The sequence below is a fragment of the Dermacentor andersoni genome, chromosome 1 (assembly GCF_023375885.2).
Source record: "Dermacentor andersoni chromosome 1, qqDerAnde1_hic_scaffold, whole genome shotgun sequence".
NCBI classification, from domain to species: Eukaryota; Metazoa; Arthropoda; class Arachnida; order Ixodida; family Ixodidae; genus Dermacentor; species Dermacentor andersoni.
Genome location: NC_092814.1, coordinates 379,357,684 through 379,429,772, shown reverse-complemented (window position 1 = coordinate 379,429,772; position 72,089 = coordinate 379,357,684). Strand labels below are relative to the sequence as shown.

The window sequence follows — 72,089 nt, the reverse complement described above, 5'->3', positions numbered from 1 at the left end:
CCACTGGCCACGTTTGGGATATAGTCATCCGGCTTGAAATGTTTGGAGCAGACCCTCGTAAACTGGCCGACCACGAAGTTTGGCCCTGGATCCCTTCTTATGGCGATTATCCACTTTTTGAACATGGCCTTGTCCCGTGGGAACTTGTGAAATGAGACCTGCAAAAGGTAAATTATGATGTACTAGTCCAAAATACAGGTATTTAACTAAAAGAGCTGGGTCACTAGCCCTCATATTCTTACGTTGCCATGGGTACCAATGCAGCTGACTAAGAGGAAATTCAGGATGGCTCTAGGCAGTACGTTTTTAGCACTGCATGTTGCTCACTCGCAAAAAAGTGGTTTCTTCGCTATAACTTCATGGCACGATTTTAATCTGTGGCTCATAAAAAATTATCGTTGGTTTTTAAAAATAAATGAAAAGGCGCAGGCGCAAAAAATGTAATGTAAATACTCGGCATGATTATGAGGAAACTAGGCAGCTATAGGTAGACCACATACATTTTTTTACTTGCCGGTTGCCCACACATTTGTAGCACGTCGTACCAGACAGGCTGGCCAAGAGTGCGACGTTCGAGCTACATCACGGTGTAATACAGACTTTTCGTCAGTGCAAATACTTCACCGTATCTATATAGCTTGCCTGTAGACTGCAGACACTGCGAAGAGGTCATTTATTTTAACGTGTTGTCACTAGTACGCTCGCTGCGCTGCAGTACAGCCGTGGTTTCAGGGAGCGACAGCGTCTCTACCCCCTATATAAGTGCCCCAAAACGCTACCGTCCATCAAAATACGAACACATGCGTGGATAAACCAACGCTCAGCAGAAACGTCCCACGCGATGGGGAACGAAGTTCGAGCGGCTAGTTTTGCGCAGTGTTTGCGAAGCGCGGCTTAACGCCTGCATTTAGCACGCACGGTCGTTTAAGTGATCACAGACGCGCGCGCGCGCGCGCACGCACGCACGCACACACACACAAAACGCAGTTACCGTGGCCTCTAAAGCGTTCTCACAATGTTTCGCTAAAGAATCGGAATACGGCAGCGGGAAAAGTTCGCTCCAAGCTCGTTTACGCTGGGTCAATGCAGCAGGACAACAGTGGTATGTCCGCGGACAACAGCCGTAATAATAGCACGCACGTATACGTACCTTCTCGCCGCTTTTGCATCGGTATCCCTCCTGGTGACATTCAGGAACACAGCAGAAGTGAACCATTGCCAAATAAATATTCTTAACGCAGACTTGCAACGTAAGAGCCTTGAACGACGCGACGCTTTCCTTGGTCAACAAAGCCGAGACAGCAACGGCAGCTGGCGGCACCCCCACAACATGGCGGCTGCGCACGTAGTTGCGGCGGCGGCCGCGAGCGGCGTACTTTTGCAAGGGGTCTATTGGGATGTCATTCTAGCATTCGTCACTTTCGCATACAACATGGCTGTCCAACGCACTACGGGATACTCGCCCTTTTCCCTCGTGTATGGTCGCCAACCGCTCACTATCCTCGACGCTTCTTTCTTCGGTGTCCCTGTGCCTTCGTCCACATCAGTGTGTGAGCAGTTCGTTTCGCGCATTGCCCGGTGTCGCCAACGTGCCCGCCTCAACACCGACGCCAGTCAACAAGACCGCAAAATTCGCTATGATGCAGCTCACTGTGTCGTTTCCTGCCACCCTGGAGACGAAGTGTTACTGTGGACTCCAGTTCGCGCTCCTGGATTATGCGAGAAATTTCAGTCCCGTTTTATCGGGCCCTACATTGTTCGGGAACAGACTTCGCCAGTTAATTATCGTGTCACTCCAGTTGTTCCGCCTTTGGGCGACCGCTGCCGTGCCACGGAGATTGTGCATGTTTCTCGTTTAAAGCCTTTCATACGGCGTTTCCCACCATAACCAGCGGCCAGGTTGGCCGCTTCCACGTGTGGGGGAAATCGTGTGAGCATTATATTGCCACTTCAGCTTCTTCATCTGTATATATTTATCATCATGGCCAGCGTCATCGTCTTCAAAAACCGTTGAGGCTTAGCAGCTGCCTCGTAATATATATACAAAATGAGTCAGAGTAGTTAAGATTGGTGACCACCAACAACACGCAGCAGCCAACGTCCCTCCGAACTTCTGCCTCTCTTCTTTCATCCTTCCGTAACAGGACCCCCGGGTGGTAAAGCGCTGTCTCGGCGCATGGTAGGCGAAGAATTGCGAGCGAAGTATGACTTCAGCTGCACGTGGACGACGTCAATAGGCGTCGGACTTGAGGATGCATCAAGCTGTAGCGGCGCACTATCGTAATTTAAGTCGTTAACTTGACGTAGGACTTCATAAGGCCCTGTGTAGCGAGAGGAGAGAAGCTTCTGGGAGAGGCCAACCCGACGACACGGTGACCAAAGGAGCACCCAAGCACCTGGCGCGAACTTAACATCGCGATGGCACCGGTCATAACGCTTTTTTGTATAGGCTGCGAGGCTAATAAACGAGTTCGGGCGACTTGAGGGGTCATGTCAGCGCGATCGATGACTTCGCGAGTGTTCTCAGTTGTAACATGTGGCACAGAAGGGAAGATGGTGTGAAACGGCAGTGCGGAGTCGCGACCATACAAAAGATAAAAGGGGGAATATCCTGCGGTGTCATGTCGGGACGAGTTTTACGCGAACGTCACGTAGCTCGGCGTGGCGTCCTAGTCTCGGTGATCGTTGGAGACGTACATCCACAGCATCTCTGTGATTGTTCGGTTGAGACGTTCCGTAAGACCGTTCGTTTGTGGGTGGTAGGTGGTGGACAACTTGTGCCCAGTGGCACAAGAACGCAGGAGGTCGTCGACAACTCAAGACAAGAACGAGCGGCCGCGGTCTGTAAGTAACTGTCGAGGTGCACCGTGGTGGAGAATGACGTCGTGGAGGAGAAAATCGGCGACGTCTGTTGCGGAACTAGTCGGCAACGCCTTTGTTATCGCGTAGCGTGTCGCGTAATCAGTAGCGACGGCGATCCACTTATTCCCTGTAGTCGTCGTCGGAAAAGGGCCAAGCAGGTCAAGGCCTACGCGAAAGAACGGTTCCAAAGAAACTTCAATTGGATGGAGTCGTCCGACAGGTGGCAAGGGAGGTTTCTTCCGGCGTTGACACAATTCGCAAGCTGCTACATAACGACGCACGGAGCGGTAGAGACCCAGCGAGAATAACCGGCGTCGTACGCGGTCGCATTCTCACGTGGTAATGACGGTTGAGGGCACAGGAAGAAAACTGAATGGCGAAACTGACTTTATTGGGCGAACCTGTGCCCTGAAAAACAGGCTACACTCAATGCTCAACGAAAACGGCGAACACCGTCGACGATCGTCGAAAATGTGATCTGCGGGTCAAGCGCGTCGGCTTTTATACATCAGTCGTCGAATGTTCCAGAGTAATCGCTGGGACCCGCGTGCCTCCCACAAAGTTCTACATTATTCACGGCGCGCACACATGTAATCAGATTACAAAACGTTCGGTCACGGACAGCGGATGGAACCATCGATAATATTCCAGAAACTTCCGATACATGCAGGAGCGTCCTGCGCTGAGCGATAACATTTGTTAGGCGGTGAAAGGTGGTCGCCTAATAAAGATAGGCAAGTACACGTGTCAGTATGTACGCAAAACGCAAAGGTGTCCCGTCGTCGGTGCATCGGGAAGTTGTTCGAGAGCGACTGATCGTAGCTGACAAGGAAGGACAAAGAGCAACTCAGGGCCGTCAAGGCTGATATTGCGGCGGTAAAAGATGCCGTCGTGCAGAACGAACATGCGGTACGTGGTGTTAGTGCTGCCAGATTGCACTCCGGCGATGATGGACTATAAGGATTCGTCGCGTTGTTCAGCGCGCATGTCGGTCATGTCAGTAAAAGCCATCACGCAGGTCCCCGGATCATGCGCAGCAGGCTGAGGGGGATCCACGGGGTGACGAGAGAGGCAGTCAGCGTCCTTGTGCAGATGTCCAAACTTATAGTTGACAACAAACGAAAATTCCTAGAGCCGGAAAACCCAGCGACCAAGCCGTCCCGTCGGGTCCCGGAGGGAAGACAGCCAGCAGAGTGCGTGGTGGTCTGTAACGGCCGAAAACGTGCGACCGTACAAATATGGCTGGAACTTGGCGACAGTCCAAACTAAAGCCAAGCACTCCCGCTCGGTGATGGAGTAATTCCTCTCGGCAGGTGACAGCAGGCGGCTGGCGTAAGCTATCACGCAGTCGGTACCATTCTGTTGTGGGGCGAGGACAGCGCCGATGCAATGGCCGCTTGTGTCAGTGTGGACTTCGGTCGACGCAGATGGATCAAAGTGGGTAAATATTGGAGGAGTGGTCAGAAATCCGAAGAGAGCGGCGAACTCGTGAGCCCGCTCCGGGCCCTATGAGAATGGTGTGTTTTTCTTTAGAAAATGTGTCAAGGGGCGAGCAACGACAGTGAAGTTCTTGTCGAAAACGGCGAAAGTAAGAACACAGGCTGGGGGGACGAAGCAGCGCACGTCAGAAGCAGAACGTGGCACAGGGAAACTGCGTATGGTGGGAGCTTTTCCCGGATCTGGCTGGACACCGGATGCGTTAACGAGGTGTCCCAGCACGGTAATCTGACGGCGCCCGAATCGACACTTCGATGTGCACAGTTGGAGGCCGGCTTTTCGGAAGACCGCGAGTCGGGTAAAGTTGCTGCCGAACGTGGGACAAAAAAGCAATAACGTCGTCAAGGTAACAGACAGGTGGTCCATTTGTAGCCTCGCAGAAGAGAGTCCATCGTACGTCCAAATGTCGCAGGAGCGTTGCATCGGCTGATATAAACCACCTGGCGTAATGAAGGCCGTCTTCTCGTGGTCCATTTCATCAACTAATATCTGCCAGCAGCCAGATCGAAGATCGAATGACGATGAGTATTTAGCGCCGTGCAAGCAGTCCAAGGCGGTATTGATGCGTGGTAGTGGGTAGACGTCCTTTCGCTTGATCTTGTTTAAGTGTCGATAATCGACGCAAGAACGCCAGGTACCACCTTTCTTCTTCAGAAGGACGACAGGCAAAGCCCAAGGACTGGTTGATGGCTCGATGACCCCTTTGCTGAGCATTTTGTCCACTTCTGATTGGATGACTCGACGTTCAGCATGCGATTCACGATAGGGACGCCGACGAATAGGATTCGTGTCTCTAGTGGTTATACGGTGGTGAACAACAGATGTTTGGCCTAAAGGCATGTCGCCGAAATCAAAGATATGACTGTGCGATTCAAGCAGGAGACATATGTCCGTGACCTGTGCAGAGGTGAGGTCAGGTGCAATCATTTTCGCGAAGTCCTCCGTTAAGGAACCAGAGCTGTGAGTTGCAATTGGTGCTAATACACCACTCTCGGCATTCAGACTCGCTATAGCAAATTCGGAACCACTATAAACACTGGTCCAGAACATGCTTGCCGGAATCGCTTCGGGGCACAGGCTGAAATTCAAAAGCGGTAGAACAACGTCTTTATTAGTAACTGTGACCAGCGTATGTGGAACAGCAATGTTCCGGTTCAAAAGCACGTCGATGATGGGGCGAAGCACATATTCACCGTCAGGAACGCGTGGCTGGGCGGTCAAAGGGACGTAAGTAACTGCCTCGGGTGACAGACGCACATCGTGAAGCGAGCACAAGTGCGGTGGGGTGGAGCTCGGAGCATCGGAGGCAGTTCTAAATTAAGAACGCCGGTGGCGCAGTCGATGAGAGCAGAATGAATGGATAAAAAGTCCAATCCTAGGATAACGTCGTGAGGGCAGTTGTCGATCACAGCAAAGAGAGCAGAAGTAGGGCGGCCGGCTATACCTAAACGCCCAGTACACATTCCAAGAACAACCAGCATGCCGCCGTCAGCGACACGAAGCACTCGGGCAGCTGCTGGGGTGAGGAGCTTTTTTAAACGTCTACGTAGGCTAGCACTCATCACAGACACGTGGGTTCCAGTGTCAACGAGTACTCGGACCGGTACGGCGTCTCTTTTAACGTCAATTACACTTCTCCTTGGGGCACAGACAGAGGATTTGCTGCAGTAGTTCGCAATGCAGCACCAACTCTGAAGGCTGTATTTCCTAGTTTTCCGAAAGGATGCGGCCAAAAGCCACAGGGGACGAAAGGCGACGTGGCTGCGGCGAACGGGAAGATGGGTGACGTGTTTGCGGTGAACGAGACTGGTGTCCGCGCGGCGATGGTGAGCGGCTGTACCACGTGTTGCAAGCAGAGTTGTCGGTTGCTGTTAGACTCGGCGGTGGGCGAAACATTGCGGGCATTTCCATCAATACGGCTCACGTTGGTCGGCGTGCGAGGTGTTGAGGGCCGCGAGTTGCGACAGTATCGGGCGACATGACCAATGCGGCGACATGATTAATGCGGCAACAGGTGAAACATATCGGCTGGTCGTCCGCAGTTCTCCACTAAGTCGGGTTGCGATAACGCGGAGAGAAGCGTCGGGGTGGAGCAAAAATAGTAGAAGGGCGTTCGTTAGCTCTGGGATTGGCGACAGCACACACAGGCTGTAAACCAATGTTTTCAAGTTCCTGGCGAACAATGGCTTGGACGAGGTGAAATGAAAATGTAGCGTCCAGGCCTACGCGAACAGAAAGCTTCGGGTGCCATCGCATCCAGTTCACGTCTAACGATTCGCACCGCGTCCTCTGATGGCGACGCATGCTGCTGTGCGGGCTGATCTTCACACGTCAACGTTGCGGCAGTATTGGGAAGTCTGGCGAATGGTTGCAAGACGCGTCACCTTTTGGCCTGCTCAAATCGTCGCCACTCTTTAATGATTGGATCAACCATAGAGTAGCTCTTGCACATGAGCAGATTAAACGTCGTCAGCAATGCACTTAAGCACGGGCCCGACTGTCTCAGCTTCTGTCATGTCGTGATCGGCTTTAGGACAAAGAGCTAGCACATCCTGGATGTACGAGACATAGAGCTCCGTGCGGGATTGGGCACGGGAGGCGAGTTCCTGCTTTGCGGCAATTTTACGGCCGGCTGGTTCGCTAAACAACTCTGTCAATTTCTGTTTGCATTGGCCCCAGCTGGTTAGCTCCTCTTCGTGGTTTTCGTACCACACCTTCGCCGTGCCTCTTAGGTACAAGAACAGGTTAGCTAGCATAAGCGTAGGGTCCCGTCTGTTGATACCACTGAAGCGTTCGTACATGGCCACCCACTCTTCAACGTCGGCGCCATCGGTCCCACAAAAGGTTCCAGGATCCTTGGGTTGCAAAACGACAACCGAAGGTGGCAGCGACGTAGCATGCGACGGTGACGTAGGAGGCGGCAACGACGTTGATCGCGAGTGCTCACCGTCATTCATGGTGCGGACGGTGATTCGACGTCCACTGCGGAGCTCCGTTTCCGGCCGTAGTACCCCGCACCTCTCTACAATATGTTACGGGGATGTTGGGAGTATAGAAGATTGTATTTACAACATATATATACAAAATGAGTCAGAGTAGTTAAGATGGCTGACCACCAACAACACGCAGCAGCCAGCGTCCCGCCGATCTTCTTCTTCCTCTCTTCTTTCATTCTTTCGTAACAATATGAATGTATTGCTAGTGGAAAAGTTAATTAGACATCCATTCAACAATATTTCTGCTTATTCATGTGATGACAGGACGTTTTGAGGAGGATCTACATCATTGGCAATCATTTATACTAGTGACTTTAGTGACATATACAAAATGGGAGCAATTTCACTAAGTTTGCGAGCTGCAACTCATTTGCAGAAGACTGTGGACATTTAGGTGCCTAACACAAATCCTAATCATTTGTTGCGGGCATAATGTCTTACATGTAGGCAGACAGCTGCTCACATTTTTTGAGCATGTAAAAATCTTAAAAAGCCTAGAACACTCCGTCGCTTAAATATGCAACCTGTGTACATTATACTAGACCGTGGGGTATAAAAAGCACATGTCTCAGTTACATATGCTGCCTGCAAAAAAATTCTAAAGTGACAAAAAAATATTTTTCAAGCATTTAACAGGCGAACAATTTATTTAGCATCAGTACGTACCTGCACTTCTCTGGTCATAGTAGCCCCAGTCTACATATGCGGCATAAAACAATTTATTTATCTGGATTTCCCTACAGCTAGAAATATGTTGTACATATGTGGAAAATGTCAAGCATGTAATAAATTAACCCCCAGCAATTACGAACCATTGCAACAGCTTTTCCGGCATGTGTCTTGTGCTGCTGTTTGTCCAAAATACATCTCTTGTGGATATTTTGATCATTCTGAATGGAACATGCAGTTGAAGGGCACAGCACCACTTTCGACAGGAAAACGAGGCGGCCTGCAGGGATTGAATACACTGAAACGTAGTCTTTTTCAGTACTACCAGCATGATACACACATGTTTCGTAACGAAATCCTTATGCTTTGGATTGTGACACCTACAGTAAGAGACGTTTAGAATAAGTGACACTATTCAGATCATCACTATAGGCGCATGCCAACAGGAGCGAAACATAGGCAAGGTCTTTTTTAGGCTTGTAGCACGGCTCAGAACGAGCAAAAAGGAAGGTGGCAGCGCTAATGAAAAGGAGCCGAGAACAGGGTTCTCCGTTTCATGTTCTCCGTTCCTATTCATTACCCTTCAACCTTCCTTTCTGCTTGTTCTGAGCTGCGCTACGTGCCTAAAAAGTCATGACATACCAACTCGCCCAAACTGCTACGCTTTTGATAGCAAGGTCTATAACTACAATTCCTAATATTTGCAGTTTTTGTTCTTAAATTTCTAACCAGTTTCATACTTTTTGTCCTGCACATTCCTTTATTGTGCCCACACGCTACTGTCTCACAACCACGTTGCTTTTAAGGAAACTTAAGCTCTGAAAGAAAAGGGAAGGATCACTTCTCACGCATAACTTTGCGCACGAGTTATGTTAAAAGAGAAGTGTGCGCTAGCAATCCTGAAATCAATGCAGAATATAAGGTTTCAGATATCTTTCTCCAGAAAAGACGTGGCGACACAGGTATCTGCACACGCTTAGCGTCTCCTGCGATCCCTCTGGACAGACGAAAGCCATCAGTAGGGACCCCTATATACAATTATTCCATCGTGTGACCTTTACATGCCGCGAGAAACGAAGGAGCAACCCTTGATTCTGTACCTTTATCGCGGACTGACGTAGCCCAACCCTTAAGCAAGCTAGCGCACCCTATGGCATTGGAGAAGTGGCACACACCTAAATTCACCCAATATCGATTGCATTCCCTCGATCCATCTATCCAACTGGGGCTGTTACCAGGGCTTGCGCGTAATGAGGAAACAATGCTGTGCCGCTTACGCCTGCGCGTCGCATTCACCAATGCATATACGTTTTTGATTAAAATGACTGTTAGCGCCGAGTGCAATGCCTGTGGTGTCGACGAAACTATAGAACATCTACTATGCTACTGAAAATGAAAATGAAAGAGATTACCTCTGCACAGCTCTCGATCAGTTAGATAGAAAGCCGTTTACCTTGAACAATATCTTGGGACCGTGGCCTCGCATATCGCAGCTACAAAAGGCCACAAAACCGCTGCTGCGATATTTGAAAGCTAACGGGTTGATTCAGCGCCTGTGATCCGGACTGAGTGACCGTACGATATCCCCACTGGACTTTCTCTTCTTCTTTTATTCGTCCCGTCCTCTTTTCTCTTTCCCCAGTGTAGGGTATAGCCAACCAGGCTCAGTCCTGCATGGCTAACCTCCCTACCTTTCATTTATCATTTGCTCTCTCTCTCTCTCTCACACACAGGCTAACATAACATCTGAGGCATACCATTAAAGCTCCCATTTGTCTCTTTCTCTGGCGTGTGCGTCACACGTCACATAGTAGGAGCGAGAGTACGTGCGTGAGCGCCAGTTTCCACTCGGCCACAGACTGACCACTGTCTTTGCCGTGCTGCAGAACGGGAGCGGGCTAGCTTCTACAATTCTCACATTGTGACAACTATCACTTTAAAACGCTGTGTCAAACGGCCCCGCCTTTGTAACCGGCCAGTATTTCACAGTCCTTTCCTCTTAAGAGCTGCAGAAATACTGTGCGACATTACCGTCATACGGAAAACGTTGCAGCGTTTGTTCGCCCGAGTTAAAACGGAATTGTGGTCATTGGCTCGCAGTCACACCATCGACATCGTCGTCTTGCTTCTTTTATGGCGACGATGTCAAGTGCAACCAGGAGACTCACTGATTCGAAAGAAGTGTAAAGTCTGCTTCCTCGTTTAAAACAGGGTGCGCCGCCGAGCGTGTTCTGCCTTTCTCTGAATTACGCGCCCTACTTGCGGCGTACCTCGGAGCCAATCGCGGTGCGTCGTGCGAAGAAGGCGGCCTTGGCCCGTGCTCGTCAGAGGGACCTTAGCGCGGAGCAAAGCTGCTCGCTTAAATAGCACCGACAGCGGTCATTAGTATGATCTGTGCAGACTTTGGTGAGCATGATTAAAAGTTCCTTTCAGTGATTCGTTTGAAGGTACTTTGACGCCCTGTGGGTTTGTTGGAAACTGACTTAATAATTCTATAATACATTTGTCGCGGATTTTTATGTACTTTATAAAGTAGACATGTGAAGCGAGCATTAAATTTGTATCTTTCGTGGAACGACGAAACAATAGAACTATACATTTAGTTGAATGTAAGTTCCACACTGACACATTGAGGCATTCATTCTTTCCACAGACAACCAGAGATTGTAATTCATTGTCCAAGAATATTCTGATTTATTCACTTGACAATTTTCTTCCTCTCCTTGAAAAATAACTCTATCATTGTGCATCGGGATTTTAAACATCGCCTACAGACATCTCATTTTGTTTTCAATTGGTTTCGATGCACTTTGTACAGGGAAGCTGTACATAGCTAAGGTTCCGTGCATTTTTGTTCGGTGTGAATCCATGGCTCATACCCCCTTAAGCATTCATGCTCCTGTAAGCAAGCACAAAATGCAATGGCTGATAGCCTCGTAAGGCAGAGCCTACAAGCGCTCAACAAGGCGAAGAGAGCAGCGCTTAAATTCTTTCTAATCATGCATACAACATACAGAACAGCATGTCGAAAACTGTCATCATCTATGGCTAATACTCCCGTGAGCAATGGCTCATGCCCCAGCAAAGCAAAAATGCAATGACCCATAGCCCCGTAAATTTCATGGCTTTCTGATGGGAAAGTCAAGATCAAGTATGCTCTCTGGAGGCAAACACAAGGGAGCAAGTGTAATTGAAAAGTTAGAAATCCGTTTGAAAAAGCTGATTAGTTTTGTGAGAAGTGACTGCTTTTTGTCTTGCCTCTCAACAGATGTATCCACGTGATAAAAAAATAGTAGTACAATGAAATTGCATATTTGCTTAGTGACATAATACATACTTGCAATGAGCACGGTGCCTGTGCTCATTATAAAAAGCAACAGCTCATGCACGGTTAGGTGCTTACATAATTTAACAGCACGTGAATGCGAGGGTGCAAATGAAAACCACTCTCATTCTATATTTTAAATGCTGACATCAAGCAGACAGATTTTCATGTCTTCCCTTTTATCTATTTATTACACCTAACTTTGTAAGTAAGCCTGCCTCTTAGGTTCCAGAAAAGGGAAGCATTGTGGGCAGATTATCCCATGTTTAAGAAGTCATCATTTACGTGCATGCTCACGAAACGAGTTCATTAAAACCGCTCTTGCCTCCTGAAGTGAAACCAAGGAGCAATTAAGGCCTTTAACTGTGCACACCGTGGCGCGCACCTTACGTCCTAGTTAGAAGCCACAGAGTCACTTGCAATTGAAAATTATTTTTAAAATGTAACATTGTGGTTTCTCCTTCTGTGAAATAGTCATATGATAGCTTCTGGCAGGTATTCAATATTTTGATGAGGGCAACTCAATCTACTGGCAAATCAAGTATGCTAGTGGAGCCAGAGATGTGTTCAATGCAAAGAACTGAGAGCATCTGAGTGGAACACTAGAACCTCAATTGGCGGATGTGAACATATAGTGTTAATCAAGCAAAAGCGCCTTAGTTTGATGGCTTCTGCAGACATAATTTTTATAAGGCAAAATAAAATTAAGGCATTCTTGCACATGGTAATTTTATGGACTTAAGATAGAGTACACAGTGAGGCAATGTATTAATCTTCCTAGACACATGTGTAGTTCTTTTCAGAAGAAGATAAGATTCGGTGAAGCGCGACAATTTTTCTTATTTTAGCGCAATTAACCACTTCAGTAGGGAAAAAGCTTTGGGTTCAGGTAGTTGCTTCACTGTGCAAGTATATGCATTGCCGCATGCAAAATCCACGTGCATGGATGGGATATGTGAAACAGAATGTCGCCTTTTCCAATTGATGATTTGCTTCTTTGTTTGTCTTTGTCGTACAGCTCCCTACCTGTACTTATGCTTATGTCGGCTTTGATGCGACATATTCATCACATCTGATTTTGGTTCACATCTGAAGCCATGCTCTTCTTTAGTGAGATTGTATTTTCAGCTAGTCGCAATAATTGATCATGTAATTATGCAAGTTACTCCTCAGAAGTATCGTATTCTTACCGTAATAGGAATGAAAAGCTTCCATAGATGACAAGAAATTTGATGCGCAAGATTTTAATGCCAATGCTCCTTGCTGTATTATACTCATACACACTAGATAATATTGGAAATCTAATTTATTTGTGAGAAAGTGTAACGGAACAATCCCAACAACCAGGAAACTACTTTCGTGAGGAGGCCAAACGAATAGGAAATATGATACGCCTCTACCGCTTTGAGACCGGGCAGGATATTGCTTCAGAACCACGACAAGACACTCTTAAAAACAATGGGGTGCAGCCCATGCATGAATAACTTTATGTGAAATATAAGCAAAGCTAGCTAGACCTGCGACCTTACATGAGAATATACAACACATTTCTAAGTGTACTTTAGTCTCAGTCAGGAACATCCATACGCTGTACAGGACGTTATCAAATGAGCTGCTGTCTTAGAATACGGCACACAAAATGAGTTTCTTGCACAATTTATCTACGTTACCAGCCCCATGCTTAGCAGCTCATCTGGTAACCTATGCCATATAAGTGTATGCATGTTGTGCCAGAAATGCGTTTGGTGGCCAGTAATGTGGCGCATATTTCTCTTCGATCCTATTGTGAACACTTTGTGAGTTTGCACACGTTTGTTCTGTATGCTTTCCATTGTATACAATGAAACTTAGAGAATATACTTATGTTTTATTATAAGATGTGTATTAAAATGCATGGGCATCATTGTAATCTCATTTTATAGGTTTGTCAGTATGTTTCTCAAATTATTATTAAGTTTGTCTTGTGACTGATCAATAAAGATTTTGACCCTTTAAGAGAGAAAATGTTTCATTTGAGTAACTCAGCGACTACAGATTACATCCAATTCACCAAGCATAAATGCAGGAGCTGCTTATGAAGCAATCAAATATTCCCCACATATTAGTATTGCGAATCCCTTCTAACGTGACCATGGCTCTACATCGTGCTTTCACACTATTGGGAAGAGTACTAGAACTCTGGGGAAGTAGAAACACTCGAGTTCAAGGAGTAGAAGTATCGGTTTGGAGGAGTAGACGCACTCGGTCTGCGGGAGTATTATTACCCTTGTGGGGAGAGTACTTAACGCCTGCTTCAGCTCCGCCGCGGGTCGGCACGGCATTGCACTATTTTTGGGATCGGCCCTCGTACCGGGAGTGCTTAACGCCTGCTTCACCTCCGCCATGGGTCGGCAAGGCATTGCACTATCTTCGGGATCGGCCCACGGATGGGGAGTGCTTAACGCCTGCTTCACCTCCGCCGTGGGTCGGCAAGGCATACACTATCTTCGGGAACGGCCCTCGCAGCGGCAGTGCTTAACGCCTGCTTCACCTCCGCCGTGGATCGAAAAGGTATTGCACTATCTTCGGGATCGGCCCCCGTACCGAGAGTGCTTAACGCCTGCTTCACCTCCGCCGTTGGTCGGCCCGGCATTGCACTAGCTTCGGGATCGGTTCCCGTACCGAGAGTGCTTAATGCCTGCTTCACCTCCGCCGTGGATTGGCAAGGCATTTCACTATCTTCGGTATCGGCCCCCGTACCGAGAGTGCTTAACGCCTACTCTACCTCCGCCGTGGGTCGGCAAGGCATTGCACTATCTTCGGGACCGGTCCTCGCAGCGGCAGTGCTTAACGTCTGCTTCACCTCCGCCGCGCGTCGGCCCGGCATTGCACTATCTTCGGGATCGGTCCCCGTACCGAGAGTGCTTAACGCCTGCTTCACCTCCGCCGTGGGTCGGCAAGGCATTGCACCAACTTCGGGATTGGCCGCCGTATCGAGAGTGCTTAACGCCTGCTTCACCTCCGCCGGGGGTCGGCAAGGCATTGCACTAACTTCGGGATCGGCCCTCGCAGAGGCAGTGCTTAACGCCTTCTTCACCTCCGCCGTGGGTCGACAAGGCATTTCACTATCTTCGGGATCGGCTCACGTACCGGGAGTGATTAAGGCCTGCTTCACCTACGCCGCGGGTCGGGCCGGTATTGCACTAACTTCGGGATCGGCCCACGTATGGGGAGTGCTTAACGCGTGCTTCACCACAGCCGCGCGTCGGCCCGGCATTGCACTATCTTCGGTATCGGCCCCCGTACCGGGAGTGCTTAACGCCTGCTTCACCTCCACCGCGCGTCGGCCCGGCATTGCACTATCTTCGGGATCGGGCCCCGTACCGAGAGTGCTTAACGCCTGCTTCACCTCCGCCGTGGGTCGGCAAGGCAATGCACTACCTTCGGGATCGGTTCTCGTAGCGGCAGTGCTTAATGCCTGCTTCACCTCCACCGTGGGTCAGCAAGGCATTGGACTATCTTCGGCAGTTGCCCCTTTACCAAGAGTGCTTAACGCCTACTTCACCTCCGCTCAACCACTCAAACCGAAACCAGAAGTGTGGTTCAGGTAATAACGCCGCGGCTTGGTTCGCTGCAGTCAATTTGGCCGCTGGGCTATTTGGGAGTGTCCGCTCTTGTTAAATCCTTTCTCTATGGCACTAGCACCTCCACCAGATGTCACGTGGTAGTGACTGTGACGAACACAGCAGCAAAACTGTAAATGGCGAATCTAAATCTTTATTGGGCGAACTTGTGCCTTCAAAAGCAAGTTACACTTTAAGCGCAACGATAGCGATGAACAGAGTCGGCGATCGTCGGAAATCTGATCAGCGGGTCAAGCGTGTCGGCTTTTATACATCAGTCGTCGAATGTTCCAGAGTAATCGCTGGGACCCGCGTGTTTTCCACAACGTTCTACACTATTCGCGTCGCGGATACATGCAATCAGATTACACAAGGTTCGGTGACAGACAGCGGATGGAACCATCGATAACATTCCAGAAACTTCCGATACATGCAGGCGCGTCCTTCGCTGTGCGATAACATTTGTTAGGAGGTGAAACGTGGTCTCCCGATAAAGATAAATAAGTACACGTGTCAAAATGCTGTGTGCGTTGCTCCACAGTAGTGCCATTGTGAGGGATATTGTGTGGGGTGAAGAGGTGAAAATAAAAGAGACAGGGGAAGGAATTAGTTTGAAGCTGTCGCCACGCGACGGCACCTTCTCGGTTGAGGGAATTATGGGTGTGTGTGTGTGAGGGGGGGGGGGAGAGTGTCTCGTGCTATCTCTGTAATGTTGCACAGTTTCGGGTGTGGTTCAGTGGTTATGTCGGTAAGTCTTTTGGGTTGGACAGCTCTTCCACTGGCGCCCGGTTAGCGAGCTCTCGGGCTACCGCGTTAGCACTTTCATTACCATAGAAACAGGCGTGCCCAGGTGTCCGGACGATGCACACCCTGTGTGACGCTGTGTGGTGTAACGAGGGTGTCACCATCGCTTCTGCCAAAGTCCTGTAGGCGGTCTCGCAATTAGGGACCAAATATTTCTGATCTCCCTGACAGAAATTCCGAAAGTTGGTCAGGCTGAGGAGCTGCCAACGGGAAGAAAAGAAAGGCACTCGGAAACGAGCACTAGAAACAGTGCTAAGAGAAAGAGGCGTCACAAACTAATAAATGGGTCAGAGAAGGAAACGAGGCCGAATAAATTGAAAGCCACTAAGCCCTGTGTGGAACCCAATGAAATATTCTGAAAGGTGCCTTTGTCGTTTGCAGTGTTTGAAGTCACAGCGCGTCCGAGTTGCCAGAAAAGGTTGAAAAGAAAGCGACGTTCGGCGCGGAGGAGGACAGAAGCTAGGGGACAATGTGTACCCCCTCGTGAGTTCTTTTCGAGGTGTAATCTTATGTAGGTTCTTCCAATGCCGTAGTTTCTCGACCAAATGTATTATTATATACTGTATTGCTATGTACCGCCATTCCTGCCTGAAGCCTGACATCCAGGCTGGCGGTATGTAATAAATAAATAAATAAATAAATAAATAAATAAATAAATAAAAATAACCTGTGTGACACGGGAGAACGCGGTGGTCAGGCGACGCGAAGGGGTCATACCAGGCATTCCGAGTGCAATGCCAAAAGAGTTGTTTGACAGGACGTAAGGTATCGGGGATCTGCAGCGAGCGCAATGGTCTGCACGCTCTTTGTATTCCCTGCTTGACAAGTTTGACGAGAGGTGACGAGAGGCTCCGTGGTGAGGGCGGCGAACGCTCCATATCCAACACAATGTTACGTGAAGGATGAGTCAGTAAGACGAGCAACTATTTACAGGTTATATTTACAACAGCGGATGCAGCGCTGACCGGTTAGATTCACAGCGCCGAGACCAGTCCAATCTTCCTCCTCTTTTCTCGAGTGATGGTGCCTACGCGCCTCGTTCAAACAATCAAATACCACATGCGTGTAGCAATATCATGGTTTGCGCGCTCATAAATTTTTGAAACAGTTTTTTCCGATATGGCGTTCTTTTTTGAAGCAGATAGGCTTCATTTTTTTAAATATACGGTTGCACCGCCAAGTCTAGGTTATTTGTTAGAAACACGTAGTGGCGCGCTTGAGTATCAGTTCATATTTCGAAAATGGTCGCAAGATTTTTTTTTTGGAGGAAGGCGCGTTAGTTAGCGGATGCGTAGTTTAGCCGCACAATTAGGAAAGTGTATGTACGGTTCCTTCAAGGCGTGTCTTGCTCGGACACAAAGACGCAACGCGTTGGTGCGTGTCTCGTACGTGTATTCATACGACATGTATTCGCACGTGTACTCATAACCTTAAAGCGTGCGTGAACGTATTAGAAATATGCTCGAATCTTCGTGTAATGTGAAGCGCGTAATTTGCGCAGTGATTCTTGAGTTATTTCTTTAGTGCGGGTCCTCTGTGGACAAGAGAAAGAAAATGTTAGTGTGTGAGTGAAACGAAAGTGGAAAATTTGCGGAACCTTATTCGGACTAGGTGAATTGTGGTGAGAGCAAAGGCTTGACTTCACGGCCTGTGATTGTCTCGCCAGACTTTCGCAGAGAATGCATTCTCTGGTGTGACGCCAGGAACCGTAGTCTAGGGGTCGTCATTGCCGAACTCAACCAAAGGGGTGAAGGGTATCCCGTGCTGTACTTCAGTCGAAAACTGACACCGCGAGAAGGAGCGTTCGGAACCTCGGAGAAAGGCTGTTTCCGCATAGTATGGGCTATTGAAAAGCTAGGGTGCTATATTCAAAGCACGGAGTTCATGATAGAGAGTGACCATTGCCCTCTTGCATGGCTGAAGCAAATGTTGACAAAAAACGGAAGACCGCTGAGATGGAGTCTCATTTTGCAGGAATACAATTTCTGGTCAAGTATAGTAAAGGGATCCAGAATAGGACTGTAGACTGTTTGAGCCTGGGATTTTAAGCAATGAACTCGGGACACATTTTTTTAACCTGTTTGGTACGTATCGCTAGCGATCTTATCGAGATAGGCAACTTATTTCTGTCTTGCCGAGAGCTGACCACGACAAAAAGAGAGGGAGCGACAGAGAGAGGGGTAGACCTTTGAAAAGCGATGCGGGGATCATAGTGTCCGGTAAGCATGTCACTCGGGCGCACCGACCAGTGTGTGTGTGTGTGTGTGTGTGTGTGTGTGTGTGTGTGTGTGTGTGTGTGTGTGTGTGTGTGTGTGTGTGTGTGTGTGTGTGTGTGTCTGTGTATTCCCAGGGAGAAGGACACAACGAAGCGAGGGTTCGGCGCTCGTGCTGCAGTGAGGCATCATCCATCACTTCAAGAACCATCCGTGAGGTCGCGAGCGAACATCGATCGACGCTTCGGGCAACCTGGCAGCTGGTGACCCTCAGGTCGAATCTCTTGGCGGTGGAGGTGCCTGTTACGTCTCAACACGGCCAAGGACATTAATCTGATGCTTTCCAAGAGGCAAACCCACCCATCCATCAGCGCCTACTCAGAAGTCAACGCAGCGTTGATACCGTCTGCTGACGGGTCCACAAAAGGCCCCGCTACCAGTACCTGACAGCGTGAACTAATGATGAAAAGGGCCAACGTTGAATGCTACCACGGGAACGGCTTAGACCTCGGATACCCATGTTGCTATACGGACACCTATTCCAAACCATCGGAGGTGGGAGTGCTGCGGAGCGATTCGATATCATGGCCGAGTTATTACGACCGATTCATCAATTTTAATTGATCGCGATACATTCATCAGATTCCCTAGTCGAGTCGTCTAGGCAATAATGCGGAATTAAAAGCGGAGACCTTTTGTGCGGCGAGGGTGACGTGTCCTGATGTGAACTCAGACGTTTTATGTGCTCCTGCGTGGAGTGGGCTTCCGTATCTGGAACCGTGTAACTAATGTGAAATAAACCCTCTTTCCCTCTTTCCTTTTACCGGATGTACTCGTCAATAGGAATGGTGGATTCCTGGCCCAAACGCCGCCTCCAGCCTCAACAGGTGGTGGTGGCACGTAGCGTAGCGCGGGCAAGCACAGGTGTGCACGCACCAGTCGCCCTTCGGCTTCAGAAACGGGAATAAGAAGCTGCAGTTGCTGTCAGTATTACCACTGTCTTTCACGTGCATCACGTCACCTATCAACGAATGGCTTATAAAAGCGCAGGGCTTATAAAGTCCCAAAGGCCCAAAGAAGTTATAAGGCCCAAAGAAAAAAATTGTAACGTTTCTACGCAACCTCCCACTACCGTCGTCGCCGTCTTCTCGCTGCTCGTGATGCATACGCACAGTCAGATACCCTCAGACACACATACACAATTGCTCACGTGCAGAGAAAAGTTGGTTCATCTGATAACGCTTCGCAGATACTGCAGTCTTTGCTGGTTGGCTACATACATACATACATACATTCATACATACATACATACATACATACATACATACATACATACATACATACATACATACATACATACATACATACATACATACATACATACATACATACATAAAGTCCAACACTTACATAGTACTTGCGCTTACAAAGTACTGCAACCAATTTGAGCAGGTTTATTGCTGCACATACAAGGAAAACGAAGATTGTTTTTAACGGTGCAAATGACAAGCTTCAATAGGGGCTCACTTTGAGTACCTTCAAGAAGCTCGCTATTTTTTAGTATATTGAGTAGAGTAGTGGTCAGCCACATAGATGTGACGGTGCTTCGTGGACACTGCTTAAGTACATCGACAATGGGCGCTAGGAGAGGGCTGCAACGCAGTTGTACCACTCCCTGCTTCGTGCATAAGCCAAGAGTACAGTCTGCAAGAAAATGGAGAAAATTTAAATATACATTTCCATGAACCAGTTCGCCGGCCCTTCCTAGCTTTTTCTCGAATCTGCTTGATTCTATAAAATTCAAAGCCCGATAGAGCTACACTTGCAATCAAACAAAACAGTAAGAAAATATATGCTTTTTTTTTCATCATAGAAGGCTGTTAATTATGCGTTGTTTCTTATATTGCAGATATTGCGAAAGAACGACTAAAATATCACACACCACCTAAGGAAGGTGAACGTGTACTTTACCTGCCCCTTCACAAATCCTCTATGCTGCCCTGACTAGGCTACGACCTTGGCTGTCCCTGTCTTCTTTTTGTGGGACTTTAGGCGCAGGTATTTGTTCTCTAGCATTGAGTGTGTCTGCCCCTGTCACTGCCATAAGGTGGAATTCGAATATATTATAAGCTCAGAAGGACAGAAACTTCAGCTAGTTGTAAGGATGCATGCTGGAATAAGTTGGGCGTGCAGAAACGACAAAAAAAAAGTCGGCGTTAGTGTTGTCCGTACTGTTCTTGGGCTCGTGTCCCCATGTAAGTCTAACTTTTTCGAACATGAATAGTACGAGCACTGTGAAGAGTTCCAAAAGTTAAATATACACGAGGCTTGTTGTTTCCTATTGCTGCGCGAGAGTTATCAAATTGTTTTCTGGTTAAAAGGTGTCGTTGTGTAATTCAGTGGACCTTTCGTATGTGGGCGCATGGTCGCTCGTATAGTCTTCCTGATCCTGTTCATCAAATTCGGTTTAAAATCGCAGACCCAATAGAACAAGGGTATATAAAGCAGTGTTTCATCCAAAAGGAAGCACAAACCGATCTGGGTGCGGCAACAGCTAAAGACGCTCGCCTTCAGACGCTGGCATACGCAGAATTCAACCCCAAAAAAGAGGACTTGCGTCAGCCATGGGAATTGACGCTGAGGGCATGGCAGGTCGCACTGGAAGCCGCCGCTCATGCAAGTGGACTGATCAATTATTTCCGAACATCTTTCAGCATGATTACTAGAAGTGGCAGTTAGCACATTTGTCCCAAAAATTTAATTAACGTACGTGCTTAATGATTATCGATGTCGTAAAAACCTACAGTGACTATTTTGCGTTGCCAACATATACGTTGATGACAAATAAAAACGAAAAAAAAAACACAGTGCCTTGTTCATTGTGTTCCTGCTTACCTGAAACTATGATTGGGCTGGCACACATCTGCAGCAATTGTCAAGAACTGGGCTAAGCACTGCTCCTTCATTGCAGGCACGACAGCGCACAGTGGCGCATGGATCTATAATATACGAAACAAAAAATATCAAGGCGTTTCTATGGTGAAAGTCACAGACAATAGGCTGTCACTGTTGCAGAAAACACAGCTCAGGTTTAAGAGACATATCTCAATGTTCGTACTCCCAGGGAGGTGATGAAAGCACGTCTTTAACGTGCTGCTATCGGCAGCTGGCTATGCTGAAACTCAAACTTTTCCTTTCATCTACAGCGTCCCTCTCTTGTCCGCCTCACTCTTGCCCGGATCGGGACAGACTCGCGCACAAGAATACCTAATTGAGCGCTGACATTACCTGGCCGTGTCGTGAGTTCCAAGAGCACAGGCTCTAAGAGCTCCAAGAGCTTCGTACGTACCGTTCACGCATCGACAGCACTCGTCTGGTGTAGGGCTGAGCACTGTTCCATTTTTGCATCCACCACAGCGTACAGTGGCGCATGGGTCTGGAAAATGAAAAAAAAAAAGTGAAATGGAAACTCCGGTGAATTCTTGTTTGCATACTTGACTAGACTCCGTATGAGTGTCTATCTGAACGGAAACAAAATCAAGACATTATCAGACCGACAACATAGAGTCAGTCGTAGCAAACTAGATTACTTAGTGTTGCTACATGCGGTACCTTGTAAATTTGGTCTAGATGGTGAACATTCGAACTAGTAAAAACAGTGCTTAAAACAGGCGAGCACAAAGAAAGGTAAATACCACCATGAACGCTATCTTCTAACTGCTACTTTATTCATTAAACACACACAAACATATGTAAATATATATATAGCGGCTGTGTTATTTTACGTAAACCCATATTTTTTAAGATCGCTTGTGGCATTGAGCAGAAATATATTTATTGAGCTGGAATACTCGAAGGGTATAAGTTACTTAAGTTGGAAATGAATATACATAATTGAATATTGAAAAACGTTTAATTAACTTTTGAACTAATTGCTTAAAGCGCCCATATTGGAGTACACGTATACTTGCCAGGCATATACGAGGCATATGAAAACGAATTTCGAAAATAGCACCAGTTTTAAGAGAAGTGCCTTCAAACTTGTCGGAAACATGCACTGTTACCAAATTACGTTTTATGCATTGCGGCTCGGAAGTTACTGGAACAGGAATGCATTTCGTCACAAATTTCGGGAACGCATATTTCGAAAGGTATGCCATCTTCAGGATTCGTTGCAAGTGGACATAACTTTAGAAGTCATCGGTCACAGTTCTTCACTTGCAATATGTTGCGCAAATTATTTAGTTTATAAGTTAATTAGCAAATATGTGTTAATTCGTCAGATATTCACTTTCATGTTTTCTGCAAATAATCGCTGCCTCTGAGAGTGATCTAGCTCAAGAAGTACAATTGTGCTTCATGTGATGCCTGGCATTAGAAGACCATTCTGATAACAATAAAACGGAAGCCCGTATGTATGTATGTATGTATGTATGTATGTATGTATGTATGTATGTATGTATGTATGTATGTATGTATGTATGTATGTATGTATGTATGTATGTACGTATGTATGTATGTATGTATGTGTGTGTGTTGCGAAACACAACTGATAGAGTTTTGGCAGGTGGTCCTGCCTTCGTCAGAGTAGCAGGGATGTGGTGGGTACATCTGTTGACCCTTGATTTCGTATCGCGATGCTTCGCTGCTACAGATCATGTCACCAGTATTCGTAGAATCAGGGTTACCATTATTTGCATAAATGCGACCATAGCGCAAATACCAAAGAAGGCAGTGCGACGTTACATACTGTGAACTTACACATTCAACCTATGGTAGAAGGGTAAATCAGAATGACAATCTCATAATCAAATATGAAAGCGAAGTATCTGTTATATTCCAATAACTGAAACTAACCAAATACTTTTCAACAACTCACTGTTCAATTATTATTACTGTTCTGCTAAACAAAGCATTGCAAATTATCAGAAGTAAAGCAACGACCAATGTTTTAAAAGCAACGCAGAAACACAATTGATAACGCAAGCTTTTTTTCTTGTTTCGCTGCGAGTTTTGTTGTATTTTAAAATTTAGTATTTCTGGCAGTCCAGTCATGTAACATTTCTCTCTTTTAAACTAGGACCAGTAATGTTTTCCTTGCAATGGGCCATTTTACATTTGTTTACAGCGCACAAGTCGCCCAGCAGTTTCTTTTTTTTTTCAGTAACCACTTGTTCAGCGCTTTCGAGAACCTTCATTCGATACTCTAGACAGTCATTCTTCTCAAGCTTGTTTGTAATAATGCTCTAAAGCTGTTGAGAGGCAATTTATGCTGGTTTTTAATAACAGTTATTGATAAGGGATGTTTAAAATTGGCCCTTTGTCAATGATGTTTAGTTGCTTTCTTTGCACTAGTCAGTACAGGCGGGGTACCTAACTTTACCGAAATAGAGAGAGAAGGGCAGAAGGAAACGCAGGGAGGTTAACCAGACTGAGTCCAGTTTGCTACCCTACACGTGGGGAGGCGAACGGGGAGTGAAAGAAGGAGAGAGAAAACATGAGTCTGTACCACACTTTCACATGAACTAAGGTAGGTGTAGGATGTCTATAGTCTGGCAGTCAAGTCTGTTGCCTTCAGGTAGTGAAAAAGCGCTCGAACTGCTTTCTGGGCTAATGATCTGTGAGGCCAGGCTCCCAAGACCTTTGCTTCTGTAAATGACCAGTCATTCAGTTTATTCAAGGCACACTGGAGAGTGTGAAGTTGGTTGTCCAAGCGAGAACAGTGGCTGAGAAGATGATTGATGGTCTCTTCACACTTGCACTTAGCGTACATTGGTGAGTCCGCCATTCCAATACGGTCACTGTAGGAGTTGGTGAATGCTACTCCTACCCACAGCCGACACAGCAGTGCTGCGTCACGTCGTGAAAGTTTCGCTGCTAAATTAGGCTTCAGTGATGGGTTGAGGCTGTATAAACGACACTTAGATTTCTGGGGTGTATGCCAGTAACTTACGTGATGGTTCGAGTGAGACTGCAAAGCTCTCTTGCAGCGTCTACTATCGATAAAAGTATAAGGAGTATCGGTGCGCCAGCCTGGGCACGTCGGGCAGCTTCATCGGCGAGGTGATTACCAACGATGCCACAATGTTTCGGCAACCACTAAAAGATGATATCATGTCCTCGTTCACAAACGCAATGGCAAGTTTCGTTGATTTTAGACACCAGCTGTTCATAATTGCCACGTCTTAAATATCGGAAGCTCTGGAAGGCTGCTTTCGAGTCACAAAATATTGCCCATTTGTTAGGCGGTCATTTTCAATGTATTCGACATCAGCGTGAAGATCGGCCAGTTCGGAACCCGTAGATGTCGTTACGTGTGAAGCCTTAAACTTGATGACGACCGATTGAAATGGTATAACAATTGCGCCCATCGAATTTTCCGAGACGTAACCATCCGTGTAAACACGGGTTCGGTTAGCGTATGAACAATGCAAAAGTTCCAATATGATCTGCTAGAGCCGCGGTGGTCAGGCTAGCTTTCTTCACTATTCCTGGAACAGCAAGGTACACAGAAGGCTTTTTCAAGCACCACAGAGGGGATGGCGTTCTTGTTGTGGGTGAGTGCCTCAATGACAAAGAGTGCCCGTTAGCCGCAACTGATCTGGAGAACGCTGCCTTGGGTCTTTTCTCGGGCAAGCGAGTGAGATGGTGGTCAGGGACTCTGGATATATGGCGAACATGCGCCCGGAGTGCGTTGAGGTGGTTTCTCGCGGTGACAATTGTTGCACGGTTGAAGCACTTCGAGGTAGCCCCAGACAGGTTGAAGGGCTTGGCCTTGAATGCTCTGTAGAACATGAATGTTAGTGTTGTTAGCATTGGAGAGCACTGGTGGGCTATATCGCAAGTATCCTAGGAAAAGCGTCCTGTAGTATAGTTGAAGAATAGATGCCACGGATGTGGCCCACGTTTTACCGGCAAGAGACCTTAATATATTGGCGATAGAAGTAAGCCTCTTCAAGTATGTGATGTGGGGGCTCAATGAAAGGTCTCTGTCGACAATAACGCCCAGGAATCGGTGAGATTTTGCGTATGAAATTGTTTGGTGGTCAATGGAAATGGGGTACCAGGTCATGGGCTCGTGGGTAAAAGCGACTAAGGCGCACTTCTCGACTTCTCGATTGAAATACTGAGGCCTTGAGCACGCAGGTACGATGATGTTAGGGTCACTGCTTTTTGGAGCCGTGCACGCATCTGGAGACGTGTAACTGTCGAGGCCCATATGCATATGTCGTGAGCATATATGGAAATGTTTACGGTATGTGGCAGAACGTCGGCAAGTCCAAGGATTGCAAGGTTGAATAAAGTGGGGCTGAGAACCCCACCCTGCGGGACGCCACGGCATGTGTAATGGTCAGCGGTTCGGCCATCTGCACTGTGCACAAAGAAGGATCTTTTGAATAGATAGCTCCGAATCCACCGAAACATGCGAAACATGCGTCCACCAATTGTATTATTGTCCAGGGCATCAAGGATGGTTTCATGCGTTACATTATCATAGGCGCTTTTCACATCGAGGAATAATGCAACCGATATACGCTTGCGGTGTTTTTCTTGTTGTACAGACGTCACGAGGTCAATGACGCTGTCAATAGAGGAACGGCTTCTTCTAAACCCAGACATGGCCTCGGGGTGTACGTGGTGGCGCTCAAGGTACCACTCTAGGCGTGTGAGAATCATTCTTTCCATGACTTTCCCAACACAACTGGACAGCGCAATGGATCGGTAGGACGCTAGGTCAAGTGGTGACTTTCCAGGTTTCAGGAGTGGTATCAAGCGGCTGGACTTCCACCGCTCAGGAACGACGCCATCATTCCATGACTGGTTGTAACATTCCAGAAGTCTACCTCGGCCATCTTCACCTAGGTGGCATAAAGCAGCGTAGGTGCTGCCGTCTGGTCCTAGTGACGATGAGCGCCTGCATGTGGCCAGAGCAACGTCCAATTCCTCAAGTGAGAAGGACACATTCGATTCTAGCAAACGTGTCGCAGGAGCCTCACCCAGAATTTTGCTATTGATGGCGACCCCACAGCCCGCAATCTTCACACAGACATCAACGGCTATATCAACCTGCGAGCAGCCTTGATGCAGGGCTAGGGTGCAGAATGGGTGTCGTTGCTGTGGAGACGAGCCAAGGCCGCTACCTTCCTCCATATGATAGACAGTGGCTTGCGGGGGTCAAGTGATTCGCAGAACATCTTCCACCATTGTTCATCCAGCCTGTCCATACGACGTTGGATTTTCTTGTGTGTACGTCGAGCAACTCTAAGGTCATGAATTGACTTGGTGCGCCTGTATCGCCTCTCAGCTCTTCTGCGAATCGTTCGAAGTCGCTCAAGTTCCATGTCGAAATCCGTACGTTTTCTTGCGGATGTAAAGGTGTACTTAGACGATTCCAGTACACTTGTAATAAGGTTCTCAATGGTGCAGGTAAATCCTTCTTTGCATGCTTCTTCCACCTTTGTCTTATACGTTGACCACCTTACTTGGCGGGAAGTAGAAAAGGAGAAGCTTCCAAATCCAGTGAATCTTAAGTAGGTGGGAATATGGTCACTGCCATGAGTCTCGATGTCACAGAACCATCGGAACATTTTGATCAAGATACCATGACGCCAAAGTCAAATCTAAGGAACTGCTATAGGTCGAACCACGCAAGTACGTTGTACTGTCATCGTTCATAATGCTGAGTTGGTGGTCGGAAGCACATTCCGCCAGTTTCAGGCCCCTGGAACTTATTCAGAGCTTCCCCAACCCAAGTGATGAGCATTGAGTCACCCGTGATAGTCCAGGGTCCAGAAGTCGCCCTCAGGATGTCTTTCAGTCGGTCGCCGTCGAACTGACTAGATGGGGAGATGTAGGCACCAATAAGGGTGAAGGCCACTTTATTCTTTGTAATACGGAGACACACGTATTGGTTTCCATCATGACTGGGGAATGTAAGTTATTTCTGTACGGATGTAAAAAATTACTTTACTGGATTGCCCGTACGTCGATGCCATAAAGGTTTCGTACCCAGAGAGTCTTAGCGCTTTTGACACGTTCGGTTCACATATTACCACTACATGACATCGATTCGTAAGAACGTATTGCCGGAAACATGAAATCCGTGATTTAACTCCTGGGATTCCACTGCAAAATCGACGCACTACGCAGTTCATCACGGAGTGAAGGCAGTGGAAGAGCCATTGTGCTTAGGCAAGATTTGCAAGCACTGAGCTCAGGGCATCCAACACTTGCACTGCGCTTCGAGCTGTTGGCGTATTCGAGTTGCCCACAAGCATGGGAATCGCATTTATCAAAGACTTGAGCATTGTTACAATCCGGCGGTCATGCTCTGTCAGCTCATCAGGGTGAGGGGTGCAGCATTGTGGTGCCACTCCTTGTTGGGGTTTTTCCATAGGGCTTGACCTTGGCAGTGGTGGCCATGCTTCATCCACGGCATTCTTCTCAGCTGCTCCATTATCAATACGCGGTTTGGACATGTACTGCACTGGGGTTGGAGCAGATTCAGCGGCAAGAGGCTTTGTGGCCCACGTATTTTTTGTGCGGAGAGCAGGATTCCTTGATGAGCGTCTGCGGCGAGAACGAAGTCCCCTGACGTCAGCAGCTGCTTCACGATGGGTCGACTGGTCCCTCACCATTTTCTTCAAGACGGAGAGTTCTGTTTTAACTATTGACCATTCCTTTGATGAGGCGTCGTGGGGCCCTTGACAGTTTGGACACTTGTAAGTTTTACCCTGGCAGTTGTCTGCAGAGTGTTGTGTTGCACAGCGGGAACATATCGTAGACTTTCCACAGACGGCGCTCACGTGGCAGAATTTCTGGAATTTACCGCACTGAAGCGGCTGGAGAGCAAAGGGCCGGACAGCATGTCGGAAATGACCTACCTTCTCATGCGACGGAAGGGAGTCACCTTTAAAGACAATTTTTACGCATCTGGATTTCCGAGACGGGCCACCTGTAGTATTTGGGTCCCATGATTGGCAGTATTTATCACAAGTAGTAAATTCTTGCCTGAGATGGCCGCATCAATGTCATATACGACGCCTGTAGTAGCTGCTGTAAATATATGCCCCTACTTTTGACTATTTCATTCGATACTTAATATTCCTATTCGAAAAAGTTGATACTCGCCCACCTATATTACATGCAGTCGACTTCCGTTAATTCGACCCTAACGGGATGGATAAAATTGATAAAATTATCCGGCGCGTTGAATTAAATAACATGATTAAAATATGTCATAACACACTACCGATTTATTTGGCAGTATTTGCCATATACTGCACACGCCGCTGAGCAAAACGCGCGCCCACTTTTTGTATGTCGAAGGTAGGGCGTATCAGTTACATTAAAGCTCCTGAACCCAGTAGAAATCTACCGCGCACCCAATTTTTTAGCAAGAAATATAGGCGGTGCGCAATTGCGGCTGGTTTCCTCAAATCAGCTCCGCCGCATTTATTTAAAGTTAACTTTGCTGCTGTACAAATGAACTGTGCGGCAAAGTGAGCCCACGTCATGAAAGCTGTTTTGGTTTCGTAGCCGATTCAATCTAGCAGGGAATTTACGGCTCCATTTTCTCGAGAGAAAAAAAAAGTGCGCGTTAGAATAGCGTAAGTTTTACGTCCATAGAGGTTTCACTCCGCGCGTTTCGAAGTGCAGTTGATTTTTATCCTTGGTGTTATAGCGATAGCAATTATATCGACAATCCAGGCTCCGCATAAAGCAAAATCCAGTGATACGTATAAAGTCGAAGTGCGATAACACCGTGGCCACGCGCCGTATGTTGCAGGTGCGAATGAAAGCGTGCGAACCTGAATGGTTGATTTAGCGCGCGCAACGGAGGCAGGCGGCGAGGAAGCGCGCCGTCTTCCAGCGAGCGCAAGACACCGGTGGTAGAGAAAGGAGGGTGTTCTACTCCAGCGGTGGCTGTGTATAACGCGGCAGAGCGCGGCCGCGCGGGCCCTATCTCGGAAGCGATCTGCGATGAGTACAGAGTCTAGGTGAGCCGAGTGCTCATAGCTTCCTGTGAGCAGTGTTTTCGCGGCTTGGTTAGCGTTGAAGCAAAAGGCAGCATGAATGTCAATTCGCTCGCTGCTGCTGCCACTGTTCCTCACGCCAGCGTTTTGACAGCGAATGTCCGCCCTCACTGAGTGAGGTCTGTTTGTTTAGCTGTGTACGCTTCGCCACATGCTTGTTAAGCTATTAAGTAAGCGAATGTTTAGACGGGCGATAAAACTACAATCCTTAATTCGTATAGCTGTCTAGTAATTTTCTATCACAACCAATGTTTCGCCTTTCTAGCGAAACTGTAACTTCTTTATGAAATAACTACTTGGTACATTACAAGTGCTACTCATGGACCTAGTTTTACGTCCAATCACAGACTACTTACCCATATCTGTGGTTCTAGTAGGTGATTTGCTATATTTTGGTCGTTGCGCAAGTTATGTAGCTGCTGGTCGCAGAAACTTGTGACTCCGCTCGTACGGTGGAAAAGAGATTTAGATGTCCGACGTGTTTCATGCCGTAAATACGTTATGTATTGAGACTTAGAAGTTGGAGACCCCATGTCACTTCAAATTAGGTGACGCATAGCTAATATTTTTCTTTCATACGTGCCGCACTACTTTTTGGTCGCGGATGCGAACAGTTAAGAGGTAAGCCTCTGTGGCCTTCGTAGCGTTGCTTGCTATTTCTTGGCGTATTTCGAACATCGAAATTATAATAGGTTACTTATGCATCATGTCACAGCCGACGAATGAGGAGAAAAACGTCTTATGCGACGAAATAAGAAATAATAATTAATACACAAAGGAAAACTTTCGTATCAAGCAAAAGTATGGTCAAGGCTTCAGTGTCCACTGATACAGCGCAGGTCTTGTCTAAAAAAGAAAAAATGGCCTACTAATGGTGCAAACAATTGCGATCCGCTGCGTATTCAGCAATTATACTGTACAAGGTACTTTCGTGAGTCATTAATGACGCAAAGTTTTGGCTAGGACTGAAGCCTGTCTGAACCATAGACATCTTCTTAAGATCGCTTTTCTAGGAAGAGTGGGTCATGTTTCCACTTTCCATTTGCGTGTTCATGTGTACAGACTTGTATCCGTTCATTATATCAACGTTGTCTTTTATTTCGGCCCTTTCTCCCATTTTTGAAAGGCGTATCGCATGAACTTACAGGAGCGATAAGTACGGAAATATATAATTGAGGACTTGATTTCAAACAAATCGACATTGTTATCGGTATACTATCACTAGTGTTTTCTTTTTTCTTTTTTGACGATTTGCGACACCATTCAGATGAATTGGATCAACTCAGCTGCCCTCCCCAAACCTCTAAACAGACACACACGCACACACGAGAGAGAGAGACAGAGAGAGAGCATACTGAGCGAGCATGGAGGCGTGTACCGATGCAAGCACACGTTGGTTTGTTTCTCCAGGATCATCACGCATACACTGACCTGTGTCAGGAGGTGAATCCAAAGTGACTCTGAGTTACCTTTTATACATCGGCAGCAGTCATCGGGAAGAGGGCTGAACACTGTTCCGCTCTTGCAGGTCGCACAGAGCACAGTAGCACACAGCTCTGAAAGAACCAAATGCAGAAAGCCACTTTTGATTTACAGTAAGTTCTGCTTTCGAGGGGAACAATTCTCGACGAGGTCTTTCATGCGCTGCTATCGGCAGCTGGCTATGCTGAAACGCAAATTTTTCCTTTCATCTACAGCGTCCCTCTCTTGTCCGCCTCACTCTTGCCCGGATCGCGACAGACTCGCGCACAAGAATACCTAATTGAGCGCTGACATTAGCTGGCGGTGTCGTGAGTTCCAAGAGCACAGGTTCTAAGAGCTCCAACGTTCCGTACGTACCGTTCACGCATCGACAACACTCATCTGGTGTAGGGCTGAGCACTGTTCCATTTTTGCATCCACCACAGCGTACAGTGGCGCATGGGTCTGGAAAAAAAAAGTGAAATAGAAACTCCGCTGAATTCTTGTTTGTTATACTTCTTGATTGGACTCCGTCTGAGTGTCCATCTGAACGGAAACAAAATCAAGGTATTATCAGACCGACGACGTATAGTCAGTTGTAGCAAACTTGATTGCTTAGTTTTGCTACATGCGGTACCTTGCAAATTTGGTCAAGAGGGTGAACATTCCAACTAGTAAAAACGGTGCTTAAGACAGGCGAGCACAAAGAAAGGTAAATGCAACCATGAACACTATCTACTAACTGCGAGTTTATTCATAAAACGCACGCACGCACGCACGCACACGCACACACACACACACACACACACACACACACACACACACATATACACACGCACACACACACACACGCGCACACACACACACGCACGCACACACACAGACACACGCACACACACACACGCACACGCACACACACACACACGCGCACATGGTTATATTGCGCTCAGTTTTACAAAGACGATAATAAGTGAAGGACGGGACATGGGCGGGTGTAGCGCAAACTACCAACTGTTTAATACTGTTAAAGAACGCGCTTATATACAAAGATATGGCGCGGGCGGGGGGGAGATATAAAAAGATATGATAAGGGGACGACATGTGATCATAGTTCGGGTCGGGCATAAATCGTTCACTTGCACCCGTTCGCCCTTGCAAACTCGTAAGCACTTCGTCCATCGCGCTCATCGAAGCTGAGGTCGAGTTTGCCAGGGCGAACGGGTGCAAGTGAACGATGTATGCCTATATATATATATATATATATATATATATATACCGGTCGTTGTATTTTAACACTAAAAGGATTGCAAAGGATCCCTTGTGGCATGTTCAAAAATATACTTATCGAGCTGGAATACTCCAACAGTGCAAGTTAGTTACGATGGAAATCCACGCGCATAATTGAATATTTGCAAAAATAATTGTTAGCCTTTCAACTAATTGCTTTAATGCCCGTATTGGAAGACACGAAAACGAACCAGTGACTAAAGAAGGCACGTGCAGTTGGAACAAATTTTGAAACTTCCACCAGTTTTCAAATCAGCGCCATTAAACTTACTGTAAAAATTAACTGCACTTCCACTGACTCTTTAAACAAAATTCTATGTCATGCATTCAAGCTCGAAAGGTACTGGAACACGAATGTGTTTTGGCACAAACTTTGGGAACCCATATCTCATAATTTGTGTCATCCTCAGCATGCATTGCAAGTGAATATACCTCTAAAGTCATCGGCTGCAATTCGTAAGTTGCAATATGTGGCGTAAATTAATTAGCTTAAAGGTATACGTAGCAAATATGCCTTATTTCGCCAAACATTCACTTTCATTTTTCCTGCAAATCATGTCTGCCAGTGAGACTAATCTGGCTCAATATGTGGAATTGTGCTACAATTCACGGGTGATATGAACACGTTCTGATAACAGTGAACTGGACCAACCGCACACGCGCACATACACATCCCGCCTCTTTATGTGTCTCTCCCTCTCTCTCTCTCTCTCTATATATATATATATATATATATATATATATATATGTGTGTGTGTGTGTGTGTGTGTGTGTGTGTGTGTAAAATGTACGCGAAACATGCGAAACACAACTTTACTAAGGTTGTGGCAGGTGGTCGTGCCTTCGTCTGAGTAACAATAACGTGTGTAGGGTATATACGCTGGCACTTAATTCGGTATCACAATGCTTGGCTGCCACAGCTCATGTCACCAGTATTCGTAGGATCAGGATTACCAATATGTGCATAAATGTCGCCATATCACCAATAGTAAGTCAGGTTGTGCGATCTTATATATTTGTGAACTTGCACATTCCATCTTTGGAAGAACCGCAAATAAGAATGAAAGTTTGTCAATCCAATAAGAAAACGGAGCATCTGTGATATTCCAATCACAGAAACTAACCAAATACTTCGCAACAACTCACTGTTAAATTATTATTACTGTTCTGCTAAACAAAGCAGCTCAAGTAATCAGAAGTGAAACAACGACCAATCAGTAATGTTTTCCTTGAAACGGGCCATTTTAGATTTGTTTATAGCCCACAAATTATCCGGCAGCTTTTTCTTAAGGCCAAAGCCTTAAATGGCTCATGGGTCGGAAAACTGACCGTCCGGCGTTAAGTGACCAAAATTCGAGTGCATGCGCCACTATTTCTTGATCAATAAAAAGAAAAGAGCTCGATTATCTCTGTTCGCGTTGAACGGACACCCTTCTAAAAAATCAGTGTGGCCGTAGAAGTGTCTGCGTGGGGTTTTGGTGGTTTTGTTCTTTGCCAAGCAATCTTACACAGGGCTGATAATGTTCTGAGGAGTATAGATACGCCTGCGAGAAGTGGAAATAATGATGTTGTTGAAAGTTGGCGCTGTGTGTTTGTCTAATTTACCTTTCCGTGTCTCTCTTGTTCTGCCTGCGTTACAAGAAAGTAAAAGGCACTATATATACATACCCATGTAGCCACCGTCATGAAATAAATTGTGAGAATAAAACTAGAATTGAGTGAACCTGTGCTTGTGCCCTAATGGTCTTCATAGGATTTCCACAACCGTTCAAAAGTGTCATAGGCGACGCACAACCAGTGGCGATATCCGCCGTGGTTGCTTAGTGGCTTTGGTGTTGGGCTGCTAAGCACGAGGTCGTTGGAACAAATCCCCGCCAGGGCGCCCGCATTTTGATGGGGGCGAAATGCAAAAACGCTGGTCCACGTTAAAGTGCTCCAGCTGATCAAAATTAGTTTGGAGTCCCTCACTACCGGGTGTCCTATAATTAGATTGTGTTACTGACATGTGAAACCCAATAATTTAATTTAAGCAGTGGCGTTGTACATGCGTCCAAAATAAAGAACTAGAGAAAACAAAGAATAAGTATTAACAACGCAGTCGGATGACAATGTAAAAGTATGTAAAATCTCGTAGGCACGCAGGCTTTCGCCTTCATCACCTTTGGCGTATGCTAATGTGTCGGTCAACGTTTTTCCATCTCCAGACTGCCGTAGCTGTTTTGATGCGAAAGCATGAATTGGAAAATTGAGCGAGAAAGCCGCGAAATGCCATAAAAATGCCATCTAAATTTCCATTCGCTGCGACGCCACCCAAGGGGCGCAACTCGACGGAAAAGAGTGGGCGAAAAATTGGAGGACGCTTAAGCTTCGCCTTCAAGAGTGGAACGCGATAGCGTTATCGCACCCCGTTCGCACCGCCAACTCAAACGCCCTACGCCAGCCAAACGTCGCGATCGGCACAGATAGCCGGGCCCCGACGCGCCATGAAGGCGGACGCGATCATGGGGCGACTGGCGCGCCACGTGTCGGGGCAGCGCCGTACATTGCGAGGAGGGGATCTTCAGTGTTTGCCGCAAGATGGCTCTGCGTGTGCGCAGAAGAAATGTAGCGGAAACTTACTTTGCTACTCGCGAAACTGCGACTTCTGTAAGTTAAATGGTCATAATTACCGATATACACCGCAGTAGAACTTTCTACGGCACGTTTCTAAGGCAACACCGCATTCACTAGACTCGATTTTGTCCCGTTTTGAAGGAACGAACTCGTGGCTGAGTGATAGCGTCTCCGTTTCGCACTCCGGAGGCCCTGGATCGATTCCCACCAGCCCATCTTGCAAGATGTTTTTTATTTATGAAGTGCCTTCTGGGATTTATCGCTCACGGCCAACGCCGCTGACGCCGACACCGGCTTTTCTGCGACACGAGCTCCTTAACGCTGTCGCGTTAAAAGGGGACGTCTCCTGCCAGGCTGGCGCGATAGTTGTTACGTGTGAGGAGAGAGGCCATCGCAGCGACGCCATGTCACCCTCGCTCTCGCAAGGCTGTTTTAAAGCGAAGCTTTCTTTGCCACTTCCTTCGAATTTCCCACTGCTGCTGCGGTGGGCTGCTGTCGCGCACAGCGCGTCGAGGGGTGGTTCAGCGCGTGTATATACATGACAGGCACGAGTAAGAGAGGAAAGGCAACGGGAGAAACTCGTTTTCACCCAACCGTGTTGAATGTGCACAATGCCCTCTGGAGCTCCCTGGCCGTCGCCACTTTAGCCGCTTGACAGCTGTAATTATTCGTGACTCTCCTCAGAAGCATTGCAGAAACCGCAGCGCTTCAGAAGAGTACGCATTTGGGCTGGTTGGTTTATGATTACGAGCAGTAAAACAGAGCTAAACAACAGGACGAGGAGAGGGACAGAGACAATAGCGGTTACTAACAACCAAGTATCTTTATTTTTTCAGTGAGTATATATATAGTCCGCCGCTATCTCAAAGCACAGAATCAACAAAATTCAGCATGCGCAATAAAAAAAATGCAATTAATGCGATAGGAAGGCAATCTCCTTCGGAAGGAGAAAAATATAGGGAAGGCTTACACATGCTTCGCCGCTAACGTGAATGTGGAAAGCTTCGGAAATAAGACGTGTGCGGTCATCGCGGTATTTTGACAGGTAGGTCACATTCATTGCAATGCAGTGATAACTGACTATCTCTAGCTCGTTCTTGAACTTTGTTTGAGTGTTCGCACATGCGGTCATTGAGGCACTGCCCCGTTTGACCGATATCAAAACGCTTGCATGAAACAGGAATCTTACAAACCACGCAGTCACCAACAAACCTCTGTCTGTGCTGATTTTTACAACTTTTTTGTTGTTCTCGGTCACCCGATTGATTTGATGGCACAGGCTACCTAACTTATTTCTGGCAGTGAACAGGGCAACCTAACGCTTGCCCTGCTGACAACCTTCTTGAAATTATGCGCAACCTGGTGCACATATGGGATGACCGCAACCATTTGCCGTGAGTGATTCTCAGGTTGAGTATCTGCCGATTGCTTTTTTTAAGACTTGTTGGGAGGCTTTCAGCGATGTTGGTTAAAAGCGGTACCGGGAAACCGGCGAGCTTCAGCCAGGCTACTTCCTTTTCGAAGCTTGCATCCACTTAGTGGTCACAAGACCTGATGAGGGCCGCCTTCATGCAAGATCTTGCAATACCGCGCTTGACTATCTTTGAGTGCGCGGAGGAAAACGGAAGAAGGCACTTATGAGACCGAGGAGCGTAACCCCAACATACATGATTGCTTGAGAACGATAGCTCCAAGTCTAAGAAACTCAGCTTGTTGTCTGACGGATGCTCCGTGGTCAATTCAAAGGAATCTAAAACTATGTGGAACAGGTCAAATATTATAGCAGCAGCAGGCTGCGCTTCAGTAGTGTTAGTATTGTGAAAAATTAAAAATTCATCGACGTATCGCATAACATTTGCGGTGCTCGGCTGGCTGAGCTTAGTTCCAAGATTGCGGTCATAGCTGGCTAATAAAATGTCGCTAAAACCAGGGGCTGTACATGAACCGATACACACACCTTTCTTTTGCATAAAAAGCTTATCCTCCGAGGAAACGAAAGTAGAAAGCATGTAAAACCTAAAGAGCTCTAAGAACTTGTCGACATTGATACCAAATCCATTCTGAAACCTAAGAGCACCATATTTGTCAATGCAATGGCCTACTTCAATGCATACATCTTGTTGAGGCAAAGAGTAATATAAGTCCTTGATGCCCACGGAAAAAGCTCGGACAGCCTTTGGAAATTCCTCACGGAGGAAGGTGCAGACATTACCTGGCGTCTTTATGAGGAAGAGGTCATCGATATCGAGGAGGCACAAAAACCTTTGCAGGAACACTCCCACTTGTCGTTGCCAGGTTCCGCGCTGAGAAACAATGTCCCTAAAAGGGCACAGTTCCTTGTGTGTTTGGCTCTGAAAAACACAGAAAGACTGGTTCCTCTGCAGGCCTTTATGGAGCAGGCCAGCTTGGAGAGCCCGGCTTTTTCGCAAAAGTGAACAGCCCTTGTTTTCACTTTCGCAGGAGCCACTCCATGCACTTCCTTGAAGTTGCCTAGAATGGGCGAATCTGCTTTGCTCTTGTACAAGCCACCAGGCATCATGACAAAATATCCTTCTTTGTCGGATACGAGCAGCTTGAGCCCCGCATCCCGAAGGACGGTCACTGTTGTGCGGAGCCGAACTGTGTTGCCTTTATTAACCTGCTGGGGCAGGCATCAACACCTTCTCTGATGCATCTGTCTGTTTCCGAAGCTTTCCACATTCATGTTAGCGGCGAAGAATGTGTAAGCCTTCCTTCTATTTCGCTCCTTGCGAAGGAGCTTGCCTTCCTATCGCACTAATTGCATTTTTTTCTCCCCTGTGCTTCCTGAATTCTGTTGATTCTGTGCTTTGAGACAGCGGCGGAATATATATATGGTGACTGAAAGAATAAAGAAATTTGGTTGATAGTCAGCACTGGTGTCTTTGTCCGTCTCCTCGTACTGTTGTTTAGCGTTGTTTGACTGCTCGTAATTGCAGCGCTTCCCTTTCTACTGATGTGCGAGGCCAGAGGGGACGCCGGTAGAACTGTAGAGAGGAGAAGAGGAAAAGAAGGAGAGGGAGGAGGAGAAGAGGCAGTTCCCATATAAGAGAGGGTGGGGAGGTGACGTCAGAAAGCAAGAATACGCCACTACTATACGACAGCGGTTGCGGAGAAACAGGATAAGCTAAAGTTCAATGTACGGTACAGTACGTTGCTGCTATTTCTGAAAAATAGGCCCCTTACAAATATGTCAAATAAATAAATTACGCAGCGCATGCAGAAGCAGAGCCGCCTTAATTAAAGTGCACCGCAGGGTCCAGGAGACACTACGGAAGTGGTCGACCGTCAAATGAACACTTCTGCGCCCGCCGCGTTAGCTTTGCCGCTATGCATTGCTAGTGGTCGTGGATTTGATCCCAATAGTGGCAGCCGCATTTCGATGAGGGCGAAATAGTAAACGCACGTGCATTAAATTTTGGGACACGTTAAAGAACATCACGGTGTCAAAATTAATCCGGAGTCTGTCACTACGGCTTGCCTCATAATCCGAGTGTGGTTTAGGAATGTAAAGCCCCTTAATCCAATTCAAGTTTATTACTTCTGCCACAATGGGATGTGCCATGTGAGGAAATGGATAAGCTCAACCCTCTCAGATGTTATAAAATATGGCGCACAACATTGCCTCAAGCAAACACCTCTCCCTGTGTGTTCTATGTACTACGCAGACATACACCAGTGGTGCACGCAAGGTAACGTTTAACATCAACTCACCACCCTCGTTGAAGAAATTAAGCTTTAGCCGTCGACATCAGCGCTAATTATCGTCAATCAAAGCATCCAGGGCGGAAAGCTTCGCTTACGTCGATTCCCATATTGCGTGGGTTCGCATATTTGTATACCTATTTATACCTGTTTTATATAATCGAGTAAGGAGCGTCTGAGAAAAGCGTTCCCGGACGTACAAAACGTTACCTATCGCAGCAACAGTAACGTTAAAGACGTGTTAGTGCACGCGAAAGTCAGCCAACATCTTTCTCCCGTAATAAAAGCATGTTGTCGCCCCAGGTGCAAAACCTGCAGGTGCGTTTAATGCGACACTAAAATTAAAAGCAACGCAAATAGTTATACACACGAACTCAAATCTTGCTTCGCTTCTAAAAGTTCGGATGTGATTTATATGCTTCAATGTTCTGTAAGAAACCATATATCGGTGAATCCGGACAATCAATGAAAGCCACATTAAACGGACATCACGCAAACACAACTAAAAAGCTTCCTAAAGCCGTCGCCGAAAATTTCAACCAACAAGGTAATAACTTTGATGAACTTAAACTCTTAAATCTTAAAGTCTAATTTCCGTTTTGAAAGACAAAGAGATTACAGAGAATCATACCTTATCCATAAGTCAAGACATTGCAACCAATCGGCATAAACGTTACAAAGGGAGCTTTAGAATCTATTCGCTATGCTAAATATCAAGCTACGGGCAACAACACCTAGTTCGCTTGCTTAGTGCTCTTTCTCCCCTCTTTTCATTTTTCCTTTTATTTATTTATTTTCAGTATTTCTTTTATTATATTTAGTTATTTTTTATTTTTTCCACGAGAACCGGTTTTCGCCGCTCCTTCTATTATCTCTTTCAGAGACACGACAGCCCACGACCACCAGCGAGACAAGTAATAAAGGGCTGCTGTGCACGCCCTTGATAGGGCGGCTGACACACGGCCGTTGACACGTGATTGACAGACGGTGGTGTCACTGGCCTTGTGTACAGCACTCCTTTTTTCTCAATTCTACACCTTCGCTTGTAGCCGCACCCACCCACATTACTCCCTCTCTCCTTTAGAAGAACCCCATCTATATTGTCACGTGGTCGTGACGTCAAAGAACACAGTAGCAAAACTGTGAAAGGCAAAAACTAGCTTTTATTGGGCGAACCTGTGCCCACAAAACAGGCTACACTTAAAGCACAACGAGAGCGGCGAACACAGTCGGCGATCGTCGTAAATCTGATCAGTGGGTCAAGCGCGTCGGCTTTTATAGAGCAGTCGTCGAATGTTCCAGACTAATCGTTTGGACCCGCGTGCCTTCCACAAAGTTCTACACCATTCGCGTTACGCGATGAAATCAGATAACACAAGGTTCGGCGACAACAGACAGCCGGGTAGAAGCATCGATAACTTTCCAGAAACGTCGGATACATGCAGGCGCGTCCCTCGCTGTGCGATTACAGTTGTTAAGCGGCGAAACGTGGTCGCCCGATAAAGATAAGTACACGTGTCAATACCCCCCTCTTAAAAAGCATCGACCCGATGCTGCAAACAAACGAAGGTAATAAACAAAAGCACTCGTAGCAAACAAAAGAACAAAAATGACGAAGTTCGTCAGCGTCCGTAAAAGGGTTTAAGGCGCACCACGTGGACCACTTCAGATCGTGCGCGGCGCCGCTGTGAATGCGAAATGCCGTCTGGCACGCCCTCATAGTCCAGAGCGCCAATACGTCGGATGACCTTGTAGGGTCCGAAATAGCGTCGGAGTAGTTTCTCACTGAGTCCTCGTCGGCGTATCGGGGTCCAGACCCAAACACGGTCGCCAGGCTGGTACTCGACGAAGCGTCGTCGGAGGTTGTAGTGTCGGCTGTCGGTCCTCTGCTGGCTCTTGATTCGCAGGCGGGCGAGCTGTCGGGCTTCTTCGGCGCGCTGGAGATAGCCAGCGACGTCAACATTCTCTTCGTCAGTTACGTGCGGCAGCATGGCCTCAAGCGTCGTCGTCGGGTTCCTGCCGTAAACCAGCTTAAACGGCGTGATGGTCGGCGCTGCGGCGACAGGTAGCGGCCTGGTGATGGCGAACGCGACGGTCGTCGAGAGCTCCACTGAGTAGCGGCGAGGTAGTCGGCGATATGGCGAGGTCTTTCGCCAATCTGTGGTCGTGGCGCGTTAACGGCGAACCGTCGGAGTCCCATCTCCCGGTATGGGCATCGGCGGTAGATGTGCCCCGCTTCTCCGCAGTGGTAGCAGAGCGGTGGTCGTCAGGAGCGCGCCAAATGTCCGTCTTCCTCGCGTAGGTGCGCTGGGCGACGGGTGGTCGTGCTGGCGCTGGCGGCGGCGGACGACGGAACTGCGGCGTGACAGGGCCCTGGCGCGGTCACGGAGGGGGACCTTGACGGCGTGCGACGGCAGCGTAGGTCATCGCTTGCGACTCAGGCTGGGGCGATACAGGGGCTACTCCAAGTTGTTGTTGGAGCTCCTCACGCACGGCGTCGGCAATCGAAGCCACTTGAGGCTGTGATGGTGGGAGCAGCTTTTGTAGCTCCTCCCGCACGACCGCTCGGATAGTCTCGCGCAGGTCGTCGGTGGCCAGTGATTGAACTCCGGCGTAGTTTGTCGAGCTTGTGCGGCGGTCGAATTGCCGGTTTCGCATCTCGAGTGTCTTCTCGATGCTGGTGGCCTCGCGAAGAAACTCGTCGACGGTCTTCGGTGGGCTTCGTACCATTCCGGCAAAACGTTCCTCCTTCACACCACGCATCAGCAGGCGGACTTTCTTCTCCTCGGGCATTTCAGGGTCGGCGTGGCGGAAGAGACGGCTCATTTCTTCCGTGTAGATGGCGGTCGTCTCATTAGGTAGCTGCACCCGGGTTTCTAATAGCGCTTGGGCTCGTTCTCGGCGTACGACGCTTGCGAATGTCTGCAGGAAGCCGCTTCGGAAAAGTTCCCAGGTCGTTAAGGTGGCTTCTCGGTTCTCAAACCACGTCCTGGCCGCGTCTTCCAAAGCGAAGAAGACATATCGCAGTTTGTCGTCGCTGTTCCAGTTGTTAAAGGTAGCGACTCTCTCGTACGTCTCAAGCCAGCTTTCCGGGTCCTCGAAAGTTGAACCGCGGAACGTCGGAGGCTCCCTGGGCTGCTGCAGCACGACGGGTGACGCTGGGGCTGCCATTGGGGTGGACTTGGTGGCCATCTTCCTAGTCGTCTCAGGCAAAAGTCCGTGCTCCGAGGGTAGTCCTTGCAGCCTGCGGCTACCTCGCTGGTTCTTGGCGACGTTGGTGTCTTCCGAGTGAGGGCTTGGGTCACGGCTTTGTGGGGGCGTCCGGTACATGAACGCAAAGCACCTCCACCAGATGTCACGTGGTCGTGACGTCAAAGAACACAGTAGCAAAACTGTGAAAGGCAAAAACTAGCTTTTATTGGGCGAACCTGTGCCCACAAAACAGGCTACACTTAAAGCACAACGAGAGCGGCGAACACAGTCGGCGATCGTCGTAAATCTGATCAGTGGGTCAAGCGCGTCGGCTTTTATAGAGCAGTCGTCGAATGTTCCAGACTAATCGTTTGGACCCGCGTGCCTCCACAAAGTTCTACACCATTCGCGTTACGCGATGAAATCAGATAACACAAGGTTCGGCGACAACAGACAGCCGGGTAGAAACATCGATAACTTTCCAGAAACGTCGGATACATGCAGGCGCGTCCCTCGCTGTGCGATTACAGTTGTTAAGCGGCGAAACGTGGTCGCCCGATAAAGATAAGTACACGTGTCAATATATACTGCGGGCAAGAAAGCCTATGTAACCTTGATGAAGACCAGTCCACTTGCCGAAACGTTGGCTCCTGCTTTCACCTTGTTTTAGTTTTGCTCATCGTCTTGAATTTCCATGTCCCGCCTTCCCCCTGTTCTCCCTCTTATATACCCCTGTCACACAGGCACATTTCAGTGCACTCGAGTGAACGCCCTCGGCCGCAAGTTTCATTCGCAGACTTCCACACGGGAACGCTTAGTGACACTGCAGAGCGCACTCGTCGGTGAGTGTGTTCGTAGAACACACTTCGCAGCGGTGAAGTGCGTAGCCTGGTTAGCAATGCGTAAAATATAAGTGCAGTAATATTGAAAGAAGAGTCAGGTGTAACATTTCATAACTGTGTTTGTTAAAATTTGCTAAGGCTACAAGGTAATAAAATGTGCCACACTAAAAAAAGTTAAAACAGCAAAAAACTACTCTCGCTGTCAGGTTGTTTAGGGCTACGCCGGCTAATGGCCGCGCAGTTGTTTGGCAGAACGCGTCGTCTGTACTGGTACTGGTCAAGTCGCCGTCGCTGCCGTCGCTTGTTTGTCAATGGTGTTTCTAATAATAACAAACTGTCTTTGTGCACGCAATTTCAAGTTAATATAGGCTGTGCCTTCTGACTCCAGATCGCCATCAATGTGAAAGAACACTTTCCTTACTCGTGTAGCGCGCCGAAATCTACTTGCTCATAGTGCACTTTAGTTTGCCCGTGTTAAAGGGCAAACCCACACGTTCCTTGTCCCACACCCACACGTTCCCACACGTTCCTTGTCCGCGCAAGCTGTCGCCCGCGTACTAACTTCGCCTGGGTTATCGTTATAAGGATATTAATCTATAACTAAACGAAATAAATTCGCAACGGAAAACGTATATGGTAGCGAGCTACGAGCCTAAGACCCCACACTCAGAAGCCGAGTGTCTTCACGGGTTTTCTTTTTACATATAGTTGTGATATTATAATCGCTGAAATATCTTGGCTACTTGATAGATTGCTTAGAATACTCTACTTAAAATAGGAGATTACCATGCTCACCGTCTTCACCCGCCGCTAGGGCAGCGATCACCAACACCAGAACGAAGCTATCCATGGATAGTTCCCTGACTTTTCCCTCGATTCCACCTGGCAAGAAAATTGCGAATGGTGGGGGGGCGAGAACTTTGCTACTTGCTGAATCACGCGCCCGACTGTAAACGGTTCATAAGCTGACTGTGTCGCATCGTGAAGCCTGTGTTTTATATAGCCAGTGCAGTTTGTCCCTGGGCATGCGACGCCGTCAGTAAGAGCAACGCCGCTGGATGGAAGTCGTTGCAGAACCATGAGTAACAGCTGGCGCCAGAAGCTTGACTACACGTGGCTTCCGCCGTGTAGTTTATCCTCCACACGAGGCGCAGTCACACTAATATAGTGGCAGTACCCAGTGTTTCACAATAGAGGTGTCTACTGTCACTATGCTAGTGCGCTAACAGTGTGTGTGTGTGTGTGTGTGTGTGTGTGTGTGTGTGTGTGCGTGTGCGTGTGCGTGTGCGTGTGCGTGTGCGTGTGTGTGTGTGTGTGTGTGTGTGTGTGTTGGCGACTCAGGTCACTTGGGCGTAACTCAGTAGTGTTGTAACCTTCCGCGTCTGTCGGAATGTAGCTGCAGCTGTCATCAGAAGTACCAGTCACCTCTGGTTATGTACAACAACTCCCGAGCTACACATAGAAGCACACATGAACGTATGATCTTGCTGCATAAGTTTATCCACGGCCATTCAGGCATCCTTCTTTTGTATCTTCGAGCGCACATTCAACCAGACAATGCCATCCGCTAAACATCGTTCCTTTTAGGCCAGATATTGATTGCTTTAAATTTTCTTTCTTTCCGCTTACAAACGAAATCTGGAACAGTTTGGGTGGTTTTCTTTGTGCATTGCCCTTTGAAGAGTTTCTTGAGCAATCGCCTAATCATATCACCTGTTCATTTGTTCTTTTTTAGTGTCATTACTTTTGCGGATACTAATATCTGTACCCACTCCTGCTATATGACACCTAATCCTGTCACCTGTTGATATGTTCTTTTCTAGTGTGATTTCTTTTGTATGTACTGAAATCTGTACCCACTCCTGCTATGTCTCAAAAGTAGAGACAGTCAAAATACAAAGACATCGTGCCGGACAAATGAAGTAACGACCTCATGCTCGTTATAGCAAACTTTGACATGGCACAAACAACAAAAACGCAACTTCGTTCGGCCGCTTCCGAAGTATGCAAAGTTTGTTTCAGCAGTGCATGTGATGGTGTAACCTTACCACAACAAACAGATAAACGTCTTGCGTGCCAACACAACCGAGACCTTGCCAGCGATGATGAGCTCTTGGCCAAAAAAGTCGCAGTTTCGCCCGAAAGAAAAAGCACGGTTGCGATAGCAAATCGGTACATAGCTATGCGAAGTAAGGATAATAATTTTATCGGCCGTATAATCCTGTAAGCATCGCCTACTAACTAAATTAACAAGCACGGTATCACGCGCGCACAGGTCAACAAGGACACACTCTCCCCATGACCGCGGAAGCTCGCAATTAAAACGCTGGAGTGTGGAATCGTGGCAGCAGCAGCGAGCGAATGGGCCTTCGTGCATCTCACTTCAACGCAAACGAAACGTCGAAAGCACAGCGCATACGAAGTTACCGGCACTACGCGCACTCCGGAAACATCGCAGATCGCTGTCTCAGATCCCTTTCAAGATACGGCGCCCAAGCATCCGCGCCGTAAACTTCAGCCGCCGGAGCAGAACACCGCCGGCCTTGCTTGCTGGCGCACACGATTGAGCTGCGTTCGCTGGCTCGCCTTCGTACACTTTCATTCGCACATACAGCATATGGCGCGCGGCAGCTTTTTTATCACCGTTGGACTTTATACGGAACCTCACGGCGACGCCGACGCCAGAAATGCGCCTGAAGTGTCCATATAATTGCTATCGCAATAAAAGTCAGCCTCGGAATCGCAAGGTTTAGATTTTCAATTTCTACTCGAGTATTGGTGAGGGATGGCAATAACGGACGCCAACACAGGGACCAGTGAAACGTTTGGCACGACTGCGTGCGTGAGTTCATGAGAGTTTGGTTTTCTCGATGACGCTGTATGTAAGTACATTTGATGCTTATTAGAAATATCGAGCGACGATTTAATGAAACGCAATTTATTAAAAACAAATTTCGGGCGTTTTACATGACAAAACCACTATATCATTAGAAGGCACGCCGCAGTGGGGGCCTCCGGATTAATTCTGAAAGTAGCTTGGGGCGTTGATATTAAAACTTTGATGGTATAATACTTGTTAAATAAATATTCGCGGTTTCTTATTGCTGGTTTAAAATTGACAACCTATTTGGAAAGTAGAACTTCAGAATGAATTGCATGTGATGACATAATGTGTATAATCAAAATACGACACAGGCATAAAGTCAGTTTATGTTTGCAGAAGGTCAAGCGCTTCGGTGTAGTTTATTTTTCGATTGTAACTATGTACGGCTTCTGGCCTCGCCTATGTTTTATGAGGTGCACCGAGTGAAAAAATAACTTCAGTTTTATTTTTCTGTTGTTACTTTCGATCCAGGCTGACTAGCAGCTGTTCTGAGCCGAGCATGGCCTCAATTGAAAACAGGAATAACAAGATACGGCACGTGCGAATGGGGCCATAGCCCGTGTGGAAAGTATCTATGTGAAGGGTTAACATGAAATTATTCGCGTATACGCTGATGGTTGAAACGTCAGTTCTCCATTGAAAACGAGAACATAATTATGCGTGCCAATAGAGGACAATTAATGGTTCCTGCGGTTTTTCTTGATTGCCACTATCCTTCTTGAAAGTCAAGTGTTAAATAACTTCCTCATATGGTGAGTCAGTGATCAGGACGTGAAACGGAAAACCCGCAATGCTTAAAACGGCATCAGATCTCAAGATTTTGCCGTATCTAGAGAAGCACGTTCGATGAACCCTGACAGTTCACTTATTAGCTCTCCAGTTTCTTATGTAATATTCCCAAATGGTGACGGATATATCCTTCGTAGGATAAAATGTGGGCATTGCATTGAACTTTAGCCAAAATCTCTTGAAACTTTTACCAGGGCAACTTACTCGCTAATTACGGCAGTAAAAAGCCGCTAGGACTACAAGAAAACGCAGTTGTCGTTAAGATGGCTACAAACTTTCTAAAGTAAGCGACTTCTCTGAGTTACCAGCACGGTTCAATATGAATGGTACCAGTAGCGAATTTTAGAGAAACGCCACTGACTTTTTCTGTCCTTCAGCCATATTATTGCCGTTGGGTTTACAGCTTTTTCTTGCGTCGACGTCACCACTTACTTCGCATTCGTGTGGCTGTTGTTTTGTGCTACAGCTATGATAGAACCGGCCAGTGGCATTATGCACCGCGCTGGCACTTGCTTGCATTGTTTTTTTTTTGTATTTTTTTTTTGCTACGTGAGTTCAATGCAAACGATGGCGATCGCCAGCAGTACGGTTGCTGCAGCGCCAGTTCATTTTTTTATTCAAAACTCTGCAAGTCAGGCCCCAAATCACAGCACTTAGTTTTATGCAACGAAATGCGAAATAATTATTCCTAGACGAAACGAAACTTTCGTATCAAGCAAAAGCCTGGTCAGTGCTTCAGTGTACACTGATACAGCAGGCATTTTGGCTAAAAAAGAAACATTGACCTACTAATGATGCAAACAATTGTGATCCGCTGCGTATTGAGCAATTATACTGTAGAAGGTACTTTCGTGAGTCATTAATGAAGCAATGTTTTGGCTAGAACTGAAGCCTGTCTGAACCGTAGACATCTTCTTAAGAACCCTTTTCTAGGAAAAGTCGTATTCCCTGCGCCACGCAAGCTCGCCCTGCTGTGTCCTCGCATTCATTCTGATGGGAGCAAGCAACGTGGCTACTTTAATGTACATGCCAAGCCGTACACAAAATGTGCTACCGGAGTCGTATATGAGTTTCCACCGTCTTGCGGTGAGACATATGTCGGCCAGACTAGGCGATGCGTAAATGAGCGTGCGCGGGAACGTGAGCTGTCACTTAAATGTAAAGATGGAGCACATTTGCCTAAGCACTGCAATTCACATAAGTGTGAGCCATGACTGGACAATATACGGGTTCTTGGAAGCAGCAAGGACACCGTGCCACGTGACTTTGAGAGGCGTTTCATATTAACGAGCGAGGTTGTTCTTGTATTAGCGACACATGAGTTTTACTTTTGCATGCAGAAAGAAGAATTTTTGGTAGCCGGCTGTGATTAGGGTGTTGCGTCGTTTGAGCTTTTTTGTATGTTCCGCATTCGCCTGCGTGTATATATTGCATGTGGCACAACAGAGAATAAACAGTCGAAAGTTGGTGCTCGCCTTGTTCCCTTCCGTCCATCCTTGTTTGCACCAAGGCGATCATATTGTTACGTGTGGAAAGACACAGATTAAAGAGGCTATATACAGGCTATTTACACTGGAGCCAGGCCGACACTCGCTCGCGCCAAGGGCACAGACCCACTTCGTCGTCGTTCTCGCGGCGGCTCGTCCCTTGAGCATCGCTCGATGAAATCGTAATACTACCCCCCGGCGGTAAAAGCGCCGTCACGGTGCTGTTAAATATCCAAGGCGCGTGGACAGTTGTAGGGTTTGAGTCGGGCGACGTCGACAATGTCACTGGTTGTCACAGCGGAGGACGTAGTGGGCGTGGCTAGAGCGATTTCGTTGGTGACATCGGTTACTTGGCGAAGCACGCGATATGGGCGTGTGTAGCAGGAAAGCAGTTTTTCACAAAGGCCAACTTTACGCGATGGTAAACAAAGCAACACGATTGTGCCGGGCACAAAATGGACATCACGGTGACGGAGGTCGTAGCGTTGCTTTTGTTTGCCTTGAGAGACTTGTAGACGAGCGCGCGCAAGTTGGCGAGCATGGTCAGCATGGGCGATAGCATCACGGGCATAAGCGCTAGTTGAAGCTGTGGTGGACGGAAGCACAGTGTCCCGTGGTAGCGTCGGTTCACGGCCATACAAGAGGTAAAAAGGCGAAAAGCCAGCAGTTTCGAGACGGGAAGAGTTATACGCAAATGTAAGTAAGGTAGAGACTGGTCCCAGTCACGGTGGTCGTCTGAAACGTCTTTGGATAGCATGTCTGTAAGGATGCGGTTCAAACGTTCAGTGAGGCCGTTCGTTTGAGGGTGGTAGGAGGTGGTAAATTTATGCTGTATTGAGCAGGCACGCATGTTGTCGTCAATGACTTTGGCTAAGAACGTGCGGCCATGGTCTGTTAGCAATTGACGCGGAGCACCATGAATCAAAATGATATCATGCAGGAGGAAGTCCGCAACATCAGTTGCGCAGCTGGTCGGAAGAGCGCGGGTTACTGCGTAGCGGGTCGCGTAGTCCGCCGCGACTGCAACCCACTTGTTTCCTGGTGTAGATTCCGGAATGGGCCGAGAAGGTCTAAGATGACACCATGGAAGGGCTCGGCAGGGATGTCGAGCGGCTGCAGGTAACCAGCGGTGGGTTGGGAAGGCTTCTTGCGTCGTGGGCAAATTTCACAAGCGGCGACGTAACGTCGTACGGAACGGGCAAGGCCCGGCCAGAAAAACCGGTGACGTACACGGTCATAGGTTCGAGATACGCCGAGGTGTCCTGCCGTTTGTGCGTCGTGAAACTCTTCCAGAACGGTTGAGCGGAGGTGTTTAGGTATGACAATAGGAACTCAGAGCCGTCCGGATGAAGGTTACGACAGTACAGAGTACCGTCGCGGAGGACGAAGAGGCGTAGAGTGGCGTCGGCCGGAGAGTGTTCAAAATGGTCGATGAGTTCTCTGATATAGGCGTCACGACGTTGCTCGTCGGCGAAATGAAGCAGCTGAGACACAGAGAATACACAAGCAGCACCGGTAATATTGGAGGAGTCAGGGTCGTCAACAGGGTAACGCGACAACCTGTCAGCGTCTTGGTGCAGGCGGCCAGACTTGTGGACCACGGAATATGAAAATTCTTGCAGCCTCAAAGCCCATCGACCAAGCCGGCCTGTAGGATCTTTTAGCGATGAGAGCCAGCAGAGAGCATGATGGTCAGTGACTACGGGAAAAGGGCGACCGTAAAGGTAAGGACGGAACTTCGCAACCGCCCAGACTACAGCAAGGCACTCTCGTTCCGTAATTGAATAGTTGCGCTCCGATGGTGTGAGGAGGCGCCTCGCATAAGCAATAACGCGATCCTGGCCACGCTGACGCTGGGCTAAGACGGCACCTACGCCATGACCGCTGGCATCTGTACGCAATTCTGTAGGGGCATCAGGGTCGAAGTGGGCGAGAATGGGTGGTGAGGAGAGAAGAGTGACGAGACGAGAGAAGGCGGCGGCTTCTGCAGTACCCCACGAGGATTGTACGCCTTTCTTTAAAAGATTAGTGAGGGGTCTAGCAATTGCCGCAAAATCTTGAACAAGACGACGAAAGTACGAGCATAGCCCGACAAAACTTCGAGCGTCTGCGGCTGTCTTCGGAACCAGAAAGTCTCTGACAGCGCGAGTTTTCTCAGGATCAGGCTGTACTCCGGAAGCGTCAACGAGGTGGCCCAGAACAGTAATTTGGCGGCGGCCGAAACGACACTTGGACGAGTTAAGTTGCAGCTTCGCCTTTCGAAATACATCAAGTATAGCTGTTAGACGCTCAGGGTCAGTGTCGAACGTGGGCGAGAAGTCGATGACATCGTCGAGGTAGCAGAGACATGTGGACCATTTGAAACCACGGAGCAAGGAGTCCATGATACGCTCAAAGGTGGCAGGGGCGTTGCGTAATCCAAACGGCATTACTTTAAATTCGTATAGGCCATCAGGTGTGATAAACGCGGTTTTTTCTCTGTCCATATCGTCAACAGCAATCTGCCAGTATCCAGAACGAAGATCAATGGAAGAGAAATAGCTGGAACCGTGGAGGCAGTCAAGGGCGTCGCCTATACGTGGGAGCGGGTAGACGTCCTTCTTAGTAATGTTGTTCAGATGGCGGTAGTCTACACAGAAGCGCCACGTGCCATCCTTTTTCTTAACCAACAATACAGGTGACGCCCAGGGACTCGAAGACGGCGCAATGATGTTTTTGTCTAGCATTTTGTTGAGTTCACTTTGAATTACTCGGCGTTCCGACGCAGAAACTCGATACGGTCGTCGGTGAATAGGAGTAGCATCGCCAGTAAGAATCCGATGCTTGATCGCGAGCGTCTGGCCTAAAGGGCGATCGTCGAAGTCGAAAATATCTCTGTAGGACGATAATACTTGGTAAAGGTATTCAGCCTGCGCAGAAGACAGGTCCGTCGCAACCATTTTCTGTATCTTGGGATCGGCGGGCAAGGCTGGCACGATGGGCTTGTTAAGCTAGCAAGAAGCATCGGTCGATAAAGTTGCCACGTATTGGTCGCCGAGACAATCAATGTTGACAAGGCAAATACCTTGCGGAAGAATTTGCTTTGCCAATCCAAAGTTAAAGATAGGCATGAAAGTGCGGTTCGCAGTAATAGTACGTATACTCTGAGGCACGGTAACGTCATACTGTAGTGGAATGTCGGGCAGAGGAGTGACGAGGTACTCGCCATCAGGGACTGGTGGGGAAGACAAGAGTTCAATATAGGCTATTGATTATAGCGGCAGGCGAATAAAGCAGGTGGGGCGTAGGCGGCACTGGGGTGCGTCAGAAGGTTCTGCGAGAATCGGCAACTCAAGGCGAAGGGTACTAGCAGAGCAGTCAATAAGAGCAGAATGCGCGGAGAGAAAACCGTGGCCGAGAATGAGGTCGTGGGGGCAATGAGCAATCACGGTGAAGAGGACAGGAGTGTGGCGGCCGGTGAAGCTAACACGTGCCGTACACATGCCGATGATAGGCACAGTACCACCATCCGCAACGCGGACGACGCTGGGGTGAGGAGCTTGTTCAGTCGTCGTCGGAAGGCAGCACTCATAATAGAAAGATGTGCACCTGTATCGATGAGTGCCGTGACAGGATAGACATCAACGTCACCGTCAAGAAGGTTTTGGTTCGTGTGTAACGTGAACTGAGGATTTGAGGGCAGGGTGGACAACGCAGCTTCACCTCCCGAAGCAGCAGTGCCTAGTTTTCCGGCTGGATCCGGGAGGCGATAGGCAACGGAGAGAAGCGACGGAGTTGCGGCGAACGAGACTGATGGCGTCGAGGTGAGGGCGAGCGGCTGTAGCGAAGGTTCGGGGCAGGAGCATGAGCGGCAATCGGTTCATGGCGGGTGGCATAGGGAACAGAAGGTCCAAAGGGTCGGGAATGAGTGGCGGTGTATGTCCGAGGAGGTGATAGCCATCGGTTGCGGCAGTGACGAGCGACGTGGCCGATGCTACAGCAGTGGAAGCAGATCGGCCTGTCATCAGGGGTACGCCATTCGGACGGGTTGCGGCGAGATGTGGCAGAAAAGGACTGCCGGGGACGAAGAGGGCTGCTAGAAAACTAGGGAACCGTTGGTGGAGACGATGAACACACGGAGTTGAGACCCATGTTCTCAAATTCCTGTCTGACGACGGCCTGAATCAGCGCAATCGTGGTTGCTGGTGGATCGGCAGGCGTCGCGGAGAAAGCTGGCAAACAGGGGGCCTCAAGCTCGCGGCGAACAATACGAGTTACGTCGTCACAGGGGGTGGTCTGACGCGGTCGATCCTCACATGTCGACGTAGCAGCAGTGTTGCGTAGCCGCGTGATGTGATGTGTGATACGGCGGCTCTTAGCTTGTTCAAGTTGACGGCATTCTTTGATGATGGCGTCGATAGTCGAGACGTGGCCGAAAACAAGCAAATTTAAAGCATCGTCGGCGATGCCTTTTAGCACATGCGACACTTTATCTGCTTCAGACGTAGTATCGTCAGCTCCACGCACCTCCACCAGAATGTTACGTGTGGAAAGACACAGATTAAAGAGGCTATATACAGGCTATATACACTGGAGCCAGACCGCCAGGCCGACACTCGCTCGCGCCAAGGGCACAGACCCACTTCGTCGTCGTTCTCGCGGCGGCTCGTACCTTGAACATCGCTCGATGATATCGTAATAATATTTATGGTCTACTGATCAATACTAACCGACTTGCCCAGCAACATGTACTTCAGGAAAAGGTCAGCAGTAAGGCTGTCAAAATCGCCCACCTGCACAGAACATACTTTCTTTGGAGGCAGACGAAAGCTTTAGGTATAGAGTGCTTGTCCCATCGTCTGGGGCCAAGCCCGTCGGCCAGCCCAGTTGCACGAAAACAGCTAAATGAAACAATTAACTGGCGGTCGTACGACCGCCAGAGTTACGTAACTCACAACATTTCACTGAATAGGTTAATAAACGATGTTACTACCCGTGCCATCCTGTTCAGTCAAACGTCCATCCACAAGCAAAATATACAAAACGCGTGACGGGGTCGCATTGCAAAAGGCGTACTTTACGAGCGCGCCATTCTGCAGGCTTGATGAGGTGCATTGCATTGCAATTGGCCGCGCCGTAAACGCCCCCGCTTACGTTGGACGCTGAAAGGAAGTATTTATTGATAATGATAAAATATTCTTGTATTTTTTTCGCTCGTCAGGCATATATAAAATGTATTAGAAATTTTATTTTCGTTGAATGAATCTGCCTCTCGCTTTAATTAAAAAATTCGTTTTTCTTCCCCACTGCTTGATCACTGCAAACATAGTCGCGCTTCAATCGCTGCTCCCATTACCGCCCTTCCTCATGTCGGTGACAATACGTACCCCACCGCCTTTCGCCCGAATCTTCACCACCTATTTGGATCGACGTTGATGCCACCGCGCGAAGCGACACCCAGCAGTCCCGAATGTGATCCAAAGGAACTAACTCCACTTATCGCCCGAGTCGGCAGCTGTCTGGAATTGGCATGTTGCCGGCGTTGGTGTTGGGGCTTCCGCTGATCGCGAGCTTGCATGCATTGACTAGGCTGTTGCGGAGTCAGGCTAAGCGATTTGCTACAAATTAGTTTTGGCACGGCTGGTGTCGCCGCGCGCGGTTGCAGATTTACGTGGAAGGTATGGCAATCCGCGCGGTGCTAGCAAAGCACGGAAAAAAATATTACGCAGAAAGGCTTTGCTGTTAATGGCTGAATGGACTGTTTTAGGCTGCGATAACGAATATTCCATCGCAAGTTAAGCCCTGACTTTAAAGAAGTGAGAAACGTATTTATTTGCACTTCTCTAATTAGCCATGTACTAAGCATATAAAAACTGTCCTAGTGACGCAAGATGATTCAGGGCCAAATGCCACTGATTGTACGACCGAGACTGCACTAGCTTTGTTTTCACGGCCCGGTAAGCATTGCACCATGCGGTAGATTCCTGGCTATGGCGTTGTGATGCCGAGCTGGAGGTCGAGGGTACGATCACGGCCCCAGCGGCGGTACTCGGATGGGGGCGAAATGAGAAAAACATTCGTGTATTTAGATTTAGGTGCAGGTTGAAAAACTTCAGGTGGTCAGTATCGAACAAGACTCCGCTACTACAGCGTGTCTAATAATGAGATCTCTCTTTCGGCTCGTGAAACCAAAGTATTCTTTTTTTATTCGGCTCATATTGACACCACCATTACTCTTGATGCATTTCCATGTGTAGAGTGGGTTACGTTCCCACTTTCTATTAGCATGTTCATGTGTACAAACGTGTATCCGTTCATTTTATCAACCTCGTCTGTTATTTCGACCCCTTCTCCCAGTTTTGAAAGGCGTATCGCTGCAACTGACAGGAGAGATAAGTACGGAAATATATAAGTGATGACTTGATTTCGAACAAATCGACGTTGTTATCGGTATACTATAACTAGTGTTTTCTTTTTTTTTTTTGACGATTCTCGGCACCATTCAGACGAATTGCATCAACTCAGCTGCCCTCCCCCACCCTCTAAACAGACACAGACGCGCACGCGAGAGAGAGAGAGAGAGAGAGTGAGAGAGCATACTGAGCGAGCATGGAGGCGTGTACCGATGCAGGCCCACATTGGCTTGTTTCTCCAGAATCCTCGCGCATACACTGACCTGTGTCAGGAGGTGAATCCAAAGTGATTCTGAGTTACCTTTTATACATCGGCAGCAGTCATGGGGAAGAGGGCTGAACACTGTTCCGCTCTTGCAGGTCGCACAGAGCACAGTAGCGCACAGCTCTGAAAGAACCAAATGCAGAAAGCCACTTTTTATTTACAGTAAGCTGTGCTTTCGAGGGGAACAATTCTCGACGAGGTCTTTCATGCGCTGCTATCGGCAGCTGGCTATGCTGAAACTCAAATTGTTCCTTTCATCTACAGCGTCCCTCTCTTGTCCGCCTCACTCTTGCCCGCATCGCGACACACTCACGCGCAAGAACACCTAATTGAGCGCTGACATTAGCTGGCGGTGTCGTGAGTTCCGAGAGCCTAGGTTCTAAGAGCTGCAATGTTCCGTACGTACCGTTCACGCATCGACAACACTCATCTGGTGTAGGGCTGAGCACTGTTCCATTTTTGCATCCACCACAGCGTACAGTGGCGCATGGGTCTGGAAAAAAAATTGAAATAGAAACTCCGCTGAATTCTTGTTTGCATACTTCTTGACTAGACTCCGTCTGAGTGTCCATCTGAACTGAAACAAAATCAAGGTATTATCAGACCGACGACGTATAGTCAGTTGTAGCCAAATTGATTGCTTAGCTTCGCTACATGCGGTACCTTCTAAACTTGGTCGAGATGGTGAACATTCCAACTAGTAAAAACAGTGCTTAAAACACAAAGACTATCTACGAACTGCTAGCTTATATATATATATATTTATATATATATATATATATATATACCTGTCGTTGTATGTTAACACTAAAAGGATTCCTAAGGATTCCTTGTGGCATATTCCAAAGATATACTTATTGAGCTGCAATACTCCAAGAGTACAAGTTACTTACGCTGGAAATCAACACGCATAATTTAATAATTGCAAAGATTCATTATTAGCCTTTCAACTAATTGCTTTAATGCCCGTATTGGAATACACGAATACGCACCAGTGACTAAACAAGGCACATGCAGTTGGAACAAATTTTGAAACATCCACCAGTTTTGAAATCAGCGCCCTTAAACTTACTGTAAAAATGCACTGCACTTCCACTGACTTTTTAAACAAAATTCTAGGTCATACATTCAAGCTCGAAAGTCATTGGAACACGAATGTGTTTTGGCACAAACTTTGGGAACCCATATCCCATAACTTGTGTCATCCTCAGCGTGGATTGCAAGTGGATATACCTTTAAAATCATCGGCTGCAATTCGTAAGTTGCAATATGTGGCGTAAATTATTTAGCTTAAAGGTTAAGTAGCAAATACTTCTTAATTCGCCAAACATTCACTTTCAGTTTTCCTTCAAATCATGCGTGCCAGTGAGACTAATCTAGCTCAATATGTAGAATTGTTCTACATTTCAAGGGTGATATTAACACGTACTGATAACAGTGAACTGGACCAACCACACACATACACATGACGCCTCTTTATCTGTCTGTCTGTCTGTCTGTCGGTTTCTCTCTCTCTCTCTCTCTCTCTCTATATATATATATATATATATATATATATATATATATATATAGATATATATATATATATAAAATGTAGGAGAAACATACGAAACACAACTTTACTAAGGTTGTGGCAGGTGGTCGTGCCTTCGTCTGAGTAACAACAACATGTATAGGGTATATACGCTGGCACTTGATTTGGTATCGCAATGCTTCGCTGCCCCAGCTCATGTCACCAGTATTCGTAGGATCAGGATTACCAATTGGTGCATAAATGTGGCCATATCACCAATAGAAAGTCAGGTTGTGCGATGTTATACATTTGTTAACTTGCACATTCAATCTTTGGTAGAACCGCAAATAGGAGTGAAATTTTGTCAACCAAATACGGAAACCAAGCATCTGTTACATTCCTATAACAGAAACTAACCAAATACTTCGCAATAACTCACTGTTAAATTATTATTACTGTTCTGCTAAATATCGCAATTTATCAGAAGTGGAGCAACAACAAATGTTTTCAAAAAAATGCTGGAACACAGTCAATAACTCAAGCCTTTTTTCTTGTTTCGCGGCGAATGGTCACATAATAAGCTGTGAGTGTTCGTTGTATTTTATGATTTAGGGTTTTCGACAGTTTGGTCAGGTAGCATGTATTCTTTTACACTACGATCAGCAAAAATGTATGCGTGTGGTTTTGTTCTTTGCCAAGCAATCTTACACGTGTCTTATAATGTTCTGGGGAGTATAGATACACCTGCGAGAAGTGGAAATAAACACGTTGTTCATGATGATGATGATGTAAAAACTGTATTTATCCCTCATTAAAGGGAAGGGGGCAACGGAATAGAGGGTGGGGGAGGAACTACTTGAAGTAGGCCTCCCCTATCCTCTTAGCCCAATCCAGTATGGCCTCCTGAAGGTCGGGCCTGGAGCTGCGCAAGGCAGCCTCCCACTGCTCCCCACTAGTTATTAATTGCTTAAGGAACGGGGGAAGGGGGTATGATGTGGTTTAAGTCTGCTTTGAGAGAGACGCAGAATTTGCAAGAGGGAGAAAGGTAAATGGAGGGATCAATGCGGTGGAGGAGGTAAGGGGAGGGAAAGGTGCGAGTTTGTAGCTGTCGCCATAGAACTTCACACCTGCTCGCGGATTTGCCCATGAGTGGCGGCAAGGTTAAACGGACTAATCGGTAATGTGTGGAGATGTCGTGGTAGGTAATAAGCGGATCCCGCGCTGTAAACGTCGCCTCCTCCGTGACGAGGTCGGACCCATGTGATGCCTGAGCCCAGACTGTAAATCCTCGGCCACTGGCATGAGCCGCCTCGTTTCCGGCAAGGCCCGCATTCGCGGGAGTCCAGATTAATGCTACAGTTTGATGAAAAGGATGGGCCAAGAGGAGGGAAAGAGCTGGCTTAGAGACCCTGCCCGCTCCGAAGTTGTGTATATTGCTGCTTTGGACATGTTATTATTCACATTTTGTTGAAAGTTGGCGCTGTGTGTTTGTCTAATTTACCTTTCCGTGTCTCTCTCGTTCTGCTTGCGTTACAAGAAAGTAGAAGGCACTATATATTGACGCGAAATAGGTTTGCACGTGTTGACACGGGACCCTTAAGGCGAGAACGACGCAGTTCGTGGTTGCGCGCGTGCTCTCCGAGGACCAGCCATCGCTAAAGGCAGACGTTTTTTCTCAATCTGTCGGTGCTAAACTGTTTTAGTTGTCATAGCTGGGTGGCATTTCTGGTGGAGGTGCTGGGTACGGTCGATGTTAAGATCTCCAGAGCATACCCCAGACCTAAGCCCGGCGAGTAGTTCAACCGAGCTTGCCCCTGTGCACGTACGTGCCAGCCGACGCCTCCAGGGACTCCAGCCACAGCACGGTCTGCTACCTGAACGAACTAGAATGACGACCCAACCACCTCCTGCCACTCCTGCAGCATCGCACGTTGTCGTCAATCACATCCGGACGCCGAATCTGTTCCACGGAAGTGCTTCAGAGGACGCCGATGACTGGCTTGACCATTTTGACCGGGTTGCCAACCTCAACGACTGGAACCACGAGCGTAAGCTACGTTACGTGTACTTCGCTCTTGAAGATTCCGCGAAAACATGGTTTGAGAACCACGAGGCGACACTGACGTCATGGGAAGAATTTCGTAGGCAGTTCCTCAATGCCTTCGCCAGGGCGGACAGGAAGGAGAGAGCGGAGTTAGCGTTGGAGGCAAGAATTCAAGGCCCGAATGAGCGAGTGACTGCGTACGTAGAAGACATGAATCGGCTTTTCAGACGTGCGGACCCTTTGATGACTGAAACAAAGAAGGTGCGCCATCTCATGCGCGGCGTCAAAGAGGAAATCTTTGCTGGCCTAATTCGAAATCCGCCGACGACACTTGCAGAGTTCCATGAAGAAGCCAGTACTATGGAAAAGGCCCTTCAACAGCGGGCCAGGCAAAACAACCGCGACGCCGTGATTTCAAGGGAGCTCTCTGCTGTTACCCTCGGTAACGACGTTGGCGCCTTGCGAGAACTCATCAGGGCTGTCGTCAAGGAGGAACTGCAGAAGATGCAGACGACCACTGCCCCTGTGGGACAACTTTCCATTGCGGAAATGGTGCGCGCCGAGGTCCGACAGGCCGTCCATGTTCCTGGACAGTACGAGGCACCACAGCAGGTACCGCACGCCGAAATGAGTTACGCTGAAGCAGTACGCCGTCCGCCACCCTCAAGTGCGTGCAGCATGGTACACCCCACTCAACAAATGGACGTAAGCTTCAGGCCGCCTCGCAGCCCACCGCACATCGCCGAAGCAAGGACTAGGAAGAGCGGCGTCTGGCGCACCACAGACTACAAACCCCTTTGTTCTCATTGTGGCGAAGCCGGGCCCATCTACAGAAGGTGTCCTTATCGTCATCTGGGGCTTCGTGGATTCTCGCCGAATGCACCTCGTCCACGACCTGGTGAGCGGCCGCCGGAAATCGAGAGTTTCGTCACAAAACGTCGCAATGATGATCATCGATGGCCGGAGCCCCGTTCGTCGTCTCCTGCTCGTTACAGGTCACCATCACCAAGCCAAGCTTTTAATCGCGGTGCTCTGAGACGCCGCTCGCCTAGCCCGGCGGGTCGGGAAAACTGAGTTCAGCGACCTCCGGAGGTGAGGCCGCTGACGACGACCGTACGCAATATCCTCCACTACGACGAAAACAGAACGACGCAGACGTACAGACGGAGTCGAACACCTTACGAGAGGTAGTAACGTCGAACATTCCCGTCACCATAGACGACGAAGAAATAACGGCGTTAATCGACACTGGAGCGGACACCTCAGTTATGAGCATGGACCTTGCCTGCAAGCTGAAGAAAGTTTCTACCCAGTGGACAGGGTCGCAGATTCGAACTGCACGAGGCCATCTGCTAGCCCCGGTAGGGAGATGCACAGCGCGAGTGAGCATTCGTGGGTTTACGTACCTCGGAGATTTTGTTATCCTCCCAAGCTGCTCGAGGGACCTAATTCTGGGAATGGACTTTCTGCAGGCTAATGGAGCTGTGATCAACTTACAAAAGTCGCGGGTAACGTTTTCCACGGCGCAGGCCTTAGCAGGGAGCAGCACTGACGACACGTACGTCAACGCCTTGAGGATTGTTGACGAAAACATCACGGTGCCGCCAAGGAGCAGCGTATTGACCCTCGTCACCTGCGACGCATTCGACGGCTATGAGGGTATTGCCGAGGCAAATATCCCGCTGCTGCTTGAAAAACACATCTGCATCGCCCGGTGCCTTGTTCGAATACAGCATAAGTGCTCGCAAGTTTTGTTGACAAACTTCAGCCATGAGTATCAGCACGTCGCTCAAGGTACAGCTGTGGCATTCCTGAACGAAATTGCTGACTTCTCCGATATCGGCACGTTACAAGTGACTTCACCGGACGCAACAACTCACGCCAGCCTGAATACCCGCGTCCACATTAATGCTGACTTAGCAGATGTCCAGAAGGATCAGCTGCTGGGCCTACTGACAGAATTCTCCGGCTGTTTTTCCACGGAATCCAAAGTCCAGCGCACTTCCGTTACGCAACACCGGATAGTTACAGAGGAGTCGGCGCGGCCTGTTCGTCAACATCCGTATCGCGTGTCACCTATGGAGCGGGAGGCGATTAAGCGTCAAGTTCAAGAAATGCTAAAGGATGACGTCATCCAGCCGTCGACAAGTCCGTGGGCATCGCCTGTCGTACTAGTAAAAAAGAAAGACAACACACTCCGCTTCTGCGTTGACTACAGACGGCTTAACCGAGTCACCAAACGCGACGTTTATCCCCTGCCACGGATCGATGACGCTTTGGACCGTCTGCGTCATGCTCAGTTCTTTACTTCGTTAGACCTAAAGTCAGGCTACTGGCAAATCGAAGTGGACGAGCGTGACCCTGAAAAAACCGCCTTCGTGACTCCCGATGGGCTGTACGAATTTAAAGTGCTGCCTTTCGGTCTCTGTTCCGCTCCTGCTACGTTCCAACGAATGATGGACACTGTACTCGTTGGACTAAAGTGGCAGACGTGTCTAGTGTACCTAGACGACGTTGTTGTGTTTTCCAGCACGTTCGATGAACATCTCACCCGGCTACGAAGTGTTCTTACCGCAATAGGCAAGGCCAACCTCACCATCAAGCCTGAAAAATGTTACTTTGGCTTCCAGGAGCTCAAGTTTCTAGGCCACGTGGTCAGCTCCCAAGGAGTACGACCAGACCCAGAAAAACTCGCTGCCGTTGCCGAGTTTCCTCGTCCTAAAGACAAAAAGTCTGTTCAGCGGTTCCTGGGCCTCTGCGCTTACTACCGTCGTTTCGTTGAAGGCTTCTCAAGGATTGCTGAACCGCTCACGAGACTGACGCGACAAGATGTGCCCTTTGCGTGGACGAAAGAACAAGAGCAGGCCTTCACCGAATTGCGCAAACGCCTTCAATCCGCTCCAGTGCTGGCGCATTTTGATGACACCGCGGCAACTGAAATACACACCGACGCCAGCAACGTGGACTCGGGGCCATTCTGGTTCAATGGCAAGATGGCGCAGAACGTGTAATTGCGTATGCCAGTCGTAGTCTGACAAAAGCAGAAGCTAATTATTCAACGACCGAAAAAGAATGCTTAGCAGTCGTGTGGGCCATCAGCATGTTCCGACCCTACGTATACGGCCGGCCATTTCGAGCGATCAGTGATCACCACTCGCTCTGCTGGCTTGCCAATCTACGAGACCCGTCAGGTCGCCTCGCTCGTTGGAGCCTCCGCCTCCAGGAATACGACATAACTGTTGTCTACAGATCCGGCCATAAGCATAGCGACGCTGACTGCTTGTCACGTTCTCCTATTCCTTTGACATCCTCCGACTTGGAGCTAGATTTGCCGTTTCTTGGTGTCGTCGACGTGGTGCGCATGGCTGACTATCAACGTGCAGACTCTGAGCTGCGTCCAGTCATCCGATATCTCGAGGGAGCTGACGTTGTTGTCCCACGCCCACTTTCACGAGGATTGACGTCGTACTGCCTGCGAAACGATGTCCTGTACAAGAAAAATTTTGAGAACAGCCAGGAAACGTTCCTTCTCGTCGTTCCGGTGGCACTGCGCGAGGAAGTTTTACAGGCGTGTCACGACGATCCCTGTGCCGGCCACTTAGGCTTCGCGAGGACATTAGCGCGCATACGGCAAAAATACTATTGGCCACACCTATTTTCGTCGGTTCAGCGCTATGTGCGAACATGCCGTGACTGTCAGAGGCGTAAAGTTCCACCCGTCAAGCCTGCCGGCCTCCTTCAGCCTTTGGATCCGCCTCCGGCGCCGTTCCAGCGAGTGGGAATGGACCTTCTTGGGCCGTTCCCCACGTCCCCCTTGCAAAATAAGTGGATAATCGTGGCAACTGACTGTTTAACTCGCTATGCGGAGACGAAAGCTGTGCCGCGGGGAACTGCTGCTGAAGTCGCCAGCTTCTTCGTCCACAACATCGTGCTTCGCCACGGTGCACCCGCTGTACTCATTACTGACCGCGGTGCGGCGTTTACAGCGGAATTATTGCAACAAGTCGTCACACTGACGCACACCGACCACCGAAAGACCACAGCCTATCATCCCCAAACAAACGGCTTAACAGAGCGCCTAAACAGAACATTAGCCGACATGCTCTCCATGTACATTGATGTGGAACACAAAACATGGGATGAAATTTTGCCATACGTCACGTTTGCTTACAATACCGCTGTGCAGGAGACCACCGAATTTACACCATTCGAGCTTGTTTACGGACGTCGCGTTACTACCCCCTTAGACGCCATGCTCCCGGTAGACCACGGAACCACAAGGAATGACAACACTGAAGATTTCGTCGAGAAAGCCGAGGAAGCTCGCCAGCTTGCTCGGAATCGCATCCGCACCCAGCAGAATACCGACGCCTACCGTTACAACCGGACCCGACGGAATGTCCAGTACTTACCAGGCGACCGCGTGTGGGTGTGGACACCTATCCGACACCGCGGGCTCTCGGAGAAATTGTTGCGCCGCTACTTCGGCCCCTACGAAGTTGTACGCCGCCTCAGTGATGTGAACTACGAGGTGGTGCCTCAAACCTCTGATCCTGGCTCGAACCGACGCCGTCCCCGTGCTGAAGTCGTCCACATAGTACGGACGAAGCCGTACTACGCACGCCAGGGCTAAGCAACCCTCACAAACCGCTTCAGCATTGTGTATATTCCTGTATGTTTTTTTTTTGTCTTTTCATGTTGGCACTCTTGCCCATAGTGCGCGCCCGCTGCCCTTGAAGCGACCGGGCCGGTCGCTTTTGAGAGGGGAGCAATGACGCGAAATAGGTTTGCACGTGTTGACACGGGACCCTTAAGGCGAGAACGACGAAGTTCATGGTTGCGCGCGTGCTCTCCGAGGACCAGCCATCGCTAAAGGCAGACGTTTTTTCTCAATCTGTCGGTGCTAAACTGTTTTAGTTGTCATAGCTGGGTGACAATATACAATCCCATGTAGCCACAGTCATGAATTAAATTGTAAAAATAAAACTAGAATTGAGTGAACCTGTGCATGTGCCCTAATGGTCTTCATAGAATTTCCACGACCGTTGAAAAGTGTCATAAGCCACGCACAACCAGTGGCGATATCCGCCGTGGTTGCTTAGTGGCTTTGGTGTTGGGCTGCTAAGCACGAGGTCGTGGGAAGAAGTCCCGGCCACGGCGGTCGCATTTTGATGGGGGCGAAATGCGAAAACCTTGGTCCACGCTAAAGTGCTCCGGCTGATTAAAATTAGTTTGGAGTCCGTCACTACTGGGTGCCCTATAGTTGGATCGTGTTACTTACACGTAAAAGTCCATAATTTAATTTAAGCAGTGGTGTTGTACATGCGTCCAAAATAAAGAACAAGAGACAACAAAGAATAAGTATTAACAACGCAGTCTAATGACCATGGTAAAGTATTTAAAGTCTCGTGGGCACGCAGGCTTTCGCCTCCATCGCCTTTAGCGTATGTTAATGTGTCGGTCAACTTTTTTCCATCTCCAGACTGCCGTAGCTGTTTTGATTCGTAAGCATCAAGTGGACAATTGAGTGAAAAACCCGGCGTCTTTAGCAGCGAAACGCCACCTAACGTTTCATGCGCTGTTACGCCAGGCAAGGGGCGCAACTCGACGGAGCAGAATGGGCGAAAAGGGAACGTCGGCTGCCAGGCGGGTGCGCCAGTTGTTACGTGAGGAGAGAGGCCATCGCAGCGACCCCATGTCACCGTCGCTCTCGCAAGGATGCTTTAAAGCGTAGCTTTCTTTGCCACTTCCTTCGAAATTGCCATTGATGCTGCTGCTGTGGGCTCCTGGCGCCCACAGCGCGTCGAGGGGTTGTTCAGAGCGAGTATATGCACGATAGGCGGGAGTACGAGAGGAAAGGCGACGGGAGAAACTCGTTTTCCTCCAACCGCGTCTAATGTGCACAATGCCCTCTGGAGCTCCCTGGCCGTCGCCGCTTTAGCTGCGTGACAGGTTTAATTATCCGTGACTCTCCTCAGAAGCATTGCAGAAACTGCAATGCTTCCCTTTCTACTAACGTGCAAGGCTAGAACGGACGCCGGTAGAATTGTAGAGAGAAGAGGACATGAAGGAGAGGGAGGAAAAGAGGCAGTTCCCATATAAGAGAGGGTGTGGAAGTGACATCAGAAAGCTAGGAAACCCCACTACTATACGACAGCGGTTGCTGGGAAACACGATAAGCTAAAGTTCCTATGTACGGTACAGTACGTTGCTGCTATTTCTGAAAAATAAGCGCTATACAAATACGTCAAATAGACGAATTACACCGGGCGTGCAGAAGCAGAGCCGCATTAATTAAAGTGCACCGCAGGGTCCAGGAGACCCTACGGAAGCGGTCGACCGTCAGATGAACACTTCTGCGCCCGCCGCGTTGGCTCTGCCGCTATGGCATTTCTAGCGGTCGTGCATTTGATCCCAATGGACTGTTTACAAAAATGCTGTTGCGCATGCGAACACGGCTGCCACGAGCGCTCTCTAGATGGTTATGTACGAGAAGCGGACGAACAACCAACGCAGCCTAGCGCGCCTTGACACGCCGTTTTGTGGTGGTTTTGATCGCGGTATATTCGTGAAAAGGCGGGTTAGTTGTTTTGCTCATTGTGCACAAATTGCTGAACTAGCAAATGGAGAACTAGTTTATTTCGGTTTCTGTCTGAGAAGAGCTATTCTGCGAGGAAAGCAGCATGAATAAGCTACAGCCGGAGATTCCATCACCGCACACAACTTGTTCGCTGCTCGCAGAGTCGTTTTCTTCGCGCTATTTGCGGCTACTGAATTGTCATATGCCGGGGTCGCGAGGCTATTTTGACGCGCAAGCTTCGAGACGCCCTTACACGGAGCCCCATTTTGCCCGAATGTGGAAAGCTCATGATGGATGAGGGCGGACAGCGCTTGTGGAAGCTCAGCGGTGTCGCTCAATTGTAGCTGACTTGTAATTATAATATATATTGTAAAGTGTTGTCGAAAGCCCGCCTTACATGACAATCAGCGCCCAGTACTACGCCACTGAAGTGATCGAAACACACCATGCGAGGGCAGTTGGTGTCGCCGACAGGAAGCGCGGAGCGAGCACCGTGCGACGGAGTTCGCCTGGTTTGCTCTTTTCTGCTTATGGTGTACAGATATCCCAATGTATTTTTCATTTAGCCTCGTAATATTAATGCATGCGTTAAAGAGTTGGCAAGAACCTGTGCGTTCAATTGCTAGCAGAAGCTTCTTCGTAACTGGCGACACCCACGGCCAGCGAGCAAGGCCTACCGTCTTCATGGGTGGCAGTTAGCGCATAGAACGGCGCGCCGCTTAATACTTTCCCGTATTTACCGTAGGCGAAAAAGAACCATCGTAATAATCCGAACAGTTCCGTGAAACTTTGCTTTGTTGCAGATGGGCCATGTTAGCCCGGTAAACTCTCCTAAGTGGAGCATCACGCCCGGCGCGCTGACTGTCGGCAGCCGCCGATCGCTCGAGCTGGTAGGCCTAGCTCCGGGTTGTCGAAGCAGCAGACTACGGCGCTTGCAATAAAAACGCCGTGAGTCCTAAACCGTTTATTTTCGGGAGCATTTTAGTCTGGACAATTACGTCGTGGTTAAATGAACCTTGAGTTGGTTCTCTCTATACTCTGTCGGCAGGAAAGAGCAAATAAGGCGAGCCGCCTTGCACGGTGGTCGCTGCACGCGGCCAGTCTTCGGAACCAAGTGTTGACATTCGGCGACACATCGGCAGTGCGTTTCGACGACATGCACTTGACTCTTTGTTGAAGGAGGGCATGTCGCTCGCATCAGTCCCGTGCTAGCATCAGCGGCCTCCATATATACGATATTTTTAGCGTAATCTTCTTCCTTCAGTGCCGAGTCTCGATGAGCTTGGCGAATATATAGTGGCAGATATAGAAAGCAGATATTGCCACACGCTAACAGTTTTAATGCTACGCTTCGAGAAGTCAGAGGTCCATGACATGTACGAAAACTGGAACGGAGAGCTCGCGTCTTCAATTATTCTTGCCGTAGTGAACACACGCTGTTGCCGCGGCAGAAGCCACGCAGAAGCCGAGAAACGAAACTCGCTTTATACCACATACTCTCGCACACAGAGCGCTGCAGCTTGGCCGGTTGAGCGCCCCATGGCGCTCACTATTTTGCAAGCCGTCCATTGCAGCAGCCACGTTTCGACGGGGGCAAAATAGTAAACGCACGTGCAATTCAATTTTGGGACACGTTAAAGAAAATTACGGTGTCAAAATTATTCCGGAGTACGCCACTACAAAAGCCGTGCCGCGGTGGCGTAGAGGTAGAGAATCTGCCTCGCATGCAAGAGAACCGTGGTTCGAATCCCGGTGCCGCGCAATTTCCACCTTAAAACAAATCCCCATGTTGATAAAATTGCATCAACGTGCCTGGAGTTTGGCCTGAGCCCGGTGACCAGAACCGGAAATGCACTCCCTAACCAGAGCAGGATTGGCCACCCTTGTGCAGTACTTTGCCACAACCTCCTATATGAATGCAACAGTCCCCAGCTGCTGCGAAGCAACCGACCACTGCGGCGGTAAGACCTGTGATGCAGCAGAGGGTGCTAAGAATATCTGGGTCCGGACAGGCCGCCATTAGAATCTGAACCTGGCAACGTTTAACGCTAGAACGTTATCTAGTGAGGCGAGTCGAGAAGTGCTATTGGAGGAATCAGCGGGCAGTAAATGGGATATAATTGGGCTCAGTGAAGTTGGGAGGACAAAAGAACCATATTCAGTGCTGAAAAGCGCGCACATCCTGTGCTACCAGGGCTTAGCGGAGAGACGAGAAATAGGAGTCGGATTCCTGATTAATAAGGATATAGCTAGTAACACACAGGAATTTTATAGCATTAACGAGAGGGTGGCAGGTCTTGTTTTGAAACTTAATAAGAGGCACGATGACCAGGAAATCGAAAGCTTCCATGAAGACGTGGAATCAGCGATGGGTACCGTCAAAACAAATACACTATACTGATGGGCGACTTCAATGGCAGGGTGACACTTAGTGACACTGCAGAGCGCACTCGTCGGTGAGTGTGTTCGGCGAACACACTTCGCAGCGGTGAAGTGCGTAGCCTGGTTAGCAATGTGTAAAATATAAGTACAGTAATATTGAAAGTAGAGTGTCAAGGATTGGTTGTGAGGTAATCGCACTCTCCGAACCGGAGGGGATGGGGCGACAACAAACCCACCCCGCGTGCGTTTATTGAGGGTTCGACTGCTGACCGGCGTTAAGGTCCACGCCTGATCGACCGTGAACCAGAGGCATGAGACGGGAGGCGACGTCGTACACACACATTCAATTTAATAAAATAAAATCATGCGCGAGACACACGGGGAAAGAGGACATACAAACTACAAGCCGTGGGGCCTAGTTCGCGGAAGGCGTGCGGGTCACACAACACACGCCCTGACGCCACTCGCGCGACACAAGCCCAGCACGTGGGAAATCCTACACTCGCGAAATAATAAACAAAATACCCGACACAAGCACAAAATATACGCGACAATAAATACGGCAAGCACTACACTAACAGAACATAAAAGAATTAACACGCGATGGATAAATAAATGAAAGATTAAACACGATTAAAAAGATACAGTCCGGCGGAAAGTTCTGAGAGTCGCTGAACACGTGGCGTAGGCTTATCTGCGGAGTGTCGAGTAGGACGTCCGAGCTGGGGAGGCGCCGGGCTGCTGGGTCCGCCGTCACCGCACGTCGCGGCCGAAGATCGGAACGGACTCGGGGTCGCGTCTACGGAGGCTCCGGCTACGGGGACTCAGGCCGCCGTCCTCTCGCCTGCCTGACGTCCAATTCACGTGCCGCTTGCCTCGCCGGTCCAACAACTCTGCCCGCTTGTCGCAGATCACTCCATGCTCGTTCTCTCTCTCTCTCCTCTCCCTCTCTGTCACCGCGCGCCTGCTGTGACGTGAGGAACCGGTCTGGGTGCCGGCGGGATCTAGGGAAAGCGCTCCCCGCGCCGGGCACGCTGCGGCGGGAACTGTTGGCGGCGATGGGGTGACGCCGAGGAGTACACGCACTTTGTGACATAGAGTCAGGGGTAACATTTAATAACTGTGCGTTTTTAAAAATTTTGCTAAGCCTACAAGGTAATAAAATGTGTCACACTAAAAAATTTAAACAGCAAAAAACTACTGTCGCTCTCAGGTTGTTTAGGGCCACGCCGGGTAATGGCCGCGCAGTTCGGTGGAACGCGTCGCCTTTACTGGTCCTGGTCAAGTCGCCGTCGCTTGTTTGTCAATGATGTTTCTAATAATAACAAACTGTCTTTGTGCACGCATTTTCAAGTTAATATAGGCTGTGGCTTCTGACTACAGATCGCCATCAATCTGAAAGAACACTTTCCTTACTCGTGTAGCGCGCCGAAGTCTACTTGCTCAAAGTGCACTTTAGTTCGCCCGTGTTAAAGGGGTATAACCCACGCGTTACTTGTCAGCGCAAGCTCTTGCCTGCGTACTAACTTCGCCTGGGTTATTGCTACAAAGAAAGTATTGTATAAACAAACGAAATAAATTGGAAACGGAAAACGTAAACGGTAGCGAGCTACGAGCCTAAGACCCCACGCTGAGAAGCCGAGTGTTTTACCCACTGGGCTAGACCAACAGGCCTAAGCATTCCCTTTTATGACACCAAGTGCTTAGTTGTCCTCGGGCTTTCTTTTTTCATTCTTCACGGGTTTTCTTTCTACATCTAATTGTGATATTATAGTCACTGAAATATCGTGGCTACTTAATAGAATGCTTAGAATACTCTACTGAATATAGGAGATTGCTATGCTCACCATCTTCACCCGCCGCTAGGGCAGCGATCACCAACACCAGGACGATGCTATCCATGGATAGTTCCCTGACTTTTCCCTCGATTCCACCTGGCAAGAAAATTTCGAACGGGCGGGGGGGGGGGGGGGGGGGCAGAACTTTCCCACTTGTTGAATCACGCGCCCGACTGTAAAGGGTGCTTAAGCTGACGGGGTCGCATCGTGAAGTCTGCGTTTTATATAACCAGTGCAGTTTGTCGCTGGGCATGTGACGATGCGTCGGTACGAGCAACGCCGCTTGGTGGAACTTGCAGAACCTTGAGTAACAGCTGGCACTAGAAGCTTGACTACACGTGGCTTCCGCCATGTAGTTTATTCTCCACACGAGGCGCAGTCGCACTAATATAGTGGCAGTACCCAGTGTTTCACAATAGAGGTTTCTACTGTAACTATGTTAGTGCGCTAACAGTACGTGTGTGTGTCTGTGTGTGTGTTGGGCAGTCAGGTCACTTGGCATGAACAACCAAAACTTCAGTGAATGATTGAATGGTTTACCTATTCTAGGGTCCCAGAGTAGAATGTGGCTGTGAGAGACGCCGTTGTGTTGGTGGAATTTGGGCACGGGCAGGGGGGGGGGGGGGGGGGGGGGGTCTTTCACCTGTTCTCAGAGCGTGACTCAGTAGTGTTGTAGCCTTCCGCGTCCATCGAAATGTAGCCGCAGCTGTCGCTAGACGTACCAGTCACCTCTTGCTCAGCACAAAAACTCTATAGCTACTAAGATAGACGCACGCATAGACGCACACATGAACGTATGATCTTACTGCGTAAGATTATCAACGGCCATTCAGGCATCCTTCTTTTTTGTATCCTCGAGCGGATGTTCAACCTGACAATGCCATCCGTTAAACATCGTTCCTTTTAGGCCAGATATTGACTGCTTTGAATTTTCTTTCTTTCCGCTTACAAATGAAATCTGGAAAAGTTTGGATGGTTCGCTTTGTGCGTTGCGCTTTGAAGAGTTTGTTGAGCAATCGCCTAATCATATCACCTGTTCATTTGTTCTTTTCCAGTGTCATTACTTTTGCGTATACTAAAATCTGTACCCGCTTCTGGTATATGACCCCTAATCCTGTCACCTGTTTATTTGTTCTTTTCTAGTGTCATTTCTTTTGTATGTACTGAAATCTGTACCCACTCCTGCTATGTCTCGAAAATAGAGACAGTAAAAATACAAAGACATCGCGCTGGGCAAATGAAGTAACGACCTCGTGTTGGCTATAGCAAATTTTGACATGGCACAAACCACAAAAACTCAACTTTCGTTCGGCCGTTTCCGAAGTATGCAACGTCCGTTTCAGCAGTGCAAGTGATGGTGTAACCTTAGCACAACAAACAGATAAACGTCTTGCGTACCAACACAACCAAGACTTTGCCAGCGATGATGAGCTCTTGGCCAAAAAAGTCGCAGTTGGGCCCGCAAGAAGAAGCGCGATTGCGATAGCAAATTAGTACCTAGCTATGCGAAGTAAGGATAATAATTTTATCAGCCGTATAAGCCGGTACACATTCGCTTACTAACTAAATTAACAAGCACTATGCTCGCACAGGTCAACCTGGACACATCTCTTCCTATGACCGCGGAAACTCGCAATTAGAACACTGCAGTGAGGAATCGCGGCAGCAGCAGCGAACGAATTCGCCTACGTGCCTCCCGCAGCAACGCGAACGAAACGTGGAAAGCGCAGCGCATACGAAGCTACCGGCACTACGTGCACTCTGCAAACATCGCAGATCTCTGTGCAGATGTGCGCGTGCGCGCACTTTGGCCTTGTCGCAGATCGCTTTGAATATACGGCTCCCGCCCGTCCGCGCCGTAAGCAGCAGCCGCCGGGGCAGAACGCCCCCCTCCCTCGTCTCACCCCATGCCTCGCGCGTGGCAGGAGAGAGCGTGCTTCCTCCCGGCCTTCCTTGCTGACGCACGCGACTTATCTGCGCTCGCTGGCTCACGTTCGTACACTTTCACTCGCAAATACAGCTTATGGCGCGCGGCGATGATTTTATCGTCGTTGAACTTTATACGGAACCTCACGGCGACGCCGACGCCAGAAATGCGCCTGGAGTGTCCATATAGTTGCTATCGCAATAAAAGTTAGCCTCGGAATCGCAAGGTTTAGATCTTCAATCTCGACTAGATTATTGGTGAGGGATGGCAAGAACGGACGGCAACACAGGGACAAGTGACACGTTTTGCACGACTGCGTGCGTGAGTTCATGAGAGTTTGGTTTTCTTGATGACGCTGTATGTAAGTAGATTTGATGCTTATTATAAATATCGAGTGATGACTTAAAGAAACGCAATTTATTAAAAACAAATTCGCGTGTTTTGCATGCCAAAACCACTATATTATTAGAACGCATGTCGTAGTGGGGGTCTCCAGATTAATTTTGAAAGTAGCTTTTGACGTTGATATTAACACTTTGATGGTATAATACTTGTTGAATAAAAACTCGTGGTTTCTAATTGCCGGTTTAAGATAGACAACCTATATTGAAATTAGAACTTCAGAATGAATTGCATGTGAAGACATAATAATGTGGATAATAAAAATACAAGACAGGCATAAAGTCAGTTTATGTTTGCAGAAGGTCAAGCGCTTCGGTGACGTTTGTTTTTCGAACACAGTAACTATGTACGGCTTCCGGCCTGGTGTATGTTTGATGAGGTGCATCGAGCGAAAAAATAACTTCACTTTTATATCTATGTTGGTAATTTCCAGCCAGGCTGACTAGCAGCTGTTTTGAGCCGAGCATGGCCTCAATTGAAAACAGGAATAACAAGATACGGTACTTGCGAATGGGGCCATAGCCTGTGTGGAAAGTGGCTATGTGAAGGGTTAACATGAAATTATTCGCGTATACGCTGATGGTTGAAATGTCAGTAGTGCATTGAAAACGAGAACATAATTATGCGTGCCAATAGAGGACAAGTAAGGTTCCTGCGATTATTCTTATTTGCCCCTGTACTTCTTGAAATTCAAGTGTCAAATAACTTCCTGGTGTAGTGAGTCAATAATCAGGACGTGTAACGGAAACTCCGCAATGCTTAAAACGGCATCACATCTCAACATTGTGCCGTGTCTAGATAAGCACGTTCGATGAACCCTGACAGTTCACTTATTAGCTCTCCAGTTTCTTATGTAATATAGACAAAAGGTGGCAGATATATTCTTCGTAGGATAAAATGGAGCCATTGCGACGAACTTTGGCCAAAATCTCTTGAATATTTTACCAGGGCAACTTACTCGGCCAATTACGTCACTAAAAAGCCGCTAGGACTCCAAAAAAGCACAGTTGTCGTTGAGATAGCTACAAACTTCCTTAAGTAAGCGACTTCCTTGAGTTACCAGCACGGTTCAATATGAATGGTACCAATGGCGAATTTTAGAGAAACGCCACTGACGCTTTCTGCGCTTCAGTAATAATATTGTCTTTGTGTTACCGCTTTTTCTTGCGTCGACGTCACCATTTATTTCGCATTCGTGTGGCTGTTGTTTGATGCTACAACTATGATAGAACCGGCCAGTGGCGTTATGGACCGTGGTGACACTTGCTTGCATTGTTTTTTTTTTTTTTTTTTGCTTTCGCTGCGTGCGCCCAGTGCAAACGATGGTGATCGGCAGCACTACGGTTGCTGTAGAGCCCGTTGATGTTTTATCCAAAACTCTGCAAGTCAAGCCCCAGATCACAGCACTTGGCACTATGGCGTTCGCTTGCTTGAACAGGTCATCTTTGGTAACAGATGATAAGA

At 48.2% G+C, this 72,089-nt stretch overlaps 1 protein-coding gene across 1 annotated transcript; it reads right to left on the bottom strand.

Annotated features, from left to right (window-relative positions):
- Positions 1–19,402: 19,402 nt before the first annotated feature.
- On the bottom strand, positions 19,403–68,401 carry LOC126518490 (uncharacterized). Its single transcript, XM_072285982.1, has 8 exons — positions 68,306–68,401; positions 54,346–54,432; positions 53,976–54,062; positions 30,844–30,930; positions 30,474–30,560; positions 21,318–21,404; positions 20,864–20,967; positions 19,403–19,672 (listed from the first exon to the last, which is right to left on the bottom strand). Exons 1-7 carry the CDS (start codon positions 68,358–68,360, stop codon positions 20,870–20,872), a joined length of 588 nt encoding a protein of 195 aa, XP_072142083.1. The 5' UTR covers positions 68,361–68,401; the 3' UTR covers positions 19,403–19,672; positions 20,864–20,869.
- Between the last annotated feature and the right edge of the window lie 3,688 nt (positions 68,402–72,089).

What these genes read in the sequence shown, in the direction of transcription:
- LOC126518490 (XM_072285982.1), bottom strand. Translation starts at nt 68,360, where the DNA reads ATGGATAGCATCGTCCTGGTGTTGGTGATCGCTGCCCTAGCGGCGGGT. An exon ending in CCTAGCGGCGGGTGAAGATG is followed by an intron (nt 54,433 to 68,305) that starts GTGAGCATAGCA and finishes TTTTTTTTCCAG; the next exon opens with ACCCATGCGCCACTGTACGC. An exon ending in GTGCTGTCGATGCGTGAACG is followed by an intron (nt 20,968 to 21,317) that starts GTACGTACGAAG and finishes CGTATATTATAG; the next exon opens with ATCCATGCGCCACTGTGCGC.